Source organism: Bidens hawaiensis, unplaced genomic scaffold (genome assembly GCF_021521415.1).
Source record: "Bidens hawaiensis isolate Kalapana, Puna unplaced genomic scaffold, B.hawaiensis_p1.1 tig00020124_1, whole genome shotgun sequence".
Taxonomy (NCBI): Eukaryota; Viridiplantae; Streptophyta; class Magnoliopsida; order Asterales; family Asteraceae; genus Bidens; species Bidens hawaiensis.
The window spans coordinates 11,481-83,569 of record NW_027505016.1 but is presented as its reverse complement, the minus strand read 5'-3'; the positions used below and the strand labels follow the sequence as shown (position 1 = coordinate 83,569).

Below are 72,089 nucleotides of genomic sequence, written 5' to 3'. Positions count from 1 at the left end.
AAAGATGATTAAAAGCCTATAATTTAATTAAAACTTTAATGTCCAACTTAAATAACCGTGTGAAGGTACGTGTGAAATGTGTTACCGGTATGTGCGAAACAGGAAACCATGCGCCGACACGCGCCAAACGGGTAACCGAGTGCCGATATGCGACAAACGCGTAATACGGGGCAGACGCGAAACCGGGTTCGGGACGAGCGAAACGCCTAACCGAGCGCCTGTACGAGTGAAACGGATTACCAAGACCCGGTACGCGTGAAACTGGTAATCGGATGTTGGTACAAATGAAACGGGTAACCCAGAGCCGGCATGCGTATAACGCGAACTCGGGCCCGTGACATGCAAAACACATGACTGGGTGCGTGTACGAGCGAAACACATTTACGAACCCCGATACACGCTTAACCAAGCTCGGTACACGCAAACCGCGAAACTGGGCGGCCGTCCGCGAAACGGGTATAAAAGTTTTTCTTAGTGTACGGTTACTTTCAAGTTTTAACAACTTTGATACATTTAGCTCATTAACCTTATAACCATATATTTTATTTTGTTGACGGAAAGAAATAAAATGTTATATAAATATAGTAATTTATAAATAAATAAGTTTAATTCTTATATGTATGTATCATCTTCTAAAGGAAAATGTCAAAATCAATAAACTAACAATCATGCTTAGTATAATAGTTAAAAAGAACACTAATACATACACAACCTAGCTACTACTCGAAGAGTCCTGTGGTTTTCATCCTTATTGTTTGATCAAATCTACATTTTTAATCCAATAGTTTTAAAGTAACGGTTCTTGTCCAATAGTTTTGTTTTCACTTGTAATTAAACCCGACTCAACTAACTATGTCAACTTTGTTCGTGAAACTCATCATCATACCCCTCACATGAAGGCAATTTTGCCCTTAATTGGTTATGTAATCGTTTAGCCTGCTTATCTTCCAAATGTGTCATGATCGAAGCCACCAGAGATGAATCGTAAACCTTGCTTATTCATGTAGGGTTTGTGGAAGACGAAAGAAAGAACGACGAAGATGAAAATGTGATTAAGTATTAGTGCCGGGGTATATTTGGGGAGGAAAAGGACAAAATCGCCCCTCACGTGAAGGGCACGCTGACAAGTTTAATGACCATAGTTAACGAAATTAGTTGGATCGAGTTTAACTGAAACAATGTTGTAAAAGTAGGTCTTCAATGCCAAGTAATCTCCGAGTACTCGCTACAAGTTATGGTGCCGACGGGAGTTTCTTTAACTCCGCCTAGTTACTAAAAATTGTTCCAAGGTGGTCAACATTAGTCAGAATCACATATAGTCGGTTAACTTGGGTCTATTTTCACTTAAAAATACAACATCATTTGTATTTCTATAATATTAAACAACGAATATCATTTTTTTAATTAAGGAGTATTGGTTTATAATACTCTCAACTTTCTCTCGGTGGTAGATAACACTCCCAACTTTTAATTTGTCTCCCACTACTCCCAACTTTTAACCTATTTTTTTTATCACTCCCCCATTAAGTTTAGGCTAACGACGTTAACTGAGACGCTGATGTGGCTTTTACTCTGCTTATGTGTCAGCTTACGTGGCTTAACTGAGGCGCCAACATGGATTTCTTTCTTTTTTTTTTCATCACCTCTTCTTCTTACAGATCCATAAGACCCTAACAACCACCACCACCCACCTATCCACCTCAATCTCCACCCCCACCACCCACCCACCCCTTTCCTTCAACCACCACTAGTAAAACAACCATCACAACACCACCATCTACACTCGTGCAAAAAGGCTAAATTCTGCAATCGTCTTTCCCACGTTATCTCCATACTTACTCCTGGCCATTCACCATCGCATCACCTCACCTGAACTAGTGTTCTTGGGCCTGATTTCGCATCTCCAACTACCACCGCAATTACCCACCTTTCTTCACCATAGCCACCATCTCTAGCAATTACAACCCCAATTTCCCAAATCCCAAATCAAACCCTAATTTCCTGAATGAAGAACAAATCAGAATCTCTACAAATTATGTGGTGCTTGGAAAAATAGGGGGGAGGAGAATAAATATAAAGAGCAACAAGGTAAAAGGGGCTGTTCAGGTTGCGAATCTTTGAGTATGTCGACAATGACGATGATTTGCCTGACCTATTCTTCTTAAAACCCTATTCCATGGCCATCTCACTGCCTGCTCCCACCACACACACACACTTCCTCCAACCTAGATAGTGTATCAAGAGAGATGGTGAAAATAAATATAGTGGCGGTGGTTCAGGTGGAGGTCGTTTAGATGGTGGCGGTGGTTCAAATTGTAGAGCTGGTGGTGGTGTGGTTGTTTATTAGGGTGAGAGTGGGGTAGAACTGTAGAATATGGCTAGTTGGATTTTTGGAATTTAGAAATTTAAAAAGAATTACACATAAGCTTGCTACGTAATAAAAAATATGCCATGTCAGCATCTCCACTAACGACGTTAGTTATCTATTAGCGAAAGAGTGACAAAAACAAATAAAGTGAAAGTTGAGAGTGACATATAACAAATCGAAAGTTGTGAATGATATTAACCAATTGGTGAAAGTTGAGAGTATTAAAAACCAATATCCCTTTAATTAATGATTAACATTTTTTAGAATAATTTAGTGTTTAAAATGTATTTCTCTTGATATTCACTTATTTTGTTATAAATATTAGTAAACTTATGATATTTGAAATATATATATTACCCAAAAATTAATTTTCTTTATATTTATCATGTCCGAGTACTCCCCGAGTACTCCCTCCAAGAGGGTCGGCCGCCTAGGGACCGCCTAGCGACTTTTGCAACATTGAACTGAAAGTGAAAATAAAACTATTGGACAAAATCCCAAATTTAAAACTATTATACTAAAACCGCAAGTTTGATAAATTACAAGAACGAAAACCGCAGTTTTGTCAAATACTTATAACTACCATACACGTTTAATCATAAAACCACTTAAAATTACCCTACTCAATCACTCATTCTAATTAATCCTCACATCAACATTATTATTATTATTATTATTATTATTATTATTATTATTATTATTATTATCATCAATAATAATATTTTATTGTTTAATGAAATCTCTAGTAAGGCCAGGCCATGCATAGTGAACAACAAAATGGGTGGATTTTGGGCGACAACACTAGCCCCTAGACGACTATAAGGGCGATTTGTGTGTGTGGTGGTGGGGGGGCATACATTTGTCGCCGCCTTGTGTGAATGAAAATAATAATAATATAAGTGGAAACGATTGTTGGACTACAATACCACTACACTCTTAAAATAAAAAATACTCCATCTGCTGACATAAACGTGTTGAAAATCTCTCATTTTATATTCTAGCTCTCCACTACCATGACATAGTCTAATAGATTTTCCCTGTTAAGGAACAAACATAAAAAAAATAATAAACAACGTAGTACTTCAAAGTTAAAATATCGTCTCCCACTCACCTGACGGCGTTCTGTCTCACCCATGTGACCATGTGTTGTATCAAATTAGGCAAATCTCTCTTTCTTTCATTGGAAAATGTGACTTGTCACCACATATATTAACGGCCTACTGCCATTCATGGGCCCATTATTTACCCACCCATGTTCACCGGGTCCATACCATGGCCCATTAGTACCTCAAGACTTCATAATAATATCATACAAGTACCATCAGACAGACCTGCCTACACATGGAGAATGCAAATGTAACAGCAACAGTTTCAACAATTACAAAAAGTAACCTCCCTACAAATACTACTAAAATTTTAACACTTAAAAGGGCGATATAGACATTTCACTTCTAATCACTGTTTTGGGATATCACCTCACCAAACTTGAGAAACAGTTGAGCATCTGAGGTGCTCATGGATGAGCAGTTCACCAAATGTGGAGTCTTCAGGTTCGCGTATTCGTCCATGTAACTCGACACTTTAGAAGGCGCGAGCATAACCGCAGGACCCACCGCCTCGTGTTTCGGTGGCGGGAGCATGCTCCCGAGCACCTGAACAACTTCATGCATCGTCGGTCTCTCAAACGGCTGCCTTTTCGTGCACATTAACGCCAGCTGGAACACCTTCTTTACGTCCCCAAGATCCTTGCACGTTGCGGATATTTCCGGATCCACAGCTTCCATCACCGTGTTGTTCGCTGTCTTCGACAGAATCTGTTGTAAAAAATTTTAACATTATATTAACTACAATATTAACATGAAAAGAAAATATAATAACTAGACTGACCAGATGATGGAGGTTTGACTCGTTATCGACTGCTTTACGTCCAGTAAGCAGTTCAAGTAACACAATGCCGTAACTGTAAACGTCAGATTTCTCGGTGAGACGTGATGTACGGGCATACTCGGGATCAATATAACCTATAGTCCCCATTATATAAGTCGAAGTGAATGTTTTTGAGGTGCATAAGCTTTTAGCAATCCCGAAATCAGTAAGATGTGCTTCAAAATCTTTGTCGAGTAGAATGTTCGATGATTTCACGTCTCTATGGATTATCCTAGGACTACAGTCATGATGAAGATACGCAAGACCTTGAGCCGCCCCGAGTGCTATTTGAACCCGTGTGTCCCAATCGAGCCTTTTCTTCTTTAACGGTCCTAAAACTCACAAAAAAATCCGTATAATATGTTAGTTAATGCGCGTTAATTGTATAATAAAAGTCTATATACTCACCATGAAGGAGATCCCAAAGGCTACCATTTTCCATGAAGTCATAAAACAACAGGTTTCCGGAAGGTGATAACGAATACCCTTGTAAACTAACGAGATTCCGGTGCTTGATGCTTCCAACCGTTTCAAGTTCGGTCTCAAACTCTTTTAAATACTCGGGATAATGAGTGTACAGTTTTTTAATCGCTACGGGCCGACAGTTTTTGAGAACACATTTGTAAACCGTGCTTGATGCTCCGTATCCGATTATGTACTTCTCGCTTAAATTCTCAGTCATCCTCATAATATCATCGTATACGTGAAGAGCCAGGTTCATGTGAAGTATTACAAGCTTTGGCGACGGGTAATGAACGGGTTTATCGTACGGCCAGTCAGTAAAACGTTTTGACCTGTGGGGCCAGCATACCGCCACTAGGATCATTAGGAGTAGAACCAAGGCACCAAGAGCTATTCCTAGTATAGCCGCTCTAGAAATCGTCACTGCATAAAGTTTTTTTTAAGTCTTATTAATGCAAGATTATCAAATCAACATTAAGTTTTACAGTTTTAGTAATGATTGATTACCTCGCTCGGTGGAACGAGAAGCGTGACATGAAGAACTTACAGAACTGCTGCATAGACCGGGGTTGGCTAGAAAACTGCACCGATAATGTGTGTTTTTGTAAGTCGGTTTTTAAGATGTAATTATTGTATACTGGTAGAAGGTTTGGTCACATACCTATCAGGTGAAAATTTTGATAAGTTATTGCCAGTAGGAATATCCCCAACCAGATTGTTATATGATACGTTTCTGCATAATTGGAAAACAATCAGTTGGAAACCGTTGATAAAAAGGCACCTTATACGTTATTATGTCACCAAAACTTACAAGACCGTAAGGCTTAGGCAATTCACCAACGACACCAAACTGCCCGTTAAGTTGTTGCTTTCTAATTTCCTGAAAAACATTAATCAAAGAAACAAATGTGACATGGCGACATAAATTTTTTATTAAAAAAATTAGCTGTATCACTCTTGTAGGTACTTACAGCATGAACAGATTCTGAAGTTGGCCAAGTTCTTGGGGCAGTATACCAGAGAGATGATTGTGAGAAAGATCTCTACAAAAAAAAGACACGTACTTTATGTTATTATAAACCACTGGAAACTTATGAACTAAGATACTATTGCTTACATTTCCATGACACTTCTTAAGTTGCCAAACTCAGCTGGTAAATATCCGGTCAACTCGTTCCGGCTAAGATTCCTATTGTTTATCAGCGTAAGGAAAAAAGTTAAAACACAATAAGATAGACCTTTGAGTATTAAGACGTAATATTATATAGTAAACTGACAATTTTAAAAGATGTTCCAAATCACCAATCGGAGAGGGTATTGGACCGCTGATTTTGTTGTTAGATAGGTCCCTATGCCAATATAAAAACACCAATATTAGATGTTCTGATTTTGCTAAAAAAAAGAAAAAAATAGTCAAGTTAAAAGTCAGCAACAGTGTAGAATTACTTACAATGTATCCAAGTTACCGATCTGAGACAGCTCAATTGGAATAGGACCCGTAAGGTAGTTTGATGAAAGATTCCTAATTCAAATTATAAATAAGTAAATAAAAATAAATGATAAAAAGAATGCAATGCCATGAAAATATGCGATAAGAGGATTTGAAGCATCATTAAATCAAGAATGTCGGAACTTACAAATAAGTCATGCTTTCGAGCCTTTGAAATGCAGCAGGGATGGTTCCCTTCAGTCTATTCCCGTGCACGTTGCTGCAAAGTCCAAAATGATTAATGTCAACCACATAAAATTTACAGAAAGATGTGTAAAGTTATAAAAACTTACAGACTGTTGAGGTTAGTGCAAGAGCTAAGATTCTCTGGTACATGTCCCTCGAGTTTATTACCAGCAACATTACTACGATCACATAACATTATTAACTTCCCAAAGAAAAAACAAAATCAGTTTAAAAAAGTTGAACTTCAGAATTTACAGGTCAAACAAGTCGGTTAGTTTTCCAAGCTCCGGTGGAATATGACCCGTAAGCTGATTATCATTCAGTTCTCTATATAACAGACATACACATCCTTAATAATTTTGATTTGTATAATATTCTAAATGAAAAAGAAATAATAATTAACACAGAAGCCCGTGTATACAAGTAATGGAGCATCGACATATTCCCGAGCTCAGGAGGAATCGATCCTGTTAACTTGTTGTTATGGAGATACCTACAACAAAACCAAGGAGCACAGTTCAAGAAATTAATATATAAAATGTTCTTAGCTAAAAAACTATTAATTCTCTATATATTTAAAACATGTTCTTACATTTTTTCTGTATATGTCAAGTTTCCAAGGATGGAAGGAATTCGACCAGTCAAATTATTGCAACTTAAGTCCCTGAAATACGGGACTCAACTCGATTAAGAAATTCATATAACATTTGAGTCTTGACTACAACAAATGAGTGGCACTACTTACAAAACTGTAAGCGCCTGCATGAGTCCAATCACAGACGGAATTTCACCCGAGAACTGATTTCCTTGAAGAGATCTAAGATTGTTGAATGTATATTAGTGTTCATATATTTTAGTTTAAGTCAAAAGTAGTCAAAGCCATATGCCTATACGGCATAGACTCACAATGTGGCTACTTGTAGGAAACCAATATTGAACGGTATCTCTCCAGTCAGTCGGTTGTATGACAAGTCCCTAATACGATTAACACAACAACTAATCAAAACAAGAACAAATATTTTCATAAAGTTAATCGTCTCGAGTTCGATACATACAAAACCTGGAAGGCAGTGCAATTGCCAATATTTGAGGGCATTGTGCCACTTAAACTATTGTTCCTCACATCACTGTGTATATGATCATACATAAGTGAAAAATTTATAGAAAATTAAACCGACGTGATCAATATATAAAACTTTACTTACAAATACCACAAGCCCGTTAGCTGACAGATGTCGGAAGAGAGCTGGCCTACCAAATTGTTGCTCCTTAATCCTCTGGTTACAAAATCATATATTTAGGTAATTAGGTTAGCTTGTTAAACAAGTAAATAGTATTTTTAAGATTCAATTTTTAGCTACTTACAGATACTGTAACACCTCACTCCAGTATATAAGCCTTGGGATTTCACCGTTTAGACAGTTTTGTGCCAAGTCCCTGTGACATGCATCATTTTTATTACATTAAGAATTTTTATGATTCTTTTAGGAAAAGAAATTAAGAATGAAGGAATGATGCTTACAAAGTTTTCAAATTAGGAATCTGTGATAAAGTTGAAGGGATTGGGCCGGTTAACTGATTGTCTTTCAAGACTCTGTGATGTAAATGTTCATACTTAAGCAAATACTAATGCTAAGAATGATAAAAGAGTGCTAAATGGAGTTTGAACTTACAAAAGCTCAAGCTGTTTTAACTTGGAAACCGAAAACGGGATGTCGCCGGTTAACATATTGAACGATAAATCCCTATTAAAATAATATAATCATAAATCAAAATCACAAAAAAGAACAAATTTTTAGTTATTTTACATGATGCTTACAAGTTCTTAAGGGAAGTACAATCACCAATCTCATCTGGGATTTGACCAGATAATCTGTTTCCACGCAGATCTCTGTTTATACATGATTAAAAAATCATTATTTTTCATAAAGATATCACTTTTATTCAATATATATCTCAAGGGTATTAAAGGGAAGAAACTGTACATTGAGAGTAGATCTTTAAGCTGTCCAATACTTGGTGACAGTTCCCCATCAAGATTCAAATTTGAAAGATTACTGAAACATGGTTCAACAAAAGTCAACATTTTGACCAAAAAAGTCATAATCTTGTTCTTGAAAGTTGAAATTAATACACTCACAGTGCAACCACATTGAAGGTGATATTATCACAAGAAACACCTCTCCATATACAATAGTCTGAAGAAGATGAACCAGTCCAGTCATAGAGCACATTATTCACATCTCTAAATGACTTTTTAATCTCCAACAATATTCCTCCTTCACAATTAAAAATAAAAATAAAAATTACATTAACTAAAATACAAACTCAAAGCACATTCTTCAAGTGGATTTGATTATTTTAATTAACCTGAAACAAACAGTACAAGAAACTGCACTAAACTAATGTCATAATACAAGTCGAAGGATATATTATATTAGGGTTTCTAAATTCTTGTAAATCATAGTTAACAAATAGTTTAAAACCAAGATTCAAGAAACATACAAAACAAACCCTTTTCCCCAAATTAAAATTAAAATATATAATACAAGTCAAAGAGAAAAATATTAAAATAGGCTTCTAAATTCTTGAAAATCTTAGTTAACAAATAATTTAAAACCAAGATTCAAGAACCATGATTACAAAACAAACCCTTTTCCCCAAATCATAAAAATTGACTTGTGAAGTTGTACACCATGCATTAAAACTTGTACCAAACAACTCACCGTCATCACAGTTCACAAAAAGGTAGAAGCTTGATGACACCAGAAGAAACAAACAAAAGCCCATCATTCTGAAAGCTTCCACCTTTCTTCTTAAACACTCCATCAAACCCACCGCCGTGCACCACCACTAACTCTCCGGCGAGATTCTTGAAACAATTTCAAGACTCAATCTTTTAGCAAGTGGCATCATTTGTAGGCAAAAAGATTACAGAATCTATGTGGGTTTGTGGAGAAGATTAATAAAGTCAAGAACTTTGAAAGAGTACGGTAATAATAGTGACAAAGTATAGTGTATAGGTGAGTAGGAACTGTGTTATAAAACCCTGCTGCTGCACAATTTTACAGCTATTGTTTTACTCTCTTTCTCTTTCTCTCTCTGCTGACAGCTTTTTCAGGATAAGAGAGATGAAAAAGACCATCATGTTAGTTTTAAATTTTCATGCATTTAAACTATTATCATTTGTAGAATAATGTCTGTTTCCAATTCTACACCATACATGTACATGTGGGTCTATGTTTAAATTGTTTATAAAATGTTTAAAAAAAATGTTTTCTTGAAATATATAGTTTTAGGGCTAAAGATTTTCCATTTAGATATGATGTTATAATGTTATATATGCAATTTATTCCAATCATTAGTCACCATCAAGTTTTGGTTTTTATGGGATTTTGCAGTGGGTGGGGTGGGGTGGGGTGGGGTGGGGTGGGGGTAGGGTAGGGTAGATGTGTAAATTTGGTGGTGTTGATATATTTGATGATGATGGCAATGCTTGTGTTGTGTTGTGTTGTGTGAGAAGATGGATGTGAGTAAACGAAGTGATAAAAGTAGCAGGGTTGCAGAAGGAGGCAGGACAACAGTTGACACTTTATTCGGAGAGTGAGAAAACATCCATTTAACCTACCTACAAACATTATTATGGTAGCGTTTCCATGTGATTTTCAATCAGTTTAACGAGGCAAATTCTAAAGATACACTATCTATACCTATTAACTAGGCATATTTGCACATCATTCAGTATACGTTTCGTATGCTCAGCATACGTTATACTTTTTCAAATATCATACGATTCGTATATGATGTTATACGGTTCATATGGCTTTTGTATAAACAATACGAATAATATGAAAAGCATACGATTCATATGAACACTTTTAAGTAAAATTAATATAACGCTTCGTATGTAATGTTATACGGTTCATATGGCTTTTGTATAAACAATACGAATAATATGAAAAAGCATACGATTCATATGAACAACTTTTAAGTAAAATTAATAAACGCTTCGTATAAAAAGGATACATTTCGTATAGCTTAAATACGAATCATCTAAAATGTATACCGTTCGTATTTGAATGTGTAACAAAATAAGTTTTACATGTAACCATCTAAAACAAAAGTGTAAGCTTTGTCTCCAACAATAGTGATTGCATGTGAGCTTCTTGCACCAGGACATCTTTTTTGGTTCAACTGCAAATAATAATATTTGCAGTTAGTAAATATGGTTTATTTGGTAAAATCAGAAATCATAAACCAGTGATCAATTATTGACATAACTAACATCTAAAGATGAATAAACTGGACAATAATTATGGTTTAAATGAATTTGATAATGATTTAGCTTGAATTCAAGAACAGTAGAACACTAATTCAATGATCCCTTTAAATAATTACTTTCATGTCAGTGAATTTTGCAGCCTACTTCTACTGGGGAACAAAGTGTAACCTATCGGTTTTAACAACATTTGGAAGGGATGAAGGGGGAGAAAGAAGTGAGTAAAATATACACACACTTCATTGTTAGATGTATATCATTCAAAGAAGCAAGTGGGTAAAAAACCCTATGAGATCACACAATTTATATGGTTGAGAGATTCCTTTTATTCCTAATATTCGTTTTACAGTCTTACAATATGGTCAAAGAATCAATGAGGCCTAAGTATATGTGAGAGATTGATGGATTAAATACGCTTCACGCTTCTTGCAAAAGTAATTGTACAATTTTAAAGATTCTTCGTCATACGTTTCGTATTATTTCCTATACAGTTCGTATAGATTACTTCTCATGAGTTTTCAAACACCTATATGCAGACGATTTGTATTCTTTCATATACGGTTCATATGTTTATGTTAGATTACATGCTCCGTATGAAATCTTATACATCTCGTCTTCCATATAATACGAACTGTATACAAAAGCATATGACTCGTATAGTTTCTAAAACATATGACTCGTATAGTTTCTGAAGCATATGACTCGTATGGTTTTCCATATGACTCGTATGGCTTCCTTGATTTGACTAACTTAAGTTATTATTCTATACGTTGCGTATGCCAGCATACGTTGCGTATGAGGCCTATGATTAGATTGGGGAATGGTGTATAAATAAGCTAAGTGGTGTATCTCTAGCAAACCCTAACAACAATTGAGTACTTCAAATATTTTTTTCATAGATTGACATAATCACCAAAATAATGATTTCTCAATTTTGCTTGATGCTGTTGAGATTCATACTAGGTTTGAATTATAAGTTTTGGTAGCTTGTAGTTTTCTAAATATTTTTTTTATTCATGTGTAACAAGTATTTCTACCCATGTGTTTTACGGGCGTAACGATTCCACATTTGTGGCATAGAGGTAAGAAGACTTGGGTTTTCTAGTGGAGAAGCAAGTTCAATCCCCACTTGTGTCATTTTGGTTGGATATTTGTAATGAAGAATTTGAGCTAAGCCTTGTACACATTTGTCAGTTCATATTTTGAGTCCACCCGAGTTTTCATCCCACCGTGTATTACGCTAAAGAGATTTGCTCTTGTGGCGACACAATAACTATCAAGTGGCAGCCGCCCCGGTATGGTTTCTCAGGGGAACATCCAAGTCAAACTCTAAGGCCAACGTAGGCCCAGTTAAGACAACATAGCCCGCCCAAAATGGGGCATCGAGGCTCACCAAATTTAGATAGTGCGGTAGCCTAAATACAAGAAAGTCGTTCTAATTTTTTTAATTTTACGACGTAACAACTTAAATTCACTTTATGTTCTAAAGCACCGTGGGTTGTGATGAGAAGTTGGTCAGTATCGGTTTAATTAGTTATAGTAAAAGTTTAATGGCAAAATTTTATTATTAAAGTTGAGGGGACTAAAAAAGTAAATATGTAAAACTATCCACAATGCAAGGTGCTCTTACAATTTGTCCTTCTCGTCTGCCCAATGCCATATCAAGTCATCAACTCTCCGGCCTCAAAAGTCCTCTTTTGCAACAGGTCATTATCATGTGGGTCTCTTATCTCCACTCACAAACATAATTTTCTTCTCCTTTTTTAAGCCCTTAACCAATGTTTTCAGACTCGGCCTGGACGTCTACCCGGGCGTCTTACCGGGTCAAAGGTCGGACCGACCCGGGAGGGCGGACCAATGTTTAGCCCGAATGACGTCATGTATATATATATATATTAAAAGATAACCAATACTCATGGAACTTCAAATAGCATACATTATAATTGAAAATTTTAAAACACACCGTACAATCTTAGTCTTCAAACATTGATATGTAATTTTTTTTGAAGTAGACGTGCTTAACTATAACTTATAGGGTAAAAAAATATGACCTAAAAAACAAGAAAACAAAAAACTAAACACATTAAAACAAGTTAAAGATTAACTTTAAAATAACTATAACTTGTAGGGTTAAACTGTAACTTATCATAAAAATAAAGTAATTAACATAAATATTGTAAATATTAACGTGCAGATCATAGATCTGAAGATCCTTCATCTCCTCTCCTTTCAACTTCAAAAAACCCTAAATCCCTAATTATACACTTCACAGTTCACACAACCGCTTCAATTGATAGATGTTTTTCCATCTTCATCTACATCACAGTTTATTTTATTAGTCTGAATCGCCGGAAAACGTTTCAAATATGGCTGGAAGTTACTCTCAATCCGCCGGAAAATGCTTCGAATGTTACCCTGAATCCGTAGTTAGCGGCGAAGTGAAGATGGGATCGGGGGCGGAGAGCATTTACCGGTTCACCCGTTGGGTCACCGAGTCCGGGCCAACCGCCACCCGCAAGACCCGGCCGGGTTTCTTGAAAACGGCCAAATACCTTAACCCGACCCGGTATAGGCTCCGGGTCCCGGTTGGACCGGTCCGACCGGCCGGGCCGGGTTTCAAAGCACTGCCCTTAACTAAGACCACCCGTTGTGGACCGAGAAGTGACTGAGATTGAGGATGAACCCCCCCGAGAAGTGAACAAAGAGGGTTGGACGAGAAATATTTCTCTGTTGGTTTTTGTGGGCCCACCTCAGTTATATTAATTTTTATTTATATAATAATTAAAATTGTGACACCTCTCCCACTTGGTTTTTTGTGGGCCCACCTCAGTTTTATTATTATTTTTTATTCATATAACCATTAAAATTGTGACAACTCTCTCACACCACTAAGGTTGTTCACTATGGTTGGGGGCATCAAAGCCCTTCCACATTGTCACGTCATCGCCAAGTAAAAAATTGGGTTTCAAAGCCCTTCTCCATAACGTCTTGATGTGGTTAAAAGCCTCTTTAACACCCCATTATATAATACATGTGTGTGTGAGAGAGAGAGAGAGATGGAGAGAGAGAACAAAGCCCATCGTTGTGAAGTCGCCCCCACCTTTTGCGCACCAAGGACGCTCATAGTGGACGGTCTAAAATACAATTCATCTTCTTGCTAACTGGGCGTCACGTTGCACACTTCTCCACTCATTCTCTGCCTACCACTACGCATGGTCTAAGGGCTTTATTCATACTCTCTCATCTCTCTCTTTCTCTCTCTCTTTCTCTCTCTCTCACATTCATGTCACTCCCCGACTAAAGGCGGCGGAACATGCCGAGGTGCAAAGGATTGCTCAAGAACACTATGACACTATTAAAGTGACAATATTTACTCAACTTGTTTATTTCATTCAATAATCACAATTACAACTTGTTCAAATCGAAATACAAACAATTTCATCAACACTAAATTCATTTAAAGTATCCTAAATATATAATCTAAGTTACGAGTCTTCAATTTTCATAAGCAACTTAAAAGTAAACCTATAGCATGCATAAAAATAGATTTGATCAACATGAATGTTGGTGAGCAACACACTAGTTTTTAATATATGTATATAATGAGGCAAAATCACAATTCATATGTGTAAATAGAATAATGCAACAACCATTGTAAATGTAAAGTAAATAATTGTGGCTCCTTTCTATTTGATAACAACCAAAATACTCGGAGATTGAGGCCTTATTCTACTAGCACAAGGCTAAAGTAGTTAGGGGTGCGAATGATCATACTTATTGAGGCTCAACAACAACATAAAAATAAACACTTGTGCACATAATCAATTTGAGGCATAAACAAAGATCGAGTAAATATTCGTACAAACACATAATGTTGAATTGTGGATTTGATAATGAGATCATAAAACAAGTAAGTTTCAATATGGTACGCATGCCACCCCAGAAGTATAAAAGCGTAAAAAGGGGGAGTGTGATTACTCACTTAGAATAGGTAACTTGAAGGATTAGTTTGCGATAAACGAAAAGGTAAGTTCAACGAGCAAGACCTAGAATAAGAGGGTCTTGAGTTAGTAGATGATCTTAAAAGCTTGAAAGTAAAATAACATGACAAGTAAGATAAATAATTGAAGTTTGAGGGTTAAAATGTAAATACATAAGAAATTAAAGTAACGGTTTTTGAAAAGTAAGTTTACTCGAAATTAGGTCTCGGTATTCTATTCATTAGTTTTACTTAACTTTTGTTAGTAAATATGTGGGGATTGGTTTAATTCAATAGTGCACGACCCCTTGTTATATACACCAAAACGGGATTTTAACTAGTGTTCGGTTAATCGGTTTGGGTCTTGATAAATTGTCAAGTCCGAACCTGACATTCCAAAGTGATAAATATCATGAGATAAATTATTTAAAACAGAAACTTAACTAATGTTAGAAGTTCTATTAAGGAGAAACTCCAAACATTGATTTTAAGCGAGTGTTCGGTTTTATCGGTCCAAGCGTTTTATATGATCAAGTTAGATCCGACATACCAAGTAATTTAAGAAAACATTTATAATTAGTTTGTAAAATATCTTAAAAAGAAAAAGTGAAATTCGGTGGCCCGAAACACAACTAGTGTGTTTTAAGCGAGTGAACTCGGTTTGTTTGTTTGGTTGGTTCAAGACTCGGTATGTGACCAATATTGGGTCCAACAAATACATATTATAATAACATATACAAGAATGTAAATATAATAACTTAAACACTTAAATCTTACATACAACTTGTTTTAAAACAATTAAATAAAGAGTTAAATGAGAGTTCGATTTCGGTTCGGTCCTTGACTCGGTATGAGACCGAGGATGGTTACCACATACCCAATACCATTGAACTATTAAAATAAACTCAGAAATGATAATATTCAAATCTTACATACAACATATTAATAATAAAGTATTTAAACAAAAGTTCGGTTTTGGTTCGGTCCTTGACTCGGAATGAAACCAAAAATGGTTACCACATACCCAATACCATATAACTTATTAAAATGATTTGGAAACTAAAATAGTTAGAAATTAGACAACATTAATAAGCTTAAATGCACTAAAGTGTTAACAATGACTATAATATTCCTCCATGTAGCCTTGCCTCATAATAACAATACACCTAATCCGACCATGGCCGGAGAAGGGAAAGCCAAGGAAACAAGGGGAATATATTTTAAGAAATCTATAATAACAAGCTTTAATTACCAAGAATTAGTTAGAATCAAATATTAGCATTAGTTTGACTTTGAGATGTCAAACTATCAAGAGTTTGAAAGGTGAAACTTAGAACTTAGATGGAGAGTGTTTGAGGTGAAAGAGCAACCTAAAATGGATGCATTGGCCTAGTTTTTATAGGGGAAAATGTAAGGGTTATCCACAATATCGCTATCAAGGGATTTGCATGCATTTTGATTGGTTTAGAGGGTCAAACAAGGTATAATACCAACAAAAACGAGCTGATGCATCTGCAGGTAGGTGGCCACCACCCGTGACCACACTGCCCTTCATGGCCGCGTGGCGTGGTGCCCCAGAAGGGTGGGTTTGGTCTCCAGTTTTGGTTATTTGTCGAGTTTGGTCCCTGAAGTTCGTTTTAAGTCGTTTTTGATAATAAAAGGGTGTTTTAAGGTACCGTAAAGGGTGTTTCGCGATCCAACAAGTGAAACAAATTTGTAACATAAAAACCACTATTTTTATTAATATTAAAGAATCCAAAAGATAAAACGGGTCGGGTTTACCGTACAAAAACAAATACGACTTTATATCGAAAATGACGAATGTCACAATCTTCCCTACTTTAGGAAATTCCGACCCGAAATTAAAATAAACTTTACGTTGGGTCTATACTTGGTGGTTTGTAGTTAGTTAGTCTTGGTATTGAGTTTTGTATGTAAACCGAGATCCTTTATGGATCTCGGTGGGCTTTGGGTTGTTTGTTGGGTTGGGTGTTGGCTACCCTATATATAGATCTTATTGTATAGGGTTATGGTTGGCCGTCCGTATTGTTATCGTGGTGAACGTGTATTGTAATCAAGAGCTTAAGCACCCGATGTTTAGAATAACGTGTGTTTTGAAGCATCATACCGTGTTCTTGTGTGTTCTTGTTTATTTTTATGAATCATCTCTTGTTAGATTTCCGCACTAACATAGAGATTGTTGATATCATATTGAAATATCCTTCTACGGGACTTACAATTGGTATCAGAGCCTTTGACCTATTCAGGCTCGTTATTGTGATATCAACGGATTCAAGATCTAAGTGTTTGGTGATTTCTTTGTTTTTCCGGTGAACTGTTGATCGGAGAAGAGAAAGGATTGATTTTGGTGAAAGATTGATTTTGTTTTGGAAACAAATCAAATCCCACTTAACTCAGGAGTCTGTTAATGTCAAAATCCAACTGAATCTCTAGTTTTCGGCCAAGGAAATCTATTCTCGGGTGGTTTTGAGGGTGTTAGGCAAATCCTTCAAGTTCTTTTTGAAATCTTATCGTTTTCGGCCAAGATACAAGAGTTTTCTGCCAAGATTGATCGTTTTCGGCTTAAGACGTGTCTTCTCGGTCAAGAATAAGTGTTCTCGGCCATCATTAAGCATTCTCGGTCAAACTTGTGGGTTCTCGGTCAACGTTATTTGTTTTCGGTCAACATCCCTGGTTCTCGGTCAATGCATTTAGTTTTCGGTCAACTTTGGTTCTCGGTCAACGCATAATGTGAACACAGTTGGGCCTGATCCATCAGATTTGGGCCTAGTGTATTGGACTCATGAACTTTTGGACTGAATTAATTAAATTGGATCAACTAATCAATAGTAATGGGTCATCAAATGCTTCACTTCATCAAGAAATGGATTCCATAATGGGGACCACTACTCGCGTGCCCCGTCTGCTGTCTCATGACGGGTTTAGCAAGTGGAAGTTTCGGTTCGAGAAGTATGTTAAAATGAAAGATGCCAAATTATGGAGAAGCATAGTTAGGGGTCCCCAAGTCATCACTTACCAGAAGGAGAACTCTACTGAAATTGCTGTAAAGCCTATTGCTATGTATGATGGTGATGATCTTGCTAAAATGGAAGAGGATGAAAAGACACTTTCAACCCTGACTATGGCACTTTCACCTAAGATTGCCTTAGGTTTTAGAGAATTACAATCTACTAAGGAACTTTGGGAAGCCCTGATTGAGATGTATAAAAGAAATGAAGACCTGAAGAGAAGTCGTCAAGATCAACTACGACAAAAATTCAATATGTTCAATCATGTTCTGGGAGAGTCGTTAGAAACTCAGCTTCAGAGGTTTATAGCTCTTGTGACTGAGATGAGATCTACAAGCATCAACTTGACAGCTGCTGAAACAAACAATAAGTTGGTGAACTCATTACCTCAAAGCTGGGACATGAATGTTGCTGTCATTAAGAAGACTAAAGACCTTAACAAGTTAACACTGTCTGAGGTTATGGCTATCATCAAAGCATGTGACATGGACGACAAACAACGTGCCATAAACCATGAAAACTCCTATAGTGCAGCTGGTTACAATGTTGCGTCAAATAATGCACTCATCTCACAAGATAACTTCTCCATGTTCAAAACCACTCAGAGACAACAGAAATTTCAACCTCAACCTAACTTCTCGATGTTTAAATCCACTCAGGGTCAGGGTCAATTTTCTCATGTTTCACCACAACCAGAACCAGTGTTCTTTGCTAAGCCTGGTCAATCTCTTGTTGCCAATGCTCAGCCCCAATCGTTAGGTGTTTCTTCTGGTCAAAATTCCAACCATACTCATTCTATTTCAAAAGAAACTCAAGAAAACATTGCTTTTATGGCGGGGTTCATGAACTGTTACAATGCTTTCCTTGCTGGAGATTTGGTTCAACCCGCAGTGGCTGCTGAACTTGATCAAATTCATCCTGAGATGTAGAGGAGATGGATATCTCTTGGCAAATCGTCGTGGCAGTTTGTCGGGCCAAGAAATTTACTAAGAGAACGGGAAGAAATAATTGGAACGTGCCAAATAATCAGAAGGTGGGTTTTAACAAAGACACTTTGAGGTGCTACAACTGTCACGAGCCGAGTCATTTTGCTCGTGAGTGCACCAATCCAGCCAAGGAAGGAAACATGGAAAGGGCGATGGTTCCCGTGGGTAATGCTAGAGGAGAAGCTGGGGGTAGCTCTGGTGATGGTGAAAGGGGTATGTTTCTCAACAGTTCTCATGGTCTGATCAGATGGTTGCTCTCAACATAAACAATCAAACTTTCAACTTTGCTCGTGTTGAGGAGTCTGAAGAAGAAAATGTTGCTGAGGAACAAGTCAAGGAACTTCAATTCGCATTCATGGCATTCACTTCTCCAAGCTCTTCTGAGGTAAGTTCTTCTTTATGTTCTCAAGCTTGTATTGATAAACTTGATCTTTACAAATCTCATAACAGTAACATGCTTAGAGAAATGGAAATGATAAAATCTGAAAATCATAAGCTTAAGAAAACTGAAAAGGCTTATTTGGATAAAATAGAGGCACATAAAAAGGACTTTTCCAAATTGAAATCTGATTTCAGTTTGAAATTTTGTCACCATCTTAATGCCAAACAGAAAATTGTTGAATTAACTGCTGAACTGGAAGCCTCTAAGTTAGAAGTATTCAATCTAACTGAAAAATTTAAAAGGGTTGAGTTTGATTTTAAAAAGTTTGATGGTTCCAGTAAGGTAGTTAATTCAATGATTGAAAATTAGCTATGGTGGAAAGAGAATGAGGGTGAGGGTATAGGATATAGTCAGGTACCTCCACCATATAATGGCAACTACACAGGTCTTCTTCTTACCAAAGAGTGGGAAGAAAAGGTTAAAGATATGAAGTATGGTAAACCACCTAACAGGGAAAAGAACAATTCAGTAGAAACTACCGCGTCCACTTCAAAGTGAACGACTCTGTGTGTTTACTTCATGTGCAGAGAAAGTAATCGTTAAGGAATGGACTGATGAGGATGATGACTCCAGTGTTTCATTTAATAAAAACTTTAATTCTGATGTTTCTTTAAAACTACCTATTTTGAATTCTATTATTCCGACTGTTTGTGTGGGCTCTGTTTTTAAGAGCAAGGATTCTTGTGTGGTTGATTCTGTTAAGACTTTGAATTTTGATAATGTGATTTCTAATAAGTTTAAAAATCAAAAAATTCTAACAAATACTCATTGCCTAAGTTTGTTAAGGAGGGATGCTCTAATGACAAACAAGATGGTAAGTTAAATAATGAGAAAAATTGTAAGCATCAATTTAAGCAAATTGGTCCACACAACCAGCCCAGACATGGAGTTGCCCAAGATAAAATCTATGTAAAACGTCAAACTTGTTTTAACTGTGACACTCCTGGTCATATTTCCAGAAATTGTCCACATCGTTCATATGTTCCTTATTATGGATTTTATCAGAGGAATATGCCTTATATGCCTCATAATACTTACAGGCAAAAATTCAGGCATAATCAAGCTAATCCCTCGGACGATGATTGGAACGTAAACAAATCTGGCAGGTTTAGTCCTCATCAGACCAAGCCTAATATGTTTCGTAAAGAGGGTAGAAAATGTGCTTCGGTTTCAAAAACGAACACTAGTTCTAAACCGAAGCAAGTGGAAAAGACAAAATCGCCTGTTTCTAACCCTCAAACACCGAAGATTAAGTCAATTATTCGTACATATAATGCCAAATCCTACAATGGTTGACATAAATGGCTGCCTAAATCTCCGGTAAAAGAATCTTTAAACTCTATGTTAGATGATCAAAAGGACATGTCATGGCAACCTGTGACAACTTTAGATAAGTTAGGGTCACCCAGTGTAACTAGGGACTGGGTACCAAGCTATGGAGGAATATCATCAGACCTTGATATGTTGATAGTGGCTGTTCCAGACACATGACAAGAGACATTTCCCAGTTACATGACATTCAAATTTTTAATGGTGGGTTTGTGTCCTTTGTGGGAGGAGAAAAGAGAAAGATTACACAGAAGGGTACTGTAAGTAACGGTGTTCTGAAATTCGAAAATGTTAATTTTGTTCCAGAGTTGAAGCACAGTTTGTTGAGCGTGTCACAAATCTGTGATAAAGGGTTTTCAACTCATTTTACTAAGAAAGAGTGTTTGATTTTGAAACCTGGTATCATCATAACAGAAGACTGGATTCTTGTTCGATCACAAAGAAAAGATAATGCTTATGCAATCGACATGAACAAAAATGTTCCTGGTGAAATAACCTACTTGTTTTCAAAAGTGTCAGAACATAATGCCATGCTTTGGCATCGTCGTCTTGATCACGCTAATATGAAAAACTTGAACCGTCTTGCTAAAAATGATTTGGTTCGTGGTTTACCCGTTAAAGATTTTGTTACTATTGAAAAATGTGTGGTTTGTGCTTTGGGTAAGCATCATCGAAAAACTCATAAGACAAAAATGGTTAATACCATTTCATCCATTTTTCAATTGATGTATATGGATCTTTTCGGTCCGGTTCATGTTTTGAGTCTTTCTCGCAGCTCTTATTGTCTAGTTATTACTGATGACTACTCCCGTTTTACTTGGGTGTTTTTCTTGTCAAATAAGAGTGAAACTGTGGAACCGATAAAGAAGTTTGTGGTTCTTATGGAGAATCAGCTTAATCTGAAGCCGAAGGACATTCGTTGCGACAATGGTACGGAATTCAAGAATGCTTCGTTGAATTATTTTTGTTCAGAAAGGGGGGGGGGTACTTCGTCAGTATAGTTTAGCTCAGACACCGCAACAGAATGGTGTGGCTGAAAGGAAAAACAGGACTCTTATCGAGGCGACAAGGACCATGTTGTGTGACTCTAAATTGCCATTATTTTTCTGAGCTGAAGCTATCAATACAGCATGCTATCTTCAGAATCAGGTGATAATCAACAAGTCTCAAATGAAAACTCCATATGAGATTGTCAATGGTCATAAGCCCACTGTTGCACACTTCAGAGCGTTTGGTTGCCCATGTACTCTACTGAATCTTGAGTCAACTCCAAAATTTGGGGCCAAAGCTGATGATTGTTACTTTGTCGGTTATGCTGGTCATACTGCCTATAGAGTCTACAATAAGTCAACCAAGCAAATTTTGGAATCATATCATGTTCTATGGTTGGAAGAAAACGAAACCGACACTCGTGTTGGTCCTGACTAGTTGTTCGATTATAATGAACTCTTCAAACAGTTCAATGTATTTCTGGTTATCAACACAGAAATGTTAGGTGATGCTACCGTAGACGCTGAGAATGAAAACCCACATGCAGTATCTCACATATCTCCAACTCTGGATGATGATCTCACAGAGCCACTTGATGTTACTCCGCCCGTCTCCGTCAATCAGCTAGAGGAAGTTACTGAAATTGTGTCTTTAACTTCCTCAGAAAATGCTCCAACAGTTGAGGGGGAGAGTGATATTCGTCAAATTTTCGGGAGCACCTTGTTTCCTGATGTCATTCCAAATGAATACGTTGCCAGCACTTCATACTCACACAGTACGGCAGCTTCTGGATGGAAGAATCCTCTCACTGAAATTGATGAGAATTTATCAAACCTACCTCCTACCGGAGTTATTCCCGAGCAACATATTTCAACTAAATTTCAACGAAATCATCCAATATAGAATGTCATAGGTCCTCTTGAAACAAGTCTGTCCGCCAGAAGTCAGACTGGACAAAAAACAGTTGCTTATTCTCCTGTTTTATCTCTCAGATTGAGACAAAGTCGGTGGAAATGGCTCTTCAAGAACCAAGTTGGGTGGATGCTATGCACGAAGAGTTGAATCAGTTTGATAAATTGAAAGTATGGAGATTGGTTGAACTACCGAAGGGAAAGAAAGCACTAGATACAAGATGGGTTTTCCGAAACAAGCAAGATGACACAGGGGTTATCGTCAGAAACAAGGCACGGTTAGTCGTTCGTTGTTTCCGTCGGGTTGAAGGGTTAGATTACACCAAAGTCTATGCTCCTGTAGGTAGACTTGAGGCCATTTGAATTTTCTTGGCTTACGCATCATTTATGGGTTTCACGGTGTATCAGATGGATGTTAAGACCGTGTTTCTGTATGGAGAGGTTAAAGAAGAGATTTATATGAATCAGCCACCGGGGTTTGTAGACTCTAAGAATCCCACTCATGTCTACAAGTTAGATAAAGCGTTTTATGGGCTCCATCAAGCTCCTCGGGCGTGGTATGCTACATTGACGACACATCTTCTGGGTCATGGCTATAAAAGGGGGACCGCTGATCAAACTATGTTCCTTAAGACCGTCGGGAAAGATTTGATTATGGTTCAGATTTATGTGGATGATATTATATTTGGGTATACTAGTGCTGAGTTGTGTTCAGAATTTGAAGTGGTTATGAAGAAGAGATTCGAGATGAGCTCGTTGGGAGAAATGACAACATTTATGGGGTTACAGGTCCGTCAGAGCTCAACAGGAATTCTGTTTGCATCAAGGAAAGTATGTTGAAGACATGCTGGCCAAATTTGAATTTCAAGATTCCAAGAGTGCTACCACTCCTATGGCGGACAGGCCCCTCCTGTCGTCTGATCCGGAAGGGAGTCCCGTAGATCAAACGTATTATCGATCAATGATCGGGTCCCTGATGTATCTCACCGCCAGCCGTCCTGACATCATTTTCGTTGTCTGCCAATGTGCTCGCTTACAGGCTAACCCTAAACTCTCTCATTTAACTGCTATTAAACGTATATTTAGATATCTGAAGGGACAACCGAAGTTAGGTCTTTGGTATCCTAAAAACTCAGATTTTGATCTATATGCTTTTGTTGATAGCAATTATGGTGGAGATGACATTGACAGGAAATTCACGTCTGTCAGCTGCCAGTTTTTGGGCGATCGTCTCATATCATGGCAATGCAAGAAGCAACAAACGGTATCTACATCAACCGCCGAGGCAGAATATGTTGCTGCGTCAGCTTACTGCTCACAGGTTATCTGGATGCAACATCAATTGCTGGATTACGGTTTGGAATTTCTTGACACTCCTATTTTCTGTGATAATGATGCTGCCATTGCATTTGTTAAGAATACGGATTCAAAAATCTAAAACCAAGCACATCGATATTAAAATACATTTTATTCGAGACTGTTACGATCAAAAATTGATTCATCTTGAACAAGTTCACAATGATAATAATGTGGCGGACTTATTTACAAAACCGGTCAAAACAGCCAAATTTAATGTGCTTGTAAATTTTCTTAAAATGCTTCGTTTCGAGTATTGAGTCTTTTTTAGAATAAATTTGTACATATTTTTAAATTTGCACATATTTAGGGGGAGAAAAATCAAAAAGTCAAAAGTAGTGTGTGTGCATTTTTCTTATTTCTTAAAAAAATCAAAAAGTCAAATCTAGTGTGTGTGCGTTTTCCTTATTTCTTAAAAAATTTCAAAAAAAATCAAAAAGAGTATTTGTGTGTGTCACTTTCACTTAAATTATGTCGGCAACCCAAGTTTGAGGGATATATACTTGTATATATTTGGCCCGGTCATCTATTTGTAGATTCACAGGATAGCCATTTAACTAAAGACAGAAAGCACCCGGGACAATTGTGATGTGTTTTTGTGTTTTGAATTCTTTCACTTAAAATTATGTCGATAACTTTAAGTTGGAAGGACATGTATTTTAATATGTATTTTGTCATGTTAACCACTTGTGGACATACGGGATAGTCATTTACCCGAAAACAAAGAGTGACCGGGGTGACTGAGTTTTAAACTGTCTTCTGAGAAATTATATGATTATTCAGTTAACAGCTTTCTGAAGCTTCAAAACATTTTCAAATGAAAATTGATCCAACATTTGGAAAATGATAGAAAAATTATTTTTGTGTGCCTAATGGGTGAAGTTATTAAGCTTAAAAGGCTCTAGAACAATCATTGATTTGTATGGTAGCTTTCCATGATGCGTAAAAGTAGAAGTGATATAAACTAAATATGTTAAACTTACTGTGGAGAGTCATTTTGAAGAAATGTGCATGTCTCCATATACATCTCTTCGAATGATAGGCAGAAAACCAATTACCCAGTCATATACGAGCCCGTTAGTGTCTTGATAACCAAAAATATTGGGTTATCTTACAGTAGTGATCCAGATTCGGGACTTACAAGTGTTTATTATTTATAAAAAAAAGGTGTTGAGTATATGTATAATTTGTGTTGTTAATTTTGATCAAGCACTAGGGGGTTGGAGTCAAATTGGGGTGATATGGGGAAATCCAAATATGCTTTGAAAAGAGATAGGAGGTATAAGTGATGTCCATCTAAGATTTACGCCTAATTGAACCTAATCCATATCACTAACGCAATGAAAATCATGCTAAGTCCGTTATACCTACCATCAACCTGTTTCTTCATGCCACAATAACGCTTAACATGAATCCTTGTGAAAGTACCTCAATCAATAAGATTCCGTGTTCGGATCTTTTCATAAAAGGCGGCGTTTCTATCAAAACTGAAATTTGATCCCAAAATTATGTTATATTTCAAGAGAACCGGTGTTTGTGTTAACTTTTGTTTATTATATTTTGTTCATTTTGTTCACTTTCTTTTCATCTTGAAACTACTCTCCTCGAAATAGGTGTTAAAATATATCCTTAACATGGTTAAACTCTTTTGGGCCTGGTCTTGTCTACTGGTTATATTAAAATTTGGCTTTGGGCCCTCTGCTTTTTCTTGGTCTCATCTGGTAGGGTCTGTATGGGTCATTATGGTATCTCGGCCCACAATTTGCTAGTTGGGCTTGTCTGGTTGGTTTATTAGTGGGTTCTCGGCCCACAAAGCTTGGCATATAAAAGGTTTCATGAACCTCAACTATTGGCATTCCTTTCAAGTTCGTCTTTCTGACAAAACCATTAGGCCGAAAACCCTAACCTGCTTATACTAATCACACTCAGTTTTACTTGGTGCTTTTTGATTCATTCACAGGTAATGAACACAAGATTGATCTGATTGATCTTTACTAGACAAATTTAGATACATCCTCACAGATAGATGGATTTTGTTGATGATTTATACATTTATTATGTGATTCTGTTAGATCTTTGATTGAAACAATGTTGGGAACATGTTAGGGTTGAATATTAGGAGTTCAAGAGTTTGTTGCAGGTTTCATGCCGATTTCGGTCTTTTGGAGAGGACGACATGACTCTCTATGCTAAGTTCAAGGGTTTTCTGTCTCCATCCTGTTTGACCAAAAACCTTTGGTAAAACCAAGAGTTTTCGGTGGACCGAGATCTCTCTAGTTGACCGAGATCTCTCATATTGACCGAGAACTCATTGTTCTCGGTAATCTTGGACAGAAAGCTCATAGTTTGACCGAGAACTCTCCCTTTGACCATCTGTGGACAGAAAACAGCTCCTTGGACCGAAAACCATAAAATACATTATTAAATTTCATTTTTGGTCCTTATAATTTGTTTTTTGTCACAACTAGTCCTTAATGTTTGAGAAATTAAAATTTGTGTCCTTAAACTTATGATTGTCATTCATGTTATGTAAACACTTGTTAACTTGACTCGTTTGTTGCAGTCATGGATGATCAGGCTTCTTTAAAATTTGTTGATACTCATAATATAGCTGGATACCTATTTGATCCACCACTGACATAAGGAGTTCAAGTCTATGATCGTCGTTCTAAACACCTGTCAGATTTCTCACGCTTTACGAGAAAATCCTATCATTTGCAAGAAGACGATCACCAAATTCTGGAACAATGCTTCAATCAACCAACGAGGACCAGGTGAAGTTGTTTCTATAGACTCCGAGGTACAAAAGAAGCCAGTCGTCATCACGGAGGCTATTATACACGAAGTTCTTCTATTTGGGGATTAATCAGACTACCCAACGGAATACACGACTAATGCGGTTTCTGAGATCCTTACAAGAATGGGCTACGAGGGATCCTACCCTCCTGCAATCAAGAAGCTATTTCACCCGTAATGGAGGTTTTTGATACACACATTCTTTATGTGCGTGTCAGGATGAAAAGGAGGATCCGATGAGATTAGCCGCACGCAGATATCGGTTGTAGTTGCTCTGATCATGGACTAGAATTACAACTATTCCAAGTTCGTTTTCGATGAAATGATGAGCAACTTGAAGGGAAAGAAGAAAGAGATGTTTCTTATGTATCCTCGATTCTTACAGATGATCTTTGATTCGCACTACACTGATCTCGTTAAATCTGTTGAGACGCTGGATATGAATTCGATGGGACCCAACACCTTTGGGTTGATGAAACAGTCAAGGAAAGGGACGAAAGTTTTCTATCAAGGTCTTCACGATCTGGTTAAATTTGGCCGTTTTGCTTAAACAGAGACTGTACCGGTTGTAGCTCAAGTTGCTTAAGAGCATGTGGCGCCAGTTCGAAGGCGTGCTGTTACACTTGAGATTATTTCTGATGATGAAGAAGAGGAGACTCAAGTACAACATATGGAGTCCAAACACCGTGAGACAGAGACTACTCCGACTGCTCAACAATTACAAGATTTTGAGAAGTTCAAAGAATTACTTCAGTCAACTTCTTTGAAGCCTCCTCGGATAGTTGCTGAAAATCAAGATGAAGACATTCCAGAAGTATCAGGCGCCGATCTTATTCCTCTCAAGAGAAGAAAGAAAGATCCAAGACCAGGCGTTCTGATCTCTGAAACACCAACAACAACACCAACAAATCAACAGCAACCACCACATCAACGTGAGTCGGATGTTCCTGAGACTCATGTTGACCCTAGCCCATCCACTACTAAGCCTCAAACTCAAGAACAAGTTTTTGATGACATTGCTTGGGAGTTTTGACCTTGAGGCCGATATTCCATATACTGATGCCCCATCTGGATCATCTGGCCCAACAAATCAAGGTCGATCAAGCTCCAATGCCTCTAAGAAGCTTGCTCAGATTCTCGCTATGCAAGAAACTTATTTGCAAGATAAGGGAAAGGGGATTGTTTTTGAAAATGCTCCCGTTGATTTACAAGCTCTGCAGCGTCGAGTTTTTGATCTCGAACAAGATTCAATTGTAAAAGACATGCGTATTCAAGAACTTGAGGCTAGCAACACTGGAAAGGATTCCAAGATCAAAGAGCTTCAGTCCAACATGAGAGGATTAACTGCTATGTACCTAGACCTCCAACTAAAACTTATTCACAAATTTGGAGATGAATTCAAGAGCAGTGATGACATAACGTCTAGGACATCTAAAATTGATCAAGGTAGCAGTTCCAGTGGTCGTCCAACTACCAACATTGATGAATCTGAGACGCTGGAACAATATATGCCTGCACCTCCAATGACAAAAGAGAAATCGGATCGCATTCAGAAAAGGCTCTTCGTAATGAAGAATTCTAATCAAAACATTGAATCATCCAATCATCCAGACAGGTTTATTGTCACCTTTCCAAAGGGATTCTCAGATAAATATGGTGATCATTCTGGAGTCGTGTCGTGGGGCTTTGATGTTGACAAGAACATGTGGTGGGTTAAACGGAGGTCTGGGACTACCGAATACTACAAGAAGATGAAGGACTTCGGGTCCTGGAGAAAGGTAGATCTCAGTGACCTGATCAATGCTCCATTCCACAACCCAACTCATGACAAGCGGGCGACTGAATTCTGGAGCATTCTACATCGTCAAGTCGATACTGGATTTCCAAATATGAAGACCGCTGAGTCATTTTTGAAGAAGGCCAAGGGGGTTAGGGATCCACGGATAGGAAAGACCATGGTAAATGTCATGTGGCATGCCACAAATAAGGCCACTCATATTCTCGTGCCTAATGCCATTCCAGATGGTACTCTGGATAATATGAGGTTCTGGATGTATGATAGTGAGACTGCCACCGTTGTTATACGCTTACAGAAGGGCAAAGGGCAGTTCAGGTTTGTTGATCCAAGAGACTTACTTAAGTTGGGGAAAAAGAAATCAAGACCCTCAACACATTTCAAATAAAGGTTGATCCTTTTTTTGAAGCGGCTGCAAAGGAATACACAAGTATGGCAGCCTCTATCATTAGAAATAAATTTTGGGCAGGTGGTTTGAAGGATGCTGAAATTGACTACATGGAGCACGATTAAAGAACAAAGCTACAAACCAAGGGGGAGATTTTTGGGTCTATACTTGGTGGTTTGTACTTAGTTAGTCTTGGTATTGGGTTTTGTATGTAAACCGAGATCCTTTATGGATCTTGGTGGGCTTTGGGTTGTTTGTTGGGCTTGGGTGTTGGCTACCCTATATATATCATATTGTATAGGGTTATGAATGGCCGTTCATATTGTTATCGTGGTGAACGTGTATTGTAATCAAGTGCTTAAGCACCCGACGTTAAGAATAACTTGTGTTTTGAAGCATCATACCGTGTTCTTGTGTGTTCTTGTTTATCTCTTTGAATCATCTCTTGCTAGATTTCCACACTAACATAGAGATTGTTGATATCATATTGAAAGATCCTTCTACGGGACTTACACTTAAGAAAAAAAAAATACAATTACTAACGGATGTTGTTTTTAGAATAGTAAGAAGAAAAACTTTTAGTAAGAAAAATAACGTCAAATCCTTGCATAACTCGAAAAACGCCACAAATGAGAAACATAATAAATGCACTTATATATAGGATGTATCAGCAGCGTATTCACAATGCCTTTATCATCTTGCATTTATACCGCTTTTCTGCTATCATTCTCGGGTCCGAGTTATCGCACACAACCGCACTTACTATGGCTTCCATACGAGGATTTCGATAATTAAATGTGCACCCATAACTATTTAGATCGTCGTATGGTCCACATGGTTCGTTCCATTGTGTGGTTTTAGAGAAAACATATATATTTTGAAATCTTAAATATTAGAAACGTAAATAAAATTTGTTGAGTTTTACCAATATTGACAAACCAATACTAGCGGTTGAAAATATTTGAGGTTGGCTTTTAAATAAGTACGAAATGGGGTTAAAAAAAGAGGTAAATAATTGAAACAACTAAAAATTTAATGAGTCACATGATATGACCCGAGGTTAAATTAACAATTCGGTTAAATAAGTATAGATGGTTGAATAGATAGAGTTATAGGGTAAACAATATGAAACGAGATTTGAATTCGAAAGTCATCAAGATAAGATAAGAAAAAACAATGGTTGTAAGTCGAGACACTAAATTACTATAAAATTGATAAGTGAAACATGATAATGAGAACTCTGATAAGTGGAATGGAGAAATCCAATGAGTGAAAACGAGATATCCGATAAGTGAAAATGAGAAATCTGATAAGTGAATACATGAGGTTGGGATAAACAACGATACCATTCTCAATAACATCGTACGATGAGTTTCATACGTGAAACAAATTTGAGGTCATAAGTATTTGAGGATATGATTGCGTGAAATACGATTTAAATATCATAAGGATGGGGTGAGTTTTATGGGGTAGCGTAACCATATATCAAAAATGAAATAGCAATTGTTTAACTTAACAAAACATCGAAGAAATGTGATAAAATGCGCATACGACTTCTATTGTGAAACATTTCATATAATCATGATTATAGAAACGGTTTCCAATAGCGCCAAAGTTTATGGACAGCCATGCATAGGCCGTTAATTGCGTACATAAGATCATGCAACGAAATACATAAAAAATCGTTTAAAATAAAAAATATAAGCGTGATAGAAATATCGTTTAAAATAAAACGAAATTGTAGTGTAACTGAAATTTGAAGTAGTGCATAATAAACTCACCAATTTTTATCGAACAATCTGGATCCGGTCATGAATAATCGAAACACAAAAATGAAATCTCGAGTATGTAAATTTGTTATAGAAATAGCTTGTTAAAATGTAAGGAACATCATAAGAAATGAGACTTGGGATAATGGTGAAGTATATAAATCGTATATCGTACATCATCGAAAGATAAAATTCATAACAAAATTTCGAGTAAAGTGGTTATGTCCATCCAATAAATGAATTATAATAATTGAGCATCGCGGTAATGTGTAATTAGAGAAACTCGTAAATTGTAATCAAGTAAATCTCGATGGTTACATTCTTAAACGGAATTTTCTTGCGTATATAATACTGTTATGATGATGTCGCTTTGTATTGAAAATAAACCGTAAAAGAATGAGACATGTGGAAATGTGAGGTAATGAAACGCATAAATTGTTATTGAATAATCCAGGATAAACAAAATTCATATCGAAATATCAAGTATATAATAGGTTGTTGTGGAAACATCCTCAAAAATATTATTTTTAAAACAACAATAAACATCGAGGTAACGCGAAATAATAAAAATTTGTAAACTGTTATTGAATAAATCTTGAAACAACATTTGAGTCGAAACTTTGTGTGTATAAGTCATTAAGGTAATATCGCTTTAAGCAAAAGGGATCATAAATGAAATAAGCATTGCGGTAATGCATTGTGGCGAAGCACGTAAATAGTTATTGAAAAATTGTGAAAACAAGACATATTATTAAACTTCAAGTGTGTTTAGTCGTTATGACAATATCACTTTTAAATGAGAAGGATTTATAAAGAAAAGAGTATTGTGAACAAGCGTAAATTATATCTTGAAAATAACGGTTTATATAAAAAAAATGAAGCTTTGAGTACCAGGAGCCGTTATATTACTTATAATAAAAAAATAGTAAGGGAAATGTGACTTGCGTGTGTATGTAGAGGCTTAGGCTTTAAGGGTGAATGGTCGGGTACCTTTTGAGGAAAGAGTGTTAGAGTGGGTTCTCGAATGTCTTGTGTAACTGGGTTTACTTGAGTTTGGTAATCGTGGGGTTTGTTTGAGCTTGGTGGGTTGGGTAAGTTGCGATTGACTAGCTTGGGCTTGGATACGGTTTGTATATGCATTTTGCGAAGATGGTTCAGATGGCTATTGTGGTATTTAAACTTGAAGATTGGGTAGAAATGGTATGACAACATGGTTTGTGGTTCGACATAGTAGGGGTCAAAGAATTGAGTCATAGGTTGGTAAATTTTGGTTTGTGTGTGTTCAAGGAATGTGTTGATGTGTTTGTCGGTGTTTCGTAGTAGTAGGATAGTGAAATGGGTAGATGTTATTTAGGGTATAAGTGCCGGCATTGGGGCTCTTTGTTGGATTGATTTTGTACATCTTGGTTTTGCATGAAGTTTGAGTTCGTGATGGCATGACGTAGATTATTTAGGTTTCAAATAAATTAGAAAATCAAAAAATCATTAAATTATTGTAGAAAAATATTGATTAAAATATTATAAACAATATTTATATATATGATTTGTAAAATCAAACAAAGTTTATACAATCAAACACTCGGGTATTTATTATCCGAGAATCCTTTCAAATAAATTAATATTTTATTATAAATAAAGGTTACAAAATATATTAATATTTTATTATAAAATAAAGACTTCCGCTAAATAACCCGTAAACTCTGATATATTTACAAAACATGTACCAACTATTGGTCACACGCCTAGGCCCTAAGTCGGGGTGTGAAAATAGGTGGTGGTGGACGGTGGTGGTGGTAGAATGCGGGGGTGGTAAAAGGCAGTGGTGGGTGGTGGACAGTAGTGGTGGTGATCGTGGAAGGTGGTGATGGCAAACGGTTGGTGGTGGTGGTGGTGGCGGTAGTGGTGGACGGTGGGTGGGTGGTGGACAGTGGTGGTGGCGAACAGTGGGTGGGTGGTGGTGGTGGTGGCGAACGGTGGGTGGTGGTGGTGTGGACATTGGGTGTGGTGTTTTAGCCGTATGTAGATCTTAGAAGAAATCAGAAGTAATTATTGGTCATCAAGCTAGTAATAATCGCATGGCTATTGACTATCAAACATATGCCAGTAATCGCATAGTTGCCGCTACAAGGGTAAACGACCCAAGCCGAGTCTGATCGTGTCTTACATTAAGCTTGGATCGTTTAACTTAATAGCTTAAAAACTAGCTTTTACCGACCATTGTTATCGCCACTATCCCGCTTAAAAGGTATATATTTTAGCTAATAATACTTGTATAATGGCACATGAGGTGCATGCGGGTACCCAAATATAGGTATGGGACCCATATGAGATAACACCGTCGTTGGGCTTTTTTGGGTACCCAAAATCGGGTAATATAACCCGATTTACATGACTGTTGGGTTTGACCAAACTAGGCATAAATATACCGTTATAAATACATAATGCATCTCAGTAGTATTTTTCAAACACACTCGGCAACCATTTTCTCTACTCAAACATTTCTCCGCAAATTTTATTTTCTACAAGATGAATTTCTTAGACGATGGGATGGGGATGTTCATTCATCCTATCGATGGTGACGACGATAGTTTTTCAAACGATAGCAACTTAATTTTTTTTCAAGAATATCATCGACCAACTTGAAAACAAAGATACGACAACATCTAAAAAAAGATACGTGCCACATGATCGTGAAAGCGGTCAACATGTGCTCAGGGAAGATTATTTTTTTGACTACCCGAAATACAACGAATATATTTTTTTGTCAAAGGCACCATATGTCGAAACGTTTAAAAAGTGTCGGTAGTATAAAAGAAATGAGCATTTACTTATATCTCCTTACTAAGTTTATAAATAGAATGAAAAAGGAGTTTTACGGCATTACCAAAAATAACATTGGTTGTTACATAAATCGCAGCCGGTAATCCTTTATACAAATATGGTGAGAATTTATGTATGTCCCAAAGGACTTCTCGTGAATTTATAGAATATTTTTGTAATGTGATGATTGAGTTATGGGCGAAGCATTTGTCTCCAAGATTTATGAATATTGCATGAGTTTTGTGGTCCGCTCGAGTCAAACAACGACATCACTGTTCTACGAAAATCTCCACTATTTCTCACCAAAAGGAATGGAACGATCCCTAAGTGTCCATTCTTGTAAATGGATAATTATACAAACAAGGATACTATCTTACCTACGGGATCTACCCTGCGTAGTTGATGTTTGTGAAAGAGTTTTCATATCCCATGGAGACGAATTAAAAGAGGTTCAAGAAGGTCCAATAATCGTCAACAAAAGATGTGTGGAACATGCTTTCGGTGTTATAAAGGAAAACTGGGTATTCTTAGGCGACACAAGCGAATTATGATTGTAGACAATATTAAGAGAGTGGCGTATGCTCGATCTTTGTTGCACGACATGATCATATGGTATGACAAAAATGTGATCTCTCTGATATATAAAAGTGATCCTCTAGTCGAGCCCGTTGACGGTACTGTCCTTCCGAAGTTGATGGATGACGTCGCACATTACTAACCTCTATTTGATCTTTTTGATCGACTTACAACTTTAAATATGTCGCATCGCAACTCGAAGAAGGAGTAGTTTATGTTTTCTTGTTTTTTTATTTGAATTATTTATGTGCTTTTAAATTAAATAAAGTTCTAATTATTTTTGTGTGCTTAATTATTATTGCTTCATGTTTTAAACTTAATTAAAAAAAAGGAGAAAGATTGAGGACACTTGAGATGAATCTGTGTGTGAGATTAAAGTGTTTTAGAATAGTTAAGATGTAAATAACATGACAATGTATAGTTGATGAAAATGGAGGTACAGAGAGGAATACCCTTTCCTATTAAGAAATTGAAAGTTATCACCAAACTGTCTTTATAGACGTTACATAAATAAGAATAAATTAGTTTGAGTCCCCGTAACACGGGGGGTTTATTTAGGGTTTTTATGTTTAATTGTTGTGCTATTTTATATTTTGTAATGATTTGTTTTATTTTCTTACATAGTTTCTTTTGATATAATTAGTTTGTTATGTGTATTATATTTGTTAACGTTTGGACTTTTTTAATTGAGATGTGTACGTTTTTTTAGATTCTTAACGAACGATCATAAACGCACACGAACATGTTGATCTTTTTAAACAAACAAACATGAACATAAATATTTGTCTTATGAAAAAGGGGCGTTTGATGTATGTAACGATGGTGGTTGATGCATCAGAGGGTAGGTTAACGATGGTGGGTTGTAATAGAAAGTTAACCGGTGAGACACATGACCCGTGAAAATTATTATTTGATGATTAAGGGGTTATTTCACAAATAAATGAGATGTTATAAATCGTTTAAGGGTTGTCCGAGCTTGGTGAGACCCAAGACCGCGGAAATTATTGTTTAATTATGAAAGGGTTTCACAAATAAATGAGATGTTATAACGTATTTATAGACTATCCGGGTTTGGTGAGACTCATATTGACAAATTCCGGTCTAATGCATTTGAAGCCTCAAATCATAAGTTAAGTAATCCGGTGGCTTGAGATAAGATGAGAAGCAACCAAAGAGTAATGCATAAGATATTTTTACACAAGTTATTATATAATAAAATTAAAAGCTTTGGTGTCGTTAGGTGCCGATTGAGCCACTTGGCGGCAATGTATTGTACGTTGAATTTTGGTTTTTTTGTTTATTGTCTTAGTTCCGGTATCGTGACAAATATAATATAAACCGAACAAATTTGTGTAGACTCAGTGCATTTTGTTTTAATTTCGATACCACAACCAATGTGATGGAAATCAGCCGACTTTGAGTAGAATCACCCCCTCAACTTCCGGGATCAGCAATGCTCGGATCTTCCCAACGCCCGAGTGTTTCCGACTGACGCCACTCAATTGATCCACCTCAAATTTTATATGTTTTTGTTTTATTTTTGGTTTTCAGTTCCAGTATCATAACACACTTAACCGAAACCGATCGAATTTTCGTCAATTTACCGCCTCAACGCCTGGGACCGACAACGTTTAGGTTTATCATCGTCTGGATTTTACCAACTGCCCGGCGTAACACGCTGGGTACAACACTAGTTTATTTATATATAAAGAAAGAAGATGCCATTAGACAAAAAGAATGTTCGAGATGAGAAACTTAGAAATATAAAAATTAGAAATCGTCTTGTGTGTATAATAATAGCTGGTAGAGTAATTTAGACTTCAAGAATTATCATAAGATTTGAGAAGTGCATCGGTAGTTGTTTGGTGGAAGTTGAGAATATCAATTAATCAAAGATAAATTGAAATTAATCAAGATTAAATGGGATTAATCGATAATTAATTAAAGCCTAGTCGAAGTTTTTACGACCATGAAAATAAGCCTACGTTAAATCTCAAACGTTCTAGTAATGTCGTAAGAAAACGCTTTCATATTCATATTTTTTTAGGTTATCACAAAACCGATGGTCATACTAAAAATCATTTTTCTTACCATAAAGACAAAATGTGTAATTATCAATTAACTTAAAAAACCAATCCATTTGGCATATATTCAATAAAATGTGCCTTCTCTATAACGTAACATGAAAACTTCATGTTGTGGCATTAGGTGGAACTTTTTAACTGTTGCTCGGTTGAATGGATCAAGTCATCAAATTCGTGACACTAAAAACAACACCTATTTATTTGAATGGAACAAGAACAATTCAATTTATTACTTGATGAACTATCTCATGTCAAGCTTAAGCTTAGCACTAACCGAGATTGGTGGGTATGAGATTTTAATGTCAATAATTCTTTTTGTAATGTTGTTGTGTTGATTTGTCTAACTCCTTCCTAGTTTTTTTTTAATAAAGTTTTTCTATTGTTAGGAAAAATTATATTTTTAAAATTGAATGTTTGATAAAATGAATTAGAATATAAAGAAACTAAAATTTATCAAATATTTTTTAATTTGTAATGAACATGAGAGAAAAAACAATAATAAGGGAATTGAAATATATTATCGCGGCTACCACATATTGATAACACCACTATCAAAACAAATCCCGATTCAAGATAAATTCATGAGGATTTGTTATTTCTTTAGGATCTACTCCAACGTTTAGAAATTGGTTAATAGGTAGATAAAGTATGAAGAACGAGAGGTTTGAAATTTCTTTTATCATTCGACCCCAATACACGTGCCCTAGGCACCAATACCACAACCACCTACCGATCATCACCACAGTTGCACCTCCACCGCTACCAATCGGGAGCCACCACTAACACCGACTTTTATCAAATTCACAACTGTTACCACCGCTACAAGTTGCATCGCCACCATCGATGATGGCAAGGCCAGGGAGGGAAGGGGCACCACCAACAAGCGATGCATATTCTTATTTATCTTTTAATATATTATGTTTTGAGAAAACATGTTATATTTATAATAATGCATTCCAATTTAAAGTTTTGTTGGGTCCATATTTGGTGGTTTGTACTTAGTTCTATGTATGTTGGGTTTACTTTTGGGCTATGTATGTAAACCGAGATCCTTATGGATCTCGGTGGGCTTTTGGTTTATGTGGGCCTAGATGTTTTGGTTTCCCTATATATATTTCATGTAATGTATAGGGTAAGGGTTGTTCACATTAGCAGAGAGTGAGCAGAACTAGAGGGTTGTTCATTCCTAGTTTGGTGATCGCAGTTTTGTAAGTAATTAAGCACCCGACGTATTTATAATATACGTGTGTTTTGAAGCAATCTTGTGTTATTTACTTGTTCTTATTCGTGTTCTTGAATCACCGAGTCTTGGTATTCCGCACCAATACTCGTTTGGTTGATATCATATTGTAGTGATCCAGATTCGGGACTTACAATTGGTATCAGAGCCTTTGACGAATTCAGGCTCGTTATTGTGATATCAACGGATTCAAGATATCAAGGTTAGGTGGTTCTTTGTGTGTTTCCGGCGAACTGTTCATCGGAGAAGAGAAGGATCTGTTTTTAGGTGAAAGATTGACTTTATTTTGGAAACAATTCAAATTCCACTAAATTAGGGAGTTTGTTGCTGTCATAGTCAAACTGAATCTGATCGTTTTCGGCCATATTTAAGGTATTTCGGCCAGATCTAAAGGTTTTCGGCCAAGTCTACTAGTTCTCGGTTTCGGCCAATATTAACGGTTTTCGGCCAAATTTCAAGAGTTCTCGGTCAACAACTATAGTTTTCGGTCAACACTTGTGGTTCTCAGTCAACTTTGGTGGTTTTCGGCCATTCTTAAGAGTTCTCGGTAATCAAGTGATTTCGGTCAGCAAGGGTTCTCGGTCAACATCTGTTTTCGGCCAAACTTAGTTCTCGGTCAAAGGAGTTCTCGGTTAAAAAAAGAGTTTTTTGGCGGGAAAATTTTTCTTGAACGAAATTTTTCCAGAATACTCCTAATTAGTAAAAAAAAGTTTTAAAATTTTGGCGAAAACAATTTTTTTCGGGTAATTTTCGACGAAATTTTGGCGGGAAATTCGAAAAAAATTGTCTTGAACGAAATTTTTCCTGGACGATTCTTTTGAGCGGGACATCTTTATTGAGAATTTTGGCGAACATATTTTTTCGAGAAATTTTGGCGGGAAAATCAGTTTAATCTCTTTAATTACTCAACTACTCAACGGATTCTCCACAACTTATCTCAATGTTTGGAAGTACTCTTAGTCAGTCTGTTCCCTTACAAGAAGTATATCAAAATTCATCTGAGATAAGTTTTCAACCATGTTCTTTAAATTGTGGTGAGAAAATATAAATGTATAAGCTTCATAATGACAGTCTAAGTAGAGATATGGAAAGAATAAAATCAGAGAATTTTAAACTTAAGAAAAATAAAAATGGGTTTTCTAGACAAAATAGAAGCTCAAAACAAGGATATTAAAAAACTTAAGTCTGATCTTAGTATAAAAGGCTGTCATTATCTAGATGCCAAACAAGAAATTGCTGAGTTAACTGCTAAACTGGAAGCCTTCAAGTTAGAGATCTTGAATCTAACTAGTAAGTTTGAAAAGGCTGAACTTGATTTTAAAAATTCGATGGTTCAAGCAAAGTAGTTAACTCAATGATTGAAAATCAATTATGGTGGAAAGAAAACGAAGGTGAGGGTATAGGATATAGTCAAGACCCCCACCATAGAATGACAACTATACTAGTCTTCCTCTTACCAAAGAACAGGAGGAAAAGATAAAAGACATGAAGTATGGTATACAGGTTCAATCTGAAACTGTTGGATCAGGATCCCTAGAGGAAATCAAGCCTGTTTTTAAATGTGTGAACAATTTTGATGCTTCTACTTCATGTGCAGATATAGTAAATGATGTTGCTTCTGATAGTAAAGGGGTTCAGGCTAGTAAAATTGAATCTAATTATAACGTGTCATCAAACTCAGATGACACCACAACTCAAAATTGTACTAACAATAATACACAGAGTTGTGGCAGCAAAGGGAAGGCACATAAGAAATCAGCACAACAAGGACAGTCTCGTCCTCATAGATCCTCCGGATCTCCATGTGTTGATAAATCAATGGGTGATATTTATATTAAGAGGCAAACATGTTACCACTGTGGCACGCCAGGACATATGGCCAGAAATTGTGTTCATCGTCTATATGTTCCCTATTACAAGCAAAATCAGAAGGCTGCACCAAGGGTCAAGAAGAATGGAAAAACCTTTCAAAAGAAGGAATTCCAACATGAGGCTAGTGCTTACGTTGACATTAAAAGAAGGATGAAGGCGTGTTTCGTCTGCGGGAAAGGCGGACATTTGGCAAAGGAGGGTCACTACCGTGCTGTTAATAGACAAGCTCCTCAGGTGAAAGGTAACAGGTTTCAACCGAATCCAGTGGTTAAACAAAATGCTTATTTTACCAAACCACGAGTATCTGTACAACGGGTCACGGATACTCAAGGATTCAAAGTTAATATGACAGGTTTGCACTCAAATGATCTAGAAACTGTTAAAAGAAAAATAAATTTTCATAAATCAAAGAGTGTGGAAAGTTTTAAGAATTCGAATTCGAATTGCTCCACTCCAAAGTCTGTTCTATCAAATTTTACTAAACCAAGACAGATTTGGAAACTTAAAACTCAGCAAACAGAATCTGTATTAACAAATGATTCTGTTAAAGATGGGAAAGATATGAGTTGGCAAGAGGTCACATATGTTGATGCTCAAGGGAACCCCAAGACATTTATGATTTGGGTTCCTATGTCCAACTGATCCCGCTATGCGTGTAGGAACAACCACAAATTCATTGTTTATTAAATGGGATGTTCCAGGTACATGACAGGGCAAATATCCATTTATTTTAAATCTTTAAACCATAAAATGGATTATTTGTTGCCTGTACGGAATTTTAGGGTGAAAGAACGTTTTTAATCTGCTCTCTAAGTGTGTAGGAACAAATCAGGGAATACATTGCATATTAAAGGCTTGTTCCAGACATTCAACTCGCAAGGATGCAGAATCTCAAAACAAGCTTATTCCTAGGGGGAGATTCTCACAAAGGGGAAAATGATGTCTTGAAGATAAAAGGTAACCGTATCACTTTGGTATGAAAGATTGATCAGTCAAAAAGATTTTAAAATTTTAAATTTTTAAAAAATTCAAAAAATATGTTCACGTATAGTTTTTCAAGTATAGTGTATTTTGTTTCTCAAAAAATGAGAAAATGACTTGAACGTACATGAGAAATGATAGTACATCAGTTGGCTGACTATCACACTTCATTTTTTATTAAATACTTCGTTTCGGCGATTAAGTCTTTTTGAGGTTAAATTTGTACATAAAAGTTTTTGCACAAATTTAGGGGGAGAAATTTAAAAAATTCAAAAAGAGTGTGTGTGCGTTTAATAATAAAAAAATTCTATGTCTTTCAAACTTCACTCTCGCTTAAAATTATGTCGGTTGCTCAAGTTTGAAGAGCATATACTTATATATGTTTGGTCCGGTGATCTACTTGTAGATTCACAGGATAGCCATTTATCTGAAGACTGAAAGCATCTGGGGCGTTTGTGATGTGTTTATGTGTTTTGAATTCTTTCACTTAAAATTATGTCGGTAATTTCAAGTTAGAGGGACACGTATTCTCATATGTGTTTTGGTCATGTTAACCACTAGTGGTCATACGGGATAGCCATTTACCTGAAAATTGAAGAGTGACCGGGGTGACTGAGTTCTTAACATGTTTGTCTTCTGTAATTTTATGGGAAGTGATATTACTATTCATTTAACAGCTTTTTAGAAGCTTCAAAATATTTTTAAATGAAAATTGAACCTTTGGAATGTGATAGATAAATTGTTTTTGTGTGCCTAAGGGGTGAAGTAATTAAGCTTAAAAGGCTCTAGAACAGTCATTGATTTGTATGGTAGCTTTCCATGATGCGTAAAAGTTGAAGTGATATAAACTAAATATGTTAAACTTACTGTGGAGAGTCATTTAGAAGAAATGTGCATGTCTCCATATATATCTCTCCGAATGATAGGCAGAAAAGCAATTACCCATTCATACACGAGCCCGTTAGTGTCTTGATCACCAAAAATATTGTGCTATTATGTTTATTTATTATAAAAAAAAGGAAAGATAAAAAAAAGGAAAAATATATAATAAAAAAAGGGGAGTATTGTGAAGCAAAAATAAAAAATTTGTATTTCAAAAGCTTAAAGGGTCAAACTAGAACTATAGAGATGGGGGCACACAAGTAAGTCCTGTCATGTCAATGAAAGGCTTGTCAGTTTACTGGCACTAAGTCCAACGTTCAACCTTAAAGCCTAAGCTTGCTTTTATATAAAATCTTTTGATCAAGCACTAGGGGGTTGGAGTCAAATTGGGGTGATCTGGGGAAAGCCAAATACGCTTTGAGAAGAGATAGGAGGCATCACAGGTCCATGAGTGATGTCCATCTAAGCTTTATGCCGAACTGAACCTAATTCATATAACTGATGCAATGAAAATCATGTTAAGTTCGTTATACCTGCCATCAACCTGTTTCTTTATGTCATAATAACGCTGAACATGAATCTTTGTGAAAGCACCTTAAACAATATGATTCAATGTTCGGATCTTTTCATAAAGGCGGCATTTTTATCAAAAACTGAAATTTGATCCCAATTTTAGCTAAATTACAAGAAGACCGGGTAATTAAATTTGTTTTATTTGTTGTTTTTGGTTTTATTTTATTTCATTTATTTTATTCTTTACTTCTTGATTACTCTTTTCAAAACAAATGTGTTAAGAAATTGTTTGAAAGTTTTCAGCTCATGAAATCTGATATCGGTTATTGTGTTATAGTTGGTTTGGTATGATCTCATTTCAAGTCTTTTCAAGAAAATTAAAAAAAAACAGAAAAATAAAAATTACAAAAAATATGTTTGTCTTATTTTGTTTTATTTAATTGTTTTCAAACATATTTTGGTTGATCTTTCTATCAAAGTTGATTGTTATTTCAAGATTGATTTCTTTCAACGGAAGCATATGAAGTATCTGAGACTCAAATTGGATGATGCTTTCAAATAGGAGGGGATGGAAGAGTATTGGATGCAAATGCTGAAGTTGCTGATCATGCTCTAGTAAAGATTCTGAAGATCTTGAAAACATCAGTCTATGGGCAAGATTGTTGGGTCATAAATTGGTTAGACTAACGCATATCAAAAGGCCACGACATGATCAAGACTAAAGTGACATAAACAAGGACGAGTTGAAGAACTGCATTGGTGTAATACCGAAATCTCTATGGATTTCGGTTAGGCTAGTCTGAAGTGGAAAAAACAAGAACGAAGCTACAAACCAAGGGGGGATTATTGGGTCCATATTTGGTGGTTTGTACTTAGTTCTATGTATGTGGGTTTACTTTTGGGCTATATATGTAAACCGAGATCCATAGGCTTTTGGTTTATGTGGGCCTAGATATTTTGGTTTCCCTATATATAGTTCATGTAATGTATAGGGTTAGGGTTGTTCACATTAGCAGAGAGTGAGCAGAACTAGAGGGTTGTTCATTCCTAGTTTGGTGATCGCAGTTTTGTAAGTGCTTGACGTATTTATATATACGTGTGTTTTGAAGCAATCTTGTGTTATTTACTTGTTCTTATTCGTGTTCTTGAATCACTGAGTGTTGGTATTCCGCATCAATACTCGTTTGGTTGATATCATATTGTAGTGATCCAAATTCGAGTATTACAAATTCTGATTCACCTTTAAGTATTTTCTACTTATACATAAATGTTTTAACTAGTCTATGCCTTTTAAGTTCTATATTTTCATGCATCTATTTTTCTAGGACCACTTTTCATATGTATGTCTTGTTTAAAGGACTTTACCAAATGAAAAATTATACAATAACAAAATTGATACATAGAAATTTTCATATATTTTAGTATAATACAAATAAAGTCTTGGTTGAGAGCATTCACTCTTATCCCCTTTTTATGTGATTATAAAAGCATAAGTTTTATAATGTAGGGAGCAGTTTAGGGCGTTGTAAATTTATAGATAGATAAGAGACTCGTTTATTGGTGTAAAGATGAAGAACACAAACACGTACACGAACAAATACAAGAACGGGATAAACAAATCTGCAGATTCTTTATAATAATAATTAAACAAACACGTTACATACCGTAACATAAACAGAAACACGTCCGACCCGAGGTGAGCTCTACCTCGGGTCGTCCCTAACGACACTCTCTCTCTGTTTGTTCTCTCTCGACACTCAAACTGTAACACACAACTCTCTGAATTACTGGAATCTTAACCTAAACAAGACACACGTATATATATATATAAACTTCAGTAGGCGTCAGTAGGCGAAGTTGTTCATAACTTCGCCTATGGCGAAGTTGTGATAACTTCGCCTAAGGTGAAGTTGTCCTAACTTCGCCGTTGGTGAAGTTGTCCTAACTTCGCCGTTGGCGAAGTTGTTCTAACTTCACCTATGGCGTCTCCGCTGGTCTGAATTGCATAGCGACGGTCACAAAATGCACCAACAGTCTCCCCTTTAACCGTTGTTCAGGCGAAGTTATGATAACTTCGCCTATGGCGAAGTTGTGATAACTTCGCCTAAGGTGAAGTTGTCCTAACTTCGCCGTTGGCGAAGTTGTTCTAACTTCGCCTAAGGCGAAGTTGTTCTAACTTCACCTATGGCGTCTCCGCTGGTCTGAATTGCATAGCGACGGTCACAAAATGCACCAACAGTCTCCCCTTTGACCGTTGCTCTCAATTCTAACAAACACAAAAGATCATCTGTTACAAAACATGCACCAACAGACTCCCTCTTAACTGATGATCTTCTGTTTGCTCATCAACCAGCCGTGTCTGAAACTGTCCTGTAGCTTCACAAATCTACCAATCACCCAGCGTCTTCCATATCAGATCTCCCCTTCAGTGTAAGCTTCTCCGACTATAATGATTGAGGTCTTTTAAATGCATGCATCCTCGTGCCAATAGATCATCTCAACCAATCACGTGAGTCCATCTGTCATTCACCAACACGTGAAGTTGGGCGTCCTCCACAACTTCACCAACTCGTCGGCATACGATAAGGTTTAATCTTCAACTACTCAAAATCAAGTGATCAATTTCATCACAAAACCACCTTGACAGAATCTAACACATGACCATTAATTAATCTGAAGCATCTTCAATCACCAGGGATAACGATCAAGAACATAAACACTTTAATTCCCGATTAAATCCAACTTGTTCCAGAATTTTCACTCTAATAAATGAGCATCACGTTTCAGGATCCAATTCTCGAACGCCTTGAAAATAACATAAATAATATACTCTGACCGCAATCCAGTAATGACGAAAACCTTAAGTTCAATTTGACTTTCTTCAGTTGGTCAACCTCGAACAACAACAATTTCATTGCCCACAAACACCCAAATATGTGTCAATATCCAGTTTCAATCAATATCACATTCACAAACTCAACTCCATATCCAGAGTTGACACTTATTTGTTCACACGTAAGACCAAGAGATAACAAGTTTCACTCGTTGACGGAACAACGTCTTCGGTCTCACAATAATCGTGTACACCTGGCCATACAGACGAAAACTCCAAATACTCTTTTTTTTTTTTTTTTTTTTTTTTTTTAACGTCGCCGAGAAGTCAACTTCGCCTGGCTATAACTTCGTCTGTCCATAACTTCGCCAGACCTTATATCTTCGCTGAAACCCTACGAACAGTGACGGCAACTTCGCCTGATGAACAATAACTTCGCCTGCGGCGCTGTTCGGCCAGAAACGCACAGAAACGTGCCAGAAACACCAAAACGCAGATCTCGAACCATAGCATAAGAGCCTAAGGCTCTGATACCACATGTAGGTCCTCCCGGGGGCGTCGCCGATCGATATGAGATCCGCACGAGGTCTAGGAGTGCGGAATCCTCCTAGACTCGTTTATTGGTGTAAAGATGAAGAACACAAACACGTACACGAACAAATACACGAACAAATACAAGAACGGGATAAACAAATCTGCAGATTTTTTATAATAATAATTAAACAAACACGTTACATACCGTAACATAAACAGAAACACGTCCGACCCGAGGTGAGCTCTACCTCGGGTCGTCCCTAACGACACTCTCTCTCTGTTTGTTCTCTCTCGACACTCAAACTGTAACACACAACTCTCTGAATTACTGGATTCTTAACCTAAACAAGACACACGTATATATATATATAAACTTCAGTAGGCGTCAGTAGGCGAAGTTGTTCATAACTTCGCCTATGGCGAAGTTGTGATAACTTCGCCTAAGGTGAAGTTGTCCTAACTTCGCCGTTGGCGAAGTTGTTCTAACTTCGCCTAAGGCGAAGTTGTTCTAACTTCGCCTAAGGCGAAGTTGTTCTAACTTCACCTATGGCGTCTCCGCTGGTCTGAATTGCATAGCGACGGTAACAAAATGCACCAATAATAAGAGAAAAAGAAAATAATAATTTTTTTATACTTGAAAATGTTACTATTCATCCCTTATAATTTTTTAATATTTTGTAAAGGTCGTTGTAAGTGGAAAAAAGATAATGATAAAAGTATAAAAAAATATTATTTAATTAAAAATAAGAGAGAAAATGTAATAGTTTTTAGTATAATTTTATGTTTGAAGATAGAGAAAGAGATGGGAATGCTCAACGAGTCGACGTCATGTAAATATCCAAACATTTTTTTTATTTTTAATTTATATAAATAAATAGAATGATGAAGAACAAAGTAAAACATAGGTTGACTTATGAGGTTGAATAATATAGAAAAAACTGAGATGACGATAATAATATAAAATAATGAAGAGTGATGAGTAACGCGTTGCGGTTATTGTGGAGAACTTTAAAACTTAAAAGAAAACAATAAATGGAGAAATAACGGGACCTGCGGATCACGTGCGTGGCGTGTGTGGATGCTCCCACCCAACGACAATTGTTCCCTGTCACGTGCCCATTCAATTGCTGTATTTAAGGTTTTTTGGCCCCCAAACCCCAAAACAACAAAAGAAAACAAAAGAAGCCTGTGTTGAGTACCACCAATGCATTGCCTATTAATTTTCATGAAATAAGTAATTTTTTAGTACAATCTGAGTTTTGTTAAATTATGCATGTAATGAATAAACATTTAACTTATAATAACTGTTATATTAATTGTAGTGGACAATCAATGGATATTGTGAAAATGTATGATGACTTTACCAAATGTATGCAGTGTATGATGAAGAGTAGAAGTGTAGAACCAACTATTCATCCATTAATTAGAACAATTGGTGTGATTTTTGTTTTTCATTATTCTTATTTAACGTTGTAAGTTGTTTGTGGTTTTTGATTATTGCCAGAACTTTCCATGTGTTTGTGTAAAAGTTGTCATTCATAAAAAATGTAGTGTATGATGAGGTTAAGCAATACTAGTTGACTCTAATGTTTATGCCAGTATTCTGTGTGATTTATGTTATGTCGGTTTTAAATGATTAATGAGTCATGTAGTGTCTTGGTGGTTTATGCTTTTGTCTTCGTGATCTGCCAAGAACGATATTGTTTTATGAACATGTAAATCGTTTTCTACGCCCTTGTAATCCAAATTCTTCAATTCCAAATACGAGTATACCTATATAAAAAGTATACATAAAATAAATAATGAAGTTGCATCTCCTACAATACTGGCATAGCCTTGTATAATATAAGTTTTATGCATAATGCATTTACCATTGAAAATAAATGTATGAAATTATCTGCTGGTCCCCTTCAAATACATTTATCCCCATGCATTGATGATGTTCAATGATTATGTGCATTTATTCATAGCCTTCTACAAGCAGATAACCAAGTTAGAAATAAATCATTAAAACACATTACATTCGATATGGAGCTTTCACAAAATACTATTTGAGTTGGATGTGTAAAAGATGAATACACCATCCATGTAAATTCATTAAATGTAAAACTTGATGAACCAAATTAAGATATTTATCTTTTTGTTTATCAAATCTGAAAATTTACCATTCGTGGATTAGTACAATTTGATATACCGTCTAATGACCTACTATTAGTGTTATCGACTATCTTACTTGTAGCGTGAGTGAATTTTAGAAAATGAGAGACCAAACGGGGTGTAAAGTTGTAACATAGATTAGAAGGTGTGAAATACATGCTTGTATAATTGTATAAATGATTGAAGTATTGAAGTTTGCAAAACTTACTAACCAAAGATCAATCAACTTTGTCATTTTACACAAAGTGAGCTTTAAGTATGTCAGTTTAAATGTGTGGTAATCAAGAAAGTTGATTATCGTTTACTGATATGGTCATAACAAAATCAATCATTGATATTGTGTTGGTTAACCGTCTACGCTAGTGATCATTAGTGGCGAACATCAAAGTGTTAGTAATGTTTTTTATAGCAATTTATGGTATGTGATTTGAATACTTGACCATTGTGCATGTGTTGACAACCAATTTTCTCATCATCGATTTTGATATGTGAAAATTTCTAGTTTTTATAGCTTTTTAGCTCAGGTAAAGGTATTTTTTTTACTTGAAATATATTATGTATATACTTGATGGCTTTAGATTTAAGAGTTTGAGGTCAATTATGCATCAACATCCAATCTTTTTTCCTTTTTTTTATGAACGACCAACAAAAATTATATTAAAAACACTAGTAATGCGCTAGAACCACCAAAACAACACCATATACAAGGAAAGAGGCTATAATAATCCGATCGAACCATCTAAAACAAAAATAAACAAATAACCAATTACACTTGGAATTTACACAAATCCCCCTAAGTCAACCCAAATTTCTTGGACTATTTTTGATCCATAAATAACCCAATGATTTTTATTCTTCCATCAAGCTTTGGAGATAAACCGGAGAGTCTTTATGGACAATATTATTCATTTTCTTCCAAATGCACCACATTGTTATTGTTAGCTAACATACCGCATGGTGTCACACCCCGACCAAAGGCGGCGGAACATGCCGGGGTGCAACGTGATTGGACAAATACACAAGACACTATTTAAAGTGACAATATTTATTCAACTCGTTTTAGTTCAACAAATCAATAAACAACACATCTCATTCACACAACCAAGTTAAATACAAGTAGCAAATATATTGTTCGTTTTACTAATATCCTAATAGTCTTGGTAACGTTTTCGTCAAGTCCTCAAGTCAACAATAGTCTAACCTGTAACATTTCATAAAAAAAGTTTGTCAACACAAAGGTTGATTAGCAATTCATAAGTTTGAGCAACAATAGTATATAGTATGAAAAGCCACAAAACTAGTATACAAAACAATAAATAAGAGCTATAAACCTGGATAAAATAGTTATCGCTAAACAAGTTAGCGACACCTAGCTATTGGCAATTAGTCTAGGATTTTATTGACAATTGCTAATAAGCTTACATTAGCACCACCTAGCTACAAGGGGTTGCCAGGTAGTCTAGGATTTTATAGTTATCGTTAATTGCTTTACGTTAACGACACCTTGCCATTGCCAAATGGTATAGGATTTATAGTTCCACCATCCAAAAGCTGTAAACACATAGGCAAATAAGCATAGAACACCAAATCGAGCAATTATTCAAGTCAAGTATATAATCACGTTTGTGGGTTTAAGACTCAAGTAAATAAAGCATTTAGTTTGATAAGCATGAAATGTCACCCCAAAACGAAAGATGGAAAAAGGGGTATGAAAGTACTCACCTTGTAATAATAAAGTTAACGAGAAATTTAAGGATGCGGTTAAGCGAGCTGACTGGTTAGAAAATAAATAAACCTGAAACTTTGACGGAATAATATACAATTAAAAGCGAGAACGTAGCCGCTGGAAGCAGGTCTAACGGATGTCTAGAATTTGAGTTATGAAATAAACAATGTTTAAGCGAGCTGGTACTGTTCAGAATCCGAACTGCAAGTCTGGAGTCGGGCTCTGACCACTACACTCAAAATATTATGACAAACAGAAAAGTCTTCTGGTCCGAAAGCTATTTCTAACCAGAAGATAGAGTATTCGAATTATTCCAAAATTGACTAAAATGCCCCTTAACGGGCCGGGATCGATTTGACCACCGAAAGCTCCAAATTTACAGATTTTGATTTAAGGCTTACGTTTATCATGCGAAAATGTACATCTTTTATAAAAACAACTTTACCCAAAAGATGGTGTCGGGTTTAAATAAGTTAGAGTTCATTATTTATATTTACGATATATACATACATACATACATATATATATATACATAGATAAACACGAAAACCTTGAAACGAGATCAACATAAAAGTGTCGATTTTTATAAGTTTATTAGAAACTATTTTTAATATTTATTACGATTTTTAGTTAATTAAAACGTATTTATTAAACATTGTATAAATATATATTTATACTTATATATACATATATATATATAGATAAAATTAGTTTAACGAGTCGAGCCGAGAAAACAGGTTATAATGATGTTCGGTTTACGAAAAAGTTTATTTAAATTTAATATAAATTTCTATAAGTTTTATAAACTTTAAAATACTTAAAAAAAATAGTCGGATAGCTCGAAACCATAACAAACGAACTCCGATTAAGGCAAATATGACAAACTGAAATTTTTTCTTACTTTTTCAGACACTCATCACGACTTGACTCAAATTTTCGGGACGAAAATTCTTTAACATGGGAATGATATGACAATCGTCAATTTCAGGTTAACTCCGTTAACTCAACTCCGTCAATTCAAACTTAAGATCATTGAATCTATAACGCACACCTCACTACATTTAAACTAGGGTTTAAATGACGCTTGACAACTACTACATGTGTAGTCTTTCGGGAATTGCACCGAAACGCAAACGAGTTGACGCAAACAATTGGTGAATAAACGAAAAACGTCAAAACAATAATTATGTGATAATTATGTGTTAGACTTATGTGTTATGTGATAACATTGTATAAACGTTAACTCAATGTGCTAGAACTAGTTATTTAGGCTAGAAAAGTAACATTTGGAAGTTGAAGGACTAAAGTGTAATATGTTATTATAAATAATAACATAAACCTAAAACCCTAACACTCTTTCTCTCCTCCCAAAACCAATCGGCCCTTCCTCTCATCCTTTTGGCATCCGTCGACCTTCATACACACACATACAATCAAGATTGTTCAAGTTTGATCGAAGATTAAGGTGCTAGGAAGGTATAAACGACAATCCTATGCATCCTTTATACTTAATTTCGATTTTTAATGGGTTAATTACAAACCCTAGATTCCGAAAATCTCCATATAATGTGTTCATATGATTCGTTTGATTTGATGATGTATTGATGATGATTTGATAACTAGAATTGATATTATTACATGTTAATTGTTGTGTCTTTGATTTTGAGATCAAATAAAACCCTAACCATGTATGTATGGTGTAATTGATATGCATGGATAGTGGTTATGGTGTCTAGAATGTTATATGAATGAATTGTGGTTTATAGATGGTTAATATGTTGAGTTTTGTTGCAAACAGTTTCTGGACAGATTGTGTTGTTGATGTTCAATTGACTGTATCTGGGTGTAAATGTGAAAATTGGTTGAGATTATTGATACTACAGTAAACTAGGTTGAGTCTAGTTTCTAAAGAATATAAATTTGCAATTTTTATACGTGTAAAATATAACCTTTATGATTTTACAAAAACGTTGTGCAAAGCTGAGTTGTTAGATCTGCTGTTAGGTTGTTTTGTAAATGTTATATCTCATGAACCACGAGACCAATTGGGTTGGTTCCACTTCTGGAAGTTGAATTGTTGAGTTAGGAACCTAACCCAATTGGTCTTGCATTTGTTGGATTTTTCGTTTAACGGGAATTTCAAATAACATTCTGTTGTGCATGAATTTGACTGTTATGAGTTTGCTGTAATATTTTGATCATTGTGAGAAACCTATGTGGAATAAAAATAAAATAAAATATGTTCTGGAAACCTAATACATGTATGCTTTTGTGATGATTTTTGGTAAATTAATTGAGATGCTATGATCGGTGGAATAGTACAATCTTTCAAGTAGAATTTCTGTCTCGGTGAAACTAGCTGCTGAATTTTGTAAAAATGCATGAAACATGATAATTGCTAGTTAATTGTTATGTTTTGACCAAATTGCCCCTGCGGGGAATACTTGCTATATAATTGTGGTGTTTTGACCAAATTGCCCCTGCGGGGAATAGTTGCTAGTGATGTACATTATTAATACATGACGCGTAAATTATTGTTCACACATGTATCGTATCACAAATGTACTTGTTAAGTCACACACGATTCACAAACAAACACGAAACGTATCTTGTGCTTAGGAATTATGTGCCAGGTCTAGAGACTCGATATTAGTTCCGATACTTAGAAAATCTCCTTGTTGTTTTAGAACGCTAGAGAGAGTATTCTGTGACGCGCATCACTTGGTGATTTATTTTGGGAATTCTTCGCAAACAGTGAATTTCACTTACCTCTTTAAACTGTTTTAAACGCTTTTCACTTGAGGGAGATAACATACTCCGAAAACGCATTTAAGATTTTGTTAGTAAATTATATATCACTTGTAAAGGCTAAGTGGCAAACGAAACAATTGAAGTCCTACACATCGAACCGGTTAATATTTGGATAATAGCGAGTCACTGTTGAGTAGTACTACTGGGTTTGACAAACCCCACCCAACGCTAAACTCGACTGGAGGTCGAGCGGGTGTAATTTTGGCTAACACGTACCATGGTCTGGATGACCTGGTGACAAGGCACTTGATAAACAATCAGCTTCGGTGTCGAACACTTAGTAATACTTGTTGTATAGGCTAGCTACCTATCGATATATAATTGATTTAACACTATCTGGTAACGCAAAACGTTGAACGCAAACGCTAAACGCTTTATTTTATATAAACTTGTGAACTCACCAACCTCGTGTTGACACTTTTAGTATGTTATTCTCAGGTAGCTGAGGCGGGCGCGCGGTATAGGATCATGCATGGTTTTTGAACATTCTGATATGCAAACATGTTTTTAACTATTATTACTTGGGTTTTTAAGTCGTCCTGCGTGACGCAACTTTTGTCTTTTGGTTTTTACGCTTCCGCATTTATTTTCATTTAAACGTTTTTATGGTTTGATTATAACTAATGATTCCGATCCTGTTAGTTCACACCCTCTGACGGTAAAACTCCGTTAGTGGATTTTGAGGGTGTGACAGCAAATAAGATATCCCTGCATTCGTCTCATTGAACTCCACTATTTATACCTGTTTTCGCTACTGGAAATCACCTTCACCATCGCCGAAAAACCAAACAGTCAGCTGGAGATACGAACCGTCAGCCGGAATACGAACCCTTTCTTGTTTTGCTCATAACTTGGTCATACGAGCTCGAAATCAAGCAAATAATATATCCACGCGACCGCGTCACTGAGAGCTACCGCCCCGAACCAGCGCCGCCGTCTGTTGCCACCGGAACTATTGCCAGTGATGCAAACAGTGGCCGGATTTTCTGTCGAAAATTAAAGGGGGGGGGGGTAGCGATCGGTTGATGGAGAGGGAGAGCACGGCTCGGTTTTTCCGGTCGCCGGAAAAACGAGGGAAAGGGTTTGGTGGTGTCGGGTTGAGGGGGTGGCTGAGATGGTGGTGATGCAGTGCGAGGTGGTGGCCGGAGGTGTTTGGCGCCGCCGGATTCTCGCCGGAGCTATTCCAGTCGCCGGAATACGGCTCAAGGTGGTGGCGGCTGTGGTTTAATATAAAGATAGGGTTAGGGTTGATTTTTCCTATATATGTATATATACATATTTACATAAAGGCCCCTCAAAGTTCAAGCAAAGTTTAAAATGAGTTCAAAGGTTCTTAAAACTAATAATAACTTTACGAAAATCAGTTTGGACCCGTTATGTTTTTCTTAACGACCCTAAAATGTGACAAACATCGTTTTATTTATGATCGAGGTCTAAAATATTATTATATAATAATTTAAATAAAGTTCTAAAAATGTTGTGTCGGTTTTACAAAGTAAAAGTTCATAACACGAAAACACTCGAGGCCCGAATTTGACGAATGTCACACATGGAAAGCTTTCGCCTTATCTTTCGGCAACTTCAAAAATCTATATACGTCAATCAAATCCCGAACACTAAGCGCGTAAGCCGAATGCACTTTACACCATTGAGAAATAATACTCCATACCGTTTAAACTAACCCACAATATATAAATACATGTTCAACTGATTCGTCCTCCATGCCACAGATCTGACACATTGTGGATCCAACCGGAATATTGCGTCCACAATGTTAATTTACAATTTATTTATATACAATTTTGGGAGATGCTTGTCTTTGAGGGTTGTACAACCTGCATCAAGTGTTGTACATTTGAAAGTTTAGATGTTCAACCACATGTCATCCACTTACTTTGATTTTTTATTTTTTTTAACACAGTTATTCACTATACACACACACCCACACACACTAAAGTTATAAACTAAAGGATGTGGTTGGTGTGGTGGTAAGGTTATTATTGTTAAATAATCCACTTGGGTTCAATTCTTGAAGTGGTTGTTTGTTAGATTATTTTGTATCTTTTTAATTTGTAACATAATTTTTAAATAAAAACACGTTAGTTTTAATCAAATTTATGTTATTGCTTCTGAACTATAGACTAGTTAAACTAGAGTCTATAAGCTTTAATAAAATTTATTATTTTGTTTTCCTTTAATAAAATTTATTATTTTTTCAAATAAGGATTGTTGTACTTATTGTTTTATCAATGTCTTTCATCAACATGAACCATCGTGCATGGTTCAACGTTTTTACATCTACTTTTTATTTGTTTTCCTTAATAATGGTTCACAAAATATGGTGATGGTGGCAACTCCATGTTTTCGAGTGAAGTGAATTTGTAAATAAACGATTTTACACTCCCTCTTCCCCAATTCCCGCACAACATAGGGGTGTAGATACTAGTTTTGCATAAAAGGAAGCATATAAAGGCAGAACATCGAACATTTTAATTTAAGTATACACGCATGACGCATCAATGAAAATGAATCATGTTGCAAAATCATTAAATTTTTAGAGTGGGTATATTAAAAATACAGATTTTAACTTGCTACACAAAATTGCAAAAAAAAATGATCTTACATATCAATTGAGCCGTTTACTTAAACCATAACTCAAATTGACAACACAAAGTATTACAATAAGCTTACAACAATGCTTTTATACATCCTTAAAGAGTACACTTGGAACAAACACCATCACAAGAGTGAGAACCTTAACAATTATGATATTTAAAACGATTATGACATTTAAAAACATTCGCGATAACTTCAAAGATTAATTTAAACAGGCACCATGCTGCTGGATATACGCTTCAAGCTAGGACACGCAGTCCGTAATTTTCCCACGCTCACTGGACTTATCTGTTCAAGTTCCACAGAAAATAATAATAAGCATTTCTTGACAAAACAAAATGGTCTAAAAACTGAAACATTTTTAACACATGACTTACTTTCTGACAAAAACGAACATCCAGCGTCTCGAGCATGCTACAATTTGATATGGCAGACTCAACTGCTGCCTCACTAATATTGCAAGACTAATTGAAAAGGTAAAAAGATTCAGAAACGATATAAATAAATTTTGGAAGATAAACGTCACACTTTGTGATGTAGTAACACATACCTGCAGGAAGAGGCTGGTTAATCGTGGACAGTCAAGCTTCAAGATTTCCGATGAGCTGCAATTGCTGTAGTAGCAAAAACAGATATATACAAATTTTAAACTATTTCATCGTTATAAAAGCAAATATAATACCACAAAGTCGCACCTTAGATTGAGAAAGCACAGATTATAACATGCCACGTCCACTTCTTTCAGGTATGCAGATAGCGACATGTTTAATGACGATAAATTAGAAAATTGAGTGATTGAAGAGATGAGTACTTTCTTGATATTTGGGCACACGACACAGTTGAGATTTTGTAAAAAAGGCTGATACACGTGATCAACAGTAAAACTCCAATTTAGGTCATGCATATTCACACACCCATTTAAACTGACATGAGTTAACTGAGTACAGCAAGCAAGTAGCTCTTCTATGGAAGTCTGGCACAAGCTCCCATATGATAAGTCCAATTCGCGAAGTTTTGGGAGGGCCTCGTCTTTGTAAAGTGGTTTAAGTGATGAGTCGGTGAGATACTTGCATGCTTGCCATTTCAAAACTTCAATAGATGGATAAAAATGTAAGCCAAAAGAGAAGGATTATAAAGAATTAATGTAATAATATAATATATAAAACTAACCTTTAACTGCCAACAAGAATCAAATATGGGTTGCAAGTTGGTTAAAAATGTGTAAGAAAGATCAAGTGACGTCAAATTATGAAGTCGGCAAAGAGATTTGAGTCCATCAGAACCGACAGATGTGCACGACATCAGAATAAGTGATTCAATAAGAGGGCACGAGGCGGTAGTTGTAGATAAGCAGTCATCCTTCAGCTGGCTGCAATGGTGGAACACAAAGCATTAGCATCTTAATAAAGAACTTAAAGTGACTGAAAGGTAAATTCACATGACTGCAAAATGAAGCATCTAAAGATGTTAACAGTGGGCAGTTTATAGATGCTTCTGATAGAACACCGCAGCCTTTGAGTTCAAGCAACGCCATAGCTGGTGCTTCGATCTTGAGTGTATTAAGTTTTGGACATATTCCCAAATTAAGAGATCGAAGGCCCTAGCTGTAACATCCTACTTTCGGTTATATTAATAAAATAAATTTCGTATTTTATAGTGTGTCGTTTATCGGTTTAAATAAATAAACTAATAGAAGGTGGCTTGGACTTTAGAAGATGAAATAAGAAAATGGAATGGGCCTTAGGTCCATGGGCTTCAGGGAGTATAAATACCCCTTAAACCCTAAACCTTTCCATTTTTATCTATCACTACACCATAGCCTACACCTTGAAAAACACACACAACCCGAACCAAGATACGAAGGCGAAAACCCGAGCTTGTTGGTGCTGGAACGTCGTGACAAGCCAAACAAACATCAAGATTTTACCATGTTCGTAGTTCGACTCGTTTAAGGTACGTTTATAATTAGAAATCGTTCGTTTAGGTTCGGTTTTGTTTGGAAAACCATAGTTCTGTTTTAGTATGTTAACAACGAATCCATCACAACAAATCCTACTGGAATCCGTTAACATTTGATAGGTTAATTGATAACCTAAAAGAACCCGTAATATGAATGTGTAAATCGCACCCCTTAAACATAAATGTTTGGCTGATTTGATGGATAGGATTTGTAGGCTCTTGGATTCCGAGTTCATTGATACCTAAATCATGATGTTTCGTTAAGAAACGAAGGTTTAATTGCAGATCTAAGATATCTTGACTGTGGGTGTTCTTGGCGATTTTGACTTTGACCCATGAGTTAAAGTTGTATAAGACTGATGCCATTCGTTATCTTCAGATAACAAATTAGTTCACCCATGTTGAGATAACGAATTAGTTAACCAATTCGCCATGGCAAGGTAACGAATCAGTTCCCCAGTTCGTTGTGATCAGATAACGAATTAAGCGATTCGTTACTCACCCAATTCGTTACGTTAAGATAACGAATCAGGTCAAGCCAAGACAACGAATTAGCTAACGAACTAAAATAATGAATTAATTTGACGAATCAGATAACGAACCAGGTGATTCGTTACTCACCAATTCGCTAAGTCAAGGTAACGAATCGAGCTATGTTCAGATAGCGAATGAGGCAGTGTTCAGATAACGAATTAGGCTTAATTCGTTATGGAGAATTAGTTAACGAATTGGATAATAATTTAAAATCCTAATGGAAAATGTGTTAAGACAGTTAATGGAAATAAAATTTTTCCAAACTGACCTGGAAGCTCGACCCCAGCCAGGGGCTCTACCCCTTGGACCCTGCTAGGGGCCGTCGCCCCTAGAACCCCGCTGCCAGGGGCGCTGCCCCCGGACTCCCGTTCGTTTTAGGTTATAATTGAAATAGAAACACGATATAGATAGCGATAGTTAATTAATACATGTAATTGTTATACAATTAGCCGTGCACATCTTAAGAAAGGAAAAACAATAATTCTAGCCTTATTTCCTTGTCATGTTTTCGAGGCTGTGTGCATACTCTATGCGATAGTTAATACACTTACCTTAAATGGTAAGTGTATGCCATGTATGATTTATATGTTAATTATGTATATCTTGAATGTAAACGAAAGCTTGTCAGTACGTGAACGATCTTCAGATATTGCACGTATTGACAAGGGAGGTATGTATGTAATAGATGAATGTGTATGATAGATACATGTACAACATATGAATATGTGTGAATGAGTAAAGAATGTATATGTATGTTACGAGTATGTAAAGACAGAATGTACGAAGATGAATAAGTAAGGAATCATACCCTAATAATATCTGAGATAGAGAAGAAAGGGATCAGACCCTAATAATATCTGAGATAGAGAAGTAAAGAGGGATCAGACCCTAATAATATCTGAGATAGATAAATGAAAGAGGGATCATACCCTAATAATATCTGAGGTAGGAAAGGAAGGGATCAGACCCTAATAATATCTGAGATAAAATGGACCGCAATTATATAGTATGAAAGTAATAAAGTATGAATGTATGTATGAAATTATGTAATGGAAGTAAATTAGTAAGTAATTATTATGTATCTTTGGAAGCATAATTGAAGGTAAGTATATGTATTGTATGATGTATGATTAACTAGAACTCACTCAGCGTAACTGACTTTTAGTATGCACGCATGTGAGTAGAATGAGACAACTGTCTTGAGCGGGGACACATGGCAGAAGAATAAGAGTCTGGCAACTGAAGACTAATGATGTTTTTATATAATGTTTTAAATTTGAAAGACAAGAATGTTTTAAGACAAGTTATGGTTTACTATTGTAATGTTATGAAGGTTTTATATTTCGCGTAAAGTTTTAATTAACTATGATATTTAGAACTGTGTTTATGAGTAAATCCAACGTCCAAATGTGGGGCATCGATAACGGGGCCTTACACTAGCAGAATAATACTAGATTTTAAACATATTCTAAGTTACAACTTAAAATTGTGCAATAAACGAGTCACTTACTGAACTACATATTGCTCTTTTAAGATGATCACATCCATCCAAAAACACTTGCTCAAGATAAGGGCTATTTAGTTCAAGAGAAGTAATACCACGACAACCAGCAAGTGAAAGACTAATTAAGGATGTGCTAAAGAATGCGACAGCTGTCAAGCTCTGAGCCAATGTGAACAGCACAATCAAATACTCTAAAATTAATGGACTTAATGTTCACATAAAGTGTGCATACAATATATATACCTCACAGTTATCAAGAATCAATGATTTGAGCATGGGACATCCACTGCCATCACTGGAAACTTCACATATAGAATTTGTCAAAGATTCATAGTCTCTGAGGTCAGCTTCTTGAAGAGAATGGCATTTCAAATCTAAAGAAGTTAAACTTTCCTATTTTTGCAAAACCAGTTTCTGAAAAAAAAAGAAGAACAAAAAACAAGAATTCAAGGATGTGACATTCGTCAATTTTGGGTTCTATTTGTATTTGTTTGTGTATTCGTTTATCACGTAAACCGACCCGGTTTATATCCCGAACATTCCAAATATATAAAATATTGGATTTTATGTTACTAAATCATTCCCACTTGTTCAATTTGAAAAACCCTTTTTACGGATTCGAAAACGGCTTTAAAACGAGCAAATTACATCAAAAACGAACTTCCGGACGCGAAACGAGCCACTAGACGAGCTGGGCCAGCCAAGTGTGTTTTTAGCTATTAAGACTTGTATATTTCTTTAAAAATAGTTTACAAACTAATTTAAATTATTTTCTTAAGTACTTGGAATTGTTGGATCCAACTTGATCTCATAACATAGTTTGGACCGACAAAACCGAACACTCGCTTAACGTGCGTTGTTAGTTCTAAAACCATAGAACTACATGGTTGGTTAAGTCTTATTAAGTTTATTGAGTTATCTCATAACATTCTCTATTTTGGAAAGTTGACTTTGGTTTTGACCAATTATCAACACCCGAACCAACAACCCCGAAACACTCGTTAAGACCCGTTTTAGTATCTTTATCCCAAAGGAACTTGCATTTTTGCATTTCTCCCACCTTATTACTTAACATAGGTCAAGTAAATATTAAGGTTAGATACTTTAACTCGGTTTCGAGCAAACTACATTTTCAAAGGGCTATTATTATAAATTCGTAAATAGTTACATTTTAAACCTTGAACTTTAATTGTTTACTTTTCGCAACAATTATTTTATTTAAAGATCTTCAAGAAAACCTTTCTAAATCCAAGACTTCTTTCCTTTTGGGCATTATTTGATAAACTCGTCGTTCCGGCAAATCTCCAAATTATCATCTTTCAAGTTTATTACTTGAACGTGAGTACTTTCATACCCCATTTTCTATCTTTCGTTTTGGGGTGACATTTCATACTTATTCAACTAAATTCTTTATACATGAATCTTAAACCCACAAACGTGATTGTATACTTTACTTAAATAATTGCTCGATTTGGTGTTCTATGCTTACATGCTTATGTGTTTATTGTTTTTGGATGGTGGAACTATAAATCCTAGACCATTTGGCAACCCCTCATGGCAAGGTGTCGTTAACGTAATGCAATTAACGATAACTATAAAATCCTAGACTATTTGGCATCCCCTTATAGCTAGGTGTCGCTAACGTAAAACTATTAGCGATATCTATTTTATCCAAGTTGTTGCTTTTATCTATTGTTTCGTATACAAGTTTTGTGGCTTTTTATTACTATATACTTATATGCTCAAACTTATGAATTGTTCACCAACCTTTGTGTTGACAAACTTTATTTTATAAAATGTTACAGGTTTGACTTTTGTTTACTCGATGACTTGACGAAGAACGTTACCAAGACTATTAGGATATTAGTAAAACGAACAATATAATTGTTTACTTGTATCCAATTTGTTTGTATGAACGAGATGTGTTGTTTATTGATTTTATGAAATAAAATGAGTTGATTAAATATTGTCACTTTGAATGTGTTTGTGTGTGTTTTTGATGGTGTAAGCTATGGTGTAGAGATGGATAAAAATATAAAGGATTAGGGTTTAAGGGGGTATTTATACTCCCTTAAGTCCATGGATCCAAGGCACATCTTTTCCTTTTTGTTCCATATTTATTTTCATTTAATTAGCCTACTTAACCCATCTTATTATTTTATTAATGTTCTACTAATTCTAGTAAACTTTTCCATCATTCACGAGTAATACATTAAATATTATTCTTGAAAATTTCGGGATGTTACATTTTGTTTTATGGGTTTAGTATAGTATTGTAGCCCCTCCATCGCCACATCATCTTTTTTATTTCTTTTTATTTAAATTAAATAAACAAAAGTCAATTAATTAAATAAATAAAAATTCATTAAATAAATAAATACATTAAAATAAAATAAAAAAGATATAAAAAAAACATAAAAAAATACCAAACAAAATCCTTTCACACCCAACCTACCAAATATTTCCTTCATCATCTCCTACAAAATCCAACTAAACTCATCTCCATTTATCCAAACCCACATCTCAACGGTTAAAATAATATTATTTACAAATACCATCGCCGACAAGATCTAGTCCCGCACCCCCCCCCTAATCTCCCCTCTTATCGGGGGGGGTGGGGGGTGGGGATGTTCCTCCTGAATATCACCCAAAATTGTAGGGATTTACCGCCCATTACACATAGCCTGAGTTAAGGAAAAATAATTTATAAATGATAAATGTAAAAAAATATAATTTAATTAAAAATAAAAGAGAAAATGTAATGAGTTTTAGTAATTTTGAATTTATATGAAACAATCTGATAAATAAAATGATGTTTATTTTGGAGACTTATACAGCTTTATACATAAAGAATAGGACTATTTACGAATCCAACAAAAAGCGTAACGACATTAATTTAATTTATTTGGTCACCAAGTATAGAGAATGTGATATTATTAGAATTAGTCATCTTTTATGGTAAAATAACTCAACTTTTATAACATGTTATAGATGACATAAAATTAGCATCCTCATTTACAATACACACCTAATTTTATGAATAAGAAATTAGTGTTTAATCATTTATTTAAAAAAGAACAAGTGGTAAGCCTTTATTTTCATTTTTGAAACCGAGAAAAGTCCATGGATATAAGTAAGTTTTGGGTAAAATAGTATAATGAGATTATACGTATATGGCTAAATTTTGTTGAGAACACTCAAAGCTTTCGTTTTTAACAAATATAGAAGATTTGATAATGAGGCCTTTCTATGTTATGAGCATCTTTGAGATTTGAGAATACTTGGAGCTTTCGTTTTATACCAAAATATAGAAGATGTGATAAAGAGGCATTTCTATGCTATTAGCATATGGTAACAATTATCTACATTTGTATTACTAATTTTAATGGTGATAATTGTGGGATAAATAATTACATTCATGATGTATGTTGTATAATCCACGTCCATGACCATGTGGATCTTTTTATGAACGATGCCTAGAAGAATATATTAATATGGTTATAAATTAGAACTTTTTATCAGGCGTGATATGAACAACCTTTTGAAGAAAAATAATGGAATTAACAACATAGAACATGCGTACTTATCGACATAGAACATTTGCTACCGTGAGCTGAATCCAAAAACAACCTATGTACGGGTCGTACCCACTTAAAACTGCATGGGTCGTACAGTCCCAAATTTGCACATGTTTGTCAATTTATTTTACCTAATCCAGGCCTAAAATAATCCATGTGTTGCCCACGCACCACTTGTGGTGCACTAGCCGTGCATGTTTCATAAAAGTCTAATACAACCCTATTTAAGTATCGTGAGGGCTGGAAACAAGAGGTCTTCGACATGAGCTTATGTGGGATGACTTTCTGAACAAAGATAGGTGGATTTAGGCACGTCTAAACTCCTTGATTCCACTCCAATCCATGTTTCCATCAGCATTGAAGATCTCATGACGAGTATGCGTGGCCAATTCCCTTGTGATCACCTCCAGGTGAATAGTTCATGTGAGTTAAGCATTAGATGATTTTGCCTAGTTTTTGGACTGAATTCTTGATTAACCCTTTAAGTTATACAAATTCACTTTCTGTTTGGTTTATTTAGACAATTTACCTTTGTATTAAATACTGGTATAATATCATTTGTTTTTTGGGTTTCCTTACCACACGAGTAATTTGGTATTGTACTTTGTTTTTTTAATTATGAATAAGTATTTTATGAATGAACGAGTCTTAAAAGTTTGTTCTACAACTATCACATGAATCAAACGTGTTAGCAAAATCATGTCTATGTGATTTCTAACTAGTGATAATTGAATCTTATATTGATCTTATGAGCTTGAAACCTGGAGCAGTCACAATTTGTTTTAGTATAACTAAACATCGACAATTAATTGAATCAAGCTATTTTAAATTGAGTTAGGATTAAGAAAATGAGGTGTTTAGGTAGGTATGGCTTCTTTTGCCTTCACGATGGATATATTATTGAAGATGCAATGTGTTTGTGTGCATCCTCAAAATAAGATTAGGTATTAGCATGAATAAAATACCACGAACACCATAAGGTAAATTATCATAAAGACATATAAAGTATTGAGCTAAGGGGATTTCTCCGGGGTATCCACTATTTAAACAAAATATTATAAGATGGCTATTATAAAATTCTCATGTGTTTTCAGACCTTTTTGTTAAGCATTTGCACACGTGGAATTAAACAAGTAACGTCGTTTGTAATTGTTTACTCATGTTTAAACTCTAAATAAATTAACAAGTTATATAGCGTTATTTAATATTCTCAGTTTCTCACTCTAACTAATAGGAGCTACACTTTTATTACTTTAGCCACTCATGTGTTTCATTTATTATTGCAACATTATCATAATAACATAATAATCAAATTACAATTTATATAAAATAAAACTCATAAATAATAAAGACTATATATAAGGGGTAAGCCTTGGAGCAACGATAAAATTGTTGTCATGTGAACTGAAAGCCATTGATTCAAGTTGTGGAATAATCTTATAGACAGTATAGAATCGTAAGGTAAGGAAGCGTAATCAAGCCCAAGTTAGCTCAACACCATGCCCTCTCCTCGCACGTGCACAGTCTAAGGCACCATGTTTTCTCCTTTTTATTTTGATGTAATAAGATATATGCACTAACTAGATTAAACACGCGTACATAAATTCATCATATAAGCAAATAATAACGATGTAAGATGAATAATTTCAAAACCTACTAATCATCTATATAGAGTTTAGCCTAAAGTTGTTTACCTTTAGTTAACATTGAAATTATAACCACTTATGTTCATACATTTAAAAAAACACAAACAACAAATGCTTACACTTATAAGTCATGAGCTTTTTTCTAAATCTAACTCAAACCGTCAAGAAATAACGCATCATGTCGTCTCTCTGTAAAATTTAAATGGTTTCAACGTAAAACACAACACATGCATTGTAGAATGCAGAAGCAAACACGGGTTCACATTTGTTAAATGTACAACAGCACATGAGATGGAATCATAAGGTTTTTAAAAACTCACGAAACTAAACCCTTCAAACAAACAAAATCACAAATCATTTGGATCCTTTTCACTATTCCTTCTCTTCATTCTTACCCTAATATGCATGTTTATTAATGGTCCGTGAATTCTTCAAATGAATTATTGGTTAAATTAATCACATATGGATATATTCTTCTTTCAATCTAGAAAAAACCTTCATCTAAAACCAACACCTGTAAACACTCATTAAAAAACACAATAATACGGTAAGATAAACTTGTTTGACTGTTTAGTTCAATGATCCAACTAACATGGTTAATAGTATAAAACCTAAAAACATGATGGTGACAAATGTTATGTTGGAGGAGGTGTCACGTGACTTGCACCGTCTCTACTCTAATGGGTTTGAAGTTTCAACTTTAACTTAGGGTGTGTTTGGGATTCCTTATTTTCCTCTTCTTATAACTTATGGTGGTTAAATAAGTCCTTTTTATGTTAACAAAGTGTTTGGGAACACATAAGGCCTTTTCCATTTCTCCTTATCAATAAAGCCAAAATAAGAGTTTTTAATAAGTTGGAGTTTGCTAACTTATCTTCTTTTAGGATTAGAATACCCATTACACCCTTTCAAGTTCCATTCCCCGTTACTAAATTATGTCCATTTTAGTTATTTTAATCAATAAGTTAAACCAAACGCTTTTAAAAAAAATAACTTATTATCTTAAGTTAATTCAAGACCTTTTTAACTTTTTACTTTAAATCTTCTTCATCTTCATCCCCTTTTGTGTCTTCAACAATCACCAGCTCAATTCAATCCAATCCAATCCAATTCAATCAATCAATTAAATAAAAATAATGTCGATCCGATACAAATTCAGAAGCTCGGTGAAGTTCGATTCAATCGAAATCTCGGATGGTAAACCCTACATCACCGTGGGAGACCTCAGATCTAAAATTCTTCTCCGCCAGAATCAGAATAATAATAACCACAAGGATTTCCATCTCGTCTTCTTCGATCATCTCACCGCTCAAGGTTACTTTTTATTATTATAATTCTCTTTACATTCATTCTATTCTATTCTATTCAATTCAATTCAATTGGATTTGTTTACTGATTATTATTATAATGATCAGAGTTCAATGACGACGACTTTAAGATCCCTAGCGGCTCCAGTGTCATTATTAAGAGAGTTCCAGCTGAATCTCTCCCTCAACCTATGTAAGTCTTGCTCGATTTTCATTCTAAATGCTTTGCATCAATGTTTTATAAACAGTTTTTTAACTCGTACCGGATTTGGTTAAAAAATGCTACAGCTCCAACTCAAAGACTACATTGATAAACAAATTTACACAAAATTGACTCAAATAGGAAGTTTCTACTTTCTATTATATCAAATTAATCAATTACACAACATTAAAGAACCAACCTTGGATTTGCAGGATCCGAAATTGGTTTATTAACGAATCGTCATTTACTCGTTTCAATTCTATCCGCTAGGTTACAAGTCATATTTTAAAAATACGGGTCCCAAAAAAAAAATAAAAAATTTCTTGGGCTTATAACCGGTATTCAAAAAAAAAACCCAGCTGTTCAATGTATTTGCAAACCGCCCAAAAATACCGGGCTCTAAATACGGGCTGCTTTACAAAAAGCTGGTATAACCGGTTCAACCGGCAAGTACGTACTGGTTTTTAAAGCATTGATTAGCAGTGTTTTGTACAGTGTTTATAATTAGTTACATACACATTATAGACTGCATTGCGATTAACGTTATTTTACGGGGGGTTTTCACTATAAATGAAATGTTACAAGTAGTTTATGGTATCAAGATGTGTGGGATAGGTTATTTAAGGAAGAAATAGATGGATGGTGTAGGTAAGCAGGTTGCGTATTAATTTATCGTGTTCTTAAACCGTTACATCCTCGTTTCCTATTGATACAAGTAAAGTCCACTTGTTATGTTATATAGAGCATACAGGTTTATGAGTTAGTGTGATTATACGAAGGTGTTCTTTTAGTTGAGTTGTTTACTTGTGTACCAGGTTAAGACCTCATAAGCTTGAAGCAAGTGAGCTTAGCGAGGATGCTCCAAAAGGTAAATGATATTTCAAAGCTACTAATCATTATATTTCTGATACATGGTTCGACAGTTCTAACTATAGAATACGATGTTTGCAGTTGCAGCTATGGATAACAATAAACCAGAAGAAATAGTTACAGAAAAGAACCTTGCAACTGAAGACCGTGAACACATAAAATTGGAAAAGTAAATTTTGGGCCTTATGATCTTATTAATAACTAATTTCTCCAGGCTGTCTAGTTTCTAACCTTTTTTTTGTTTCTTTTTCAAATGTTGACTTGACATATAGAGTGGCTAACGCGAAGGGTGTCGATTTGCAAAAGGTTGACTTGCCATCAGAACTAAGATGTCCTATTTGTGTCACATATTTTAAGGAGGCTGTTATGATACCTTGTTGTCAGCATTGCTTTTGTAAAAAATGTAAGTCGACTCTCTTTCTATATATATTTTCTCTCTCACACACACATATACATACATATTTGACATTTGTTTTTGTGTGTGCACAGGCATCTGTGAAGTGCTTCCACAAACTGCTAGGTGCCCTAAATGTTCATCTACCAAGTACAGGGTTGAGCATTTGCTACCAAATTTATCACTAAGGCATGCCATTGAGCATTTTCTTGAATCTCAGATTCTTGCCTCCGCTCCAGAAGCTAATTTGCAGAAATACGTCCCAGGTGAGACGATTTGATATATAATGTTCAAATTCAAACTAGATTGCATAATGATTTTATTTCCTTTTCTTTGACCTGTTAACTTTTTCAGATGGAGAATCTGGTATTCAAGGGAAAGAGGTTTCCACCGTCACTAAAAGGAAACTGGATATGATTTATTCAATGGACAAAGGATCAAATCAGAATATGGCAGATTCTGTTTATGAATCCCTAGATAGGAAAAACGTTTTCTTGGAGGGTACAAGGTTCAATGATGGTAAATCATGTGCAATTGATCTTCTGAACCCTAGTCCTTCAGGTAAAGTGACCAATACTAATGGAGGTAGAGATAATGATTTGACTCGTTCTGTGGATTCTCAAGGTGAAAACCAGCCTGTTATGCCTCAAGTTGGCATGCCTGATGAAGGTATTTTTCATTCGCCAATCCTCATATGCTTGTAATTTCAAAACAATGACTTATCAGCGTACTTTTGTTTTCGGAAATTTAAATGTTCTACTAGTCCGGTGACATGATTTGGTGTTTTGGCTAAACATCGCACTTATGAATTTTCTAACATTTGAATTTCCGATACCAAATGTACGCTAATAATATATTGTAGTTTGGTCTGGTGATCGTTTTTACAATAAGCAACCAACATGATTTTAGTTCTCCTTCTAAGTTTCAACAAGTAACCTACATGACTCAGAAATTTATTAATTTTCTCTTCACTTTTGTGCTACCTCTTATCAACATTAAAATATCTTTGGTTGCTTTTCTCATCCAGCCGACTCCACAAGCAGGAAAAAGGGACCGTGGGTTAATTCTGCAGGTACTACCTCTAGTGTATCTACTGTTTTTTAGATCTTAAACCTATTTTTAAACTTCTAAAACTTTCAGGTGGAGATAGAAATTATGCGGTGGACAATCGAAACAAAAGGGTATTTTTTTATATTATTAGCAAGTGGAGACATTCTTTAAAGCAACTCTATTATCTGATATGAACCTTTATTTTTGGTTGAGATCAGGTGGTGCGTACCTGTTACATGTGTGGATCTCCCGGCCATTTTATGAGAGATTGCCCTATGGCTACTAATGAACGGCCAATGTTTCATACAGGTAAAACTAATGCTTTCTGATGAATTCTTAAACTTTGTTTAGACCATTTTATGATCAGTTTGTGTGAATTTCAGGAGATCATATGTTTCAAGGAGGCATGCTTGGTTATGCCATGCCTTACTGGAACCCTACTCCTTTCCATCATGTCAATCCTTACATGAATATGTATGGAAACACCGGGATGGTCCCCTTCAATCCCGCTACTATGGTCCCCGCTTCACCTTATGGAGTTCCACCTTATGCCCCTTCTACTTATGGCAACTTACCTGTTCCTAGGTGACCTAATTATATGCATATATGTTTCTTATATGATTATTTTCAGTATTACTAATGTACCTAAACCTTGCAGTGGAGCTACAAGGATGGGGGGCCTGGCACCGAGAGCAGAACAACCCCTTAGACATCCAGATAATTTTGAGCATGAAAACAGTGATAATCGTATAAAATATTCCCTTGAAAAGAGGTATATTGTTTTAACAATATAGTTTTACAAAAGTGTTATTAGGATCTTTTTAGACTAATAAGGGTTCTTTTTGCTAGACAACGGTCATCTGATTATGAAGATAATGACATCCATAAACGCCACGACTACCATGAGCCAGAAAGATCATCCAAACATAAATCTCACAAAGACAGGGGAAAGGCTCTGAGCAACTCAGAAGACAGCCATGATCGGAGACTGCAAAAAAATCATCAAAATGCGCGATCTGGTCACACACGATATGAAAAACGATCTCACGGATCGTATCATAGTCATACAGATAGATCCACTTCTGGAGTAGAAGATGTGCATAGTGGTGACTACGGGTATGATGAGGCGAGGCATAACAAGTATCATGAAGGTTCTAGAGTAGAAGATGTGCATAGTGGCGACTACAGGCATAACAAGTATCATGAAGGTTCTAGAAGGCGTCATAATAGCAGCAGGGAGCAGTCAGACAGTGATTGTAGTTATGGTCGTCATCAAACAAAAGAAGGAAAACATGCTAAAAGGAGACAGATGGATGATGATTACAATCACAAAAGGAGGTAAAGAAGGCAGTAAAACAAACAACAAAACTGGAATGCTTCGATGGTAAATATGTTTTGTATCAACTTGGTTTTGGTAAGTAGTTATATTAAGTTCTATAATCTTATATACAATTATATAAACGGTTAGATGTGTTTTACCAGTATAACTATCTAGGAACAGGAGGCACATTTAGCTTTAATCTTGTTTTGATTTCTTTGTTAGTACAAATAGTGATGTCAGCTGTAAGCTGTTGGACATTAAAGTCATCACTACCTTTTCTTAACCTTATGTTAACTAACGCTTTTATGTCTTCACCAAAAAAAAAAAAAGAAAAAAAAAAGAAAAATCTTTTAATGACAGATCGAAGTTTATTCAAGTAATCTTCATATTCTTGATATGAAGTGTGGATGGGCAAATCTTTCAAAAGCGGGCTTACTTATACTTGCTGGTCAAACGTTATGAAGACTTATTGAAAGACTGATAGAGGTATGTTTTAACTTATAAAGATTTTTAATTTTTAATACTTTCTTTTTTAAACTTGAACCAAGTCACCAACCACATTCTTTAATCCTCAAATTTTGAGTCATTGTTTTATCAAGAAATATTTTTTTTAAAACCAATTTTGAGAACAATTAAACAGGCTTCTTGTATGCTTGTAGAGGGTGCTAAACATGTTGTGTTTGTGTGTGTTGGTGGGTCAAAACTGACGCCGACTCGAATGCAAAAACCATGTAAAAACTTGAACCCTAACACGAACATGTATTTTCGGATTGTCCAAACATGATCCGTTTACACTTGAAAAGAAATTATTTTTAATTTTAAATTCACATACAAAGATACAAATTATAACTTTTAAATTTGGTATAAAATAGCCAATCAGTTTAAGATATGAACACTTTTTTAATAATAAAGCTAAATAGTTTAAATGGGAATATATGAGAATCTGTTAGGTTGATCAGATCAAGATTTCTTTAGCTACAAACCCATGAATTTCGTGTTTTAAGAGTTTGGCAACCCTACCAGTGAGCTACAAAGCGGTCCTGATTTCTCTTTTTTAAATTTGTAAATAATGTGTTTTTTTTTTGTGAATATCAAAATTCAAAACCATGTCTTTTTTTGGGAAGTTAATAGAGTCAGGTTTTTAAATGTTCAATTTTTTATTAAATAGAAGTAAAATTGGATTTTAATAATCAAAACTTGACCTATCGGCCAACAATAGTCTCAACTAAAGAAATAGTTGAGAACAGTCCCAACCTTCGACATATTTTTCTCCAACGAGTTTTTGTTATCTGAGGACTAACTCTATTAGTTTTTTTCTTTTATTTTTGCTGATGTGGCTGCGTATTAAAATAATAAATTTTAAATATTATTCAAATATAATTTTACTTTAAAAAACGTGAACCCCGGAAACCATATTACACCCTCGTTTTCATCGCCTCAATAATCAACCCCCACTACACCCTCTCCTCATCGTTATTGCCTTACACCAGTTCGGCCGTCCCCCCATTGCCAACCTCTGCTGCCCGAGTTCACCATTTCGTAACTGACCCACCATCTACCACCCATCTTCATCACCAACCCGGGATATCTTCACCACCACATCTCCCCCAAAACAATATCTATAAATCACATGTCTAGGATTTGATGATGAGATGAAATCCTAAATCGTTGATGATTAGGCCAACGATTTTCGGAGGTAGTCGTTAGAGAAGATGGAGGTGGTGGTATGTTTTCCGTCGTGATGCTTCTTTGATGTGGTGAGGGTGGTGGTGGTGGGGGATGTCGTGGTAAGGGCGGTGGCACAAATGTGTATATATATATATATATAGAGAGAGAGAGAGAGAGAGGGAGATTTAAGCAGTTTAGGGAGTGGTTGGCTGGTTGCAGGCTGCAGAGGTTCACATGGTGATGGTTGTGGTGTTTTTTGGGGTGGTTGTTCACGTGGTTATGGCGGTTCAGGTGGCTAATGCGTGTTGATTGCCGTTTTTTTGGGTTGGTAAAGAGTGGCCAGAATGGATTTTTTTTGGTGTGTTGGGGGGGGGGGGGGGTGAATACTTGTAGAGATAAATGAGCTTTTGGGTTTAATGAAGTAGATGATGGTGGCCTTTAATAAAAGAATATTTTTATAGCACGTTAGCATCTACGTAGATACAAAATGTTATTTTTAAAAACGTCAGCATTTAAGTAGGTATCCACACCATTATACACCAACAGAGTCCTCATTACAAAAAGTCGTTCGAGAAAAGTATCTTGAAAGTGGGGAATGTCCTTAGCTATCTCATTAGTTGGAACTTGTACTCGGTCAATATGTCAAAGTTATGATTATTATTATAATAATCAAATTTCCCTAAATATAATGAAGATAGTGGTGTTTGGTTTCTAACGTTTAGGATGCCAATAGCGTCGTATGCTCGATCGACAAGACCTATGGACTTCCAATTCAAATAACAAACAATTTTTAAAATGAGGCATATCTAAAGACAAAGGTTTTCGTTATTCACTTATTTGGTTAGGTTGGTTTGAAAAGAAAATAAGAAAAAAGAGGAAAAACTGGGTTGGACCGGTAACTACAATTTCATACGGATGGTTTGCATGTTTCAAAAATAAAAAAGTATTAACTAAATTAAAAAGGTTAAACAAAATGTTCGGTTTATATGTTGGTTCTAACTTCAAAACCTTTTGTTGGATAGTCAAAACCAAACCTTGTATAAATCTTCAACCGAACAAACTGACCGACATGCTTTGATTTTGAAGTTTGATTTCATTTTTTTTTCTCAAATGGCAACTTTCATCAAAACAAAGGCAAAATTAGCAAAACGCTAATCACCAATCAAACAAACTTAAAAGGAGAGAAAATGTTTCTTTATACTCCTTCAGTCCCCTTTGAAAGTATTCATATTTCCTTTTTATTTTGTCACATTACAAATGTTCACTTTCAATCTTTATTAATTAATTTTCAAATTTACCCTTAAAAAATGCAATCATTCAAACTTTATTAAATTTTGTCTTTTTATATTTGTCAAGGGCATTATAGTCATTTGTTAAGAAAAAAAATGTAATCATTCAAACTTTATTAAATTTTGTGTTTTTCAAACTAGGACAGTTATAGAGGAACAAACGGAGTAGTTTAAAAGTTCATGTTTTACTTAATAAATTTTTTAATATTTTTTATAGTGGTTGTGAGTATAGGTGAAGGAAAAAGTAATATAAATGTATAAAAAAAATATTATTAAGTAAAAATAAGAGAAAATATAATGATTTTTATTATAATTATTGAAATGAAGATGGAGGAAAGAATGTGTATGCTCTTAAAAAAACCTTTATTAAACACACTTTTATGCTCTTACAACACCTATATTTATAAACACTTTTCTACGTCTATCAATTTTCTTTATTTAGATGTGTCAAAAATTGGGTTCAAATATGTAGAAACATAGATATTACATCAATATAGCAGGTAGGCGGGCAACAAGCTACGTCTAGGGGATTTAAAATTTGTATATTTAATTACTTTATTTTCTGTTAACAGTTGTTGCATATTATATAATATTTTATATTTAAGTTTAATATTCAGGTAAAATGCTAGTTTCATATTTTGA

General features: G+C 35.5%; 3 protein-coding genes across 3 annotated transcripts; 1 reads left to right on the top strand and 2 right to left on the bottom strand.

Moving 5' to 3' along the window:
• Window positions 1-3,765: 3,765 nt before the first annotated feature.
• Window positions 3,766-9,643, bottom strand: LOC143609911 (LRR receptor-like serine/threonine-protein kinase ERECTA). The gene is made up of 26 exons (XM_077084533.1): window positions 9,158-9,643; window positions 8,572-8,710; window positions 8,417-8,488; window positions 8,251-8,322; window positions 8,105-8,176; window positions 7,954-8,025; window positions 7,797-7,868; window positions 7,637-7,708; window positions 7,487-7,558; window positions 7,338-7,406; window positions 7,177-7,248; window positions 7,024-7,095; window positions 6,853-6,924; window positions 6,687-6,758; window positions 6,539-6,610; window positions 6,394-6,465; window positions 6,207-6,278; window positions 6,034-6,105; window positions 5,874-5,945; window positions 5,728-5,799; window positions 5,568-5,636; window positions 5,418-5,489; window positions 5,264-5,337; window positions 4,703-5,179; window positions 4,256-4,626; window positions 3,766-4,182 (listed from the first exon to the last, which is right to left on the bottom strand). Exons 1-26 carry the CDS (start codon window positions 9,258-9,260, stop codon window positions 3,820-3,822), a joined length of 2,961 nt encoding a protein of 986 aa, XP_076940648.1. The 5' UTR covers window positions 9,261-9,643; the 3' UTR covers window positions 3,766-3,819.
• A 44,477-nt stretch (window positions 9,644-54,120) lies between these two features.
• On the bottom strand, window positions 54,121-55,714 carry LOC143609909 (F-box/LRR-repeat protein 15-like). The gene is made up of 6 exons (XM_077084531.1): window positions 55,564-55,714; window positions 55,292-55,490; window positions 54,821-55,214; window positions 54,676-54,739; window positions 54,503-54,589; window positions 54,121-54,413 (listed from the first exon to the last, which is right to left on the bottom strand). The coding sequence occupies exons 1-6, from the start codon at window positions 55,657-55,659 to the stop codon at window positions 54,333-54,335; spliced, it is 921 nt and encodes a 306-aa protein (XP_076940646.1). The 5' UTR covers window positions 55,660-55,714; the 3' UTR covers window positions 54,121-54,332.
• An 8,695-nt stretch (window positions 55,715-64,409) lies between these two features.
• Window positions 64,410-69,897, top strand: LOC143609908 (uncharacterized). Its single transcript, XM_077084530.1, has 14 exons — window positions 64,410-64,660; window positions 64,762-64,846; window positions 65,671-65,723; window positions 65,807-65,894; window positions 65,998-66,128; window positions 66,215-66,385; window positions 66,474-66,788; window positions 67,147-67,191; window positions 67,260-67,300; window positions 67,388-67,478; window positions 67,553-67,754; window positions 67,828-67,941; window positions 68,019-68,320; window positions 68,378-69,897. Exons 1-14 carry the CDS (start codon window positions 64,483-64,485, stop codon window positions 68,509-68,511), a joined length of 1,950 nt encoding a protein of 649 aa, XP_076940645.1. The 5' UTR covers window positions 64,410-64,482; the 3' UTR covers window positions 68,512-69,897.
• Window positions 69,898-72,089: the final 2,192 nt, after the last annotated feature.

Bases quoted from the DNA above. Each gene is read 5' to 3' on its own strand.
- LOC143609909 (XM_077084531.1), bottom strand. From the start codon at position 55,659: ATGGCGTTGCTTGAACTCAAAGGCTGCGGTGTTCTATCAGAAGCATCT. The intron at 55,491-55,563 runs GTGAATTTACCT...CATTGCAGCCAG, and splicing joins ATGCTTCATTTTGCAGTCAT to CTGAAGGATGACTGCTTATC. The intron at 55,215-55,291 runs GTTTTATATATT...CATCTATTGAAG, and splicing joins TTGTTGGCAGTTAAAGGTTA to TTTTGAAATGGCAAGCATGC.
- LOC143609911 (XM_077084533.1), bottom strand. From the start codon at position 9,260: ATGGAGTGTTTAAGAAGAAAGGTGGAAGCTTTCAGAATGATGGGCTTT. The intron at 8,711-9,157 runs GTGAGTTGTTTG...TTAATTGTGAAG, and splicing joins TTTTGTGAACTGTGATGACG to GAGGAATATTGTTGGAGATT. The intron at 8,026-8,104 runs GTAAGTTCAAAC...TTTACATCACAG, and splicing joins TTAAAACAGCTTGAGCTTTT to AGTCTTGAAAGACAATCAGT.
- LOC143609908 (XM_077084530.1), top strand. From the start codon at position 64,483: ATGTCGATCCGATACAAATTCAGAAGCTCGGTGAAGTTCGATTCAATC. The intron at 66,789-67,146 runs GTATTTTTCATT...TTTCTCATCCAG, and splicing joins AGTTGGCATGCCTGATGAAG to CCGACTCCACAAGCAGGAAA. The intron at 67,192-67,259 runs GTACTACCTCTA...TAAAACTTTCAG, and splicing joins ACCGTGGGTTAATTCTGCAG to GTGGAGATAGAAATTATGCG.